General features: G+C 37.5%; 3 protein-coding genes across 4 annotated transcripts in view; all 3 read right to left on the reverse strand.

Annotated features, from left to right (window-relative positions):
• nsmfa (NMDA receptor synaptonuclear signaling and neuronal migration factor a) overlaps positions 1-5,045 on the reverse strand; it is a gene marked incomplete at its 5' end in the record, with an annotated part of 36,763 nt that extends 31,718 nt beyond the window's left edge. The window contains one exon of the mRNA XM_081391913.1: positions 4,975-5,045. Coding sequence (XP_081248039.1) covers positions 4,975-5,045 — 71 coding nt within the window. The remainder of the gene's footprint in view (positions 1-4,974) is intronic.
• A 25,817-nt stretch (positions 5,046-30,862) lies between these two features.
• On the reverse strand, positions 30,863-55,282 carry pnpla7a (patatin-like phospholipase domain containing 7a). 2 transcript variants are annotated; one of them, XM_081390927.1, is made up of 37 exons: positions 55,100-55,282; positions 54,608-54,651; positions 53,656-53,721; positions 53,240-53,327; positions 52,314-52,393; positions 51,878-51,966; positions 51,608-51,748; positions 51,336-51,495; positions 50,490-50,570; positions 50,277-50,405; positions 48,545-48,625; positions 47,491-47,632; positions 46,687-46,770; positions 46,469-46,554; positions 46,235-46,387; positions 46,056-46,133; positions 45,562-45,767; positions 43,733-43,864; positions 42,592-42,715; positions 41,596-41,709; positions 41,414-41,480; positions 41,158-41,307; positions 41,002-41,065; positions 39,197-39,365; positions 38,205-38,387; positions 37,400-37,518; positions 36,738-36,894; positions 36,072-36,188; positions 35,916-35,985; positions 35,712-35,828; positions 34,398-34,546; positions 33,661-33,813; positions 33,432-33,548; positions 33,268-33,352; positions 33,003-33,118; positions 32,762-32,868; positions 30,863-32,290 (listed from the first exon to the last, which is right to left on the reverse strand). In XM_081390927.1, the coding sequence occupies exons 2-36, from the start codon at positions 54,647-54,649 to the stop codon at positions 32,803-32,805; spliced, it is 3,975 nt and encodes a 1,324-aa protein (XP_081247053.1). In that variant the 5' UTR covers positions 54,650-54,651; positions 55,100-55,282; the 3' UTR covers positions 30,863-32,290; positions 32,762-32,802. The 2 variants fall into 2 exon arrangements, with proteins under 2 accessions (XP_081247053.1, XP_081247052.1); XM_081390926.1 differs by lacking the exon at positions 32,762-32,868.
• Positions 55,283-55,805: 523 nt separating this feature from the next.
• On the reverse strand, positions 55,806-60,642 carry clic3 (chloride intracellular channel 3). Its single transcript, XM_081390307.1, has 6 exons — positions 59,896-60,642; positions 59,402-59,511; positions 58,693-58,818; positions 57,053-57,159; positions 56,624-56,799; positions 55,806-56,461 (listed from the first exon to the last, which is right to left on the reverse strand). Exons 1-6 carry the CDS (start codon positions 59,929-59,931, stop codon positions 56,297-56,299), a joined length of 720 nt encoding a protein of 239 aa, XP_081246433.1. The 5' UTR covers positions 59,932-60,642; the 3' UTR covers positions 55,806-56,296.
• Positions 60,643-60,948: the final 306 nt, after the last annotated feature.

Raw genomic sequence — 60,948 nt, forward strand, 5'->3', positions numbered from 1 at the left:
AGTCATCGAAGATTCAATTATTGATGTGCAGAAAAAAAAAAAATTACACTGTTATACACCTCAGGTCATTAGCAACCCTATTAAATCTTTACAAAAAAATAACGGGAAAACAGGCTTTCATTTATAATTTTCTTGTTATTGTTCATAGTGAAATTATTGAGGAATACTAAGAAGGGTGATGTCTAACTTTAAAAAATGAATGAGGAGGAGGGTAGTGAATGACTTCACGGGTCACTAAAGACCAGAGGTATGCGTTTAAGGGTTAAGGCCAATTCACTCCACACCGCCAGACGCGGACACTCACCATATTACATTATGTCACTTCTCAGACATTCCACGACCCGACAAGCGCCGATTCGACATGTTCAATCAGTGAAAACTAGCTCCGGCAGACGCCGACAGGGGTAACACACTAATCTGATGAAAACCCCATGTCAGTTGCCGTCTGTCGGTGCGGTCTGTGATGTGAATAGGCTTTTACAATGTGGAGGTTTTAAAAGTTTTCACACCACAGTTTAGTTTGGCAATGATTTTAAGACACGTCTGACTGCTTATTCCTCAATGACATCCTCATCTAATTCTGCTAACCCTATTTTCCATCTTGATGTTAAGGTTTCACACTACAAACAGCAAAGGAATGTTGTGTATGTTGTGGAACATTTAAGGTACGTGTCGACAAAAGACTCTAAAGATTCACAAAATAGAAATATGCATGTATTTGTCTATATGAGACGGCGTGATAGCATAGCCAGTGACTCAGCCTTTCAGCTCATGAATCAGAGTAAATAAATCATACAAACACTGTACAGACCAGGCTCTCCATGCTGACCCACTGGCCCTGAAAGCATGCAGCCTAAAAATGACTCAGACAAACTGTAATAAAAAAGAACAAAAATGAAAAAGACCAACAGGAAGAACCCATTGCATAAGCCATATGAAGTGATTCTGAGTAGAATTTGATTTTTTTATTGCTACACAACTAGGGGCCATTGGTTTGAACCTGAGAATGCCGGAGAAAACAACTATAAACGCACAACATGGCCAAGCTGAGAAGAATTTAAGAGTAGTGCAGGTTGAGAGCAGGATACTTCCTTTTCTTTAGCGTGTCAGAGTGGGCAGGGGGACTACTGATCCTGTGTGTATTCACAGAACATGATCCACCTACAGATTTTGGTCTTGAACAGCTCAGTGGTCATCAGGCACGGTGCCAGGATTCCAGTTTTGGATGGGCCAGACCAATTGTGGGTGGCCCTTAAATTAAAAACGTTATCAAATCACTGTTTAACCTGATAAAAATGCCTGATTAATATACTGTTAAATTATTTGTGCTTGCATAATAGAGATTTTAATAGCTTGATGCTCTTTAAATATTTTGTTGCATTTTAAAAGGTTTCGGTGCATAGGACGGACCTATCCACGATCGCTCTCCTTGGTTCTGACCAAAGAAGAGCGCTATGGAATCAATCATACCTTTAACGCATCTCTCTATAGACCTAAGGCCTATAGACTGTAAAAGTGGTCAGGAATCTAATATTTCCCCAAAACTTAGTTTAGTTCTGCTCGTATAACATGAAGCTAAATATTTCACAATTCTGTTTAATTGTTTTAAGTTTTCAACAATGCAGATCAACAACACTGCCCGACAGTTTCAATCAAATCCGGTCATAAGTGGCAATAGACCTGTTTGACGATTTCATACAACATTCATTTCTTTCGATTTCATTAACAACAGACTGAGCTTGGCTTATTATACAGAGAAGATGCATTAAAATTAAGCCTATTGGCTACTACGAGATAATAACTAATAGAATAGGCTACCGCCAATTCACGGTCATCCGCGAAGATTAACAGCTACATCCGATCCCGAACCTCACTGTCTGCTGAACTTGCGCAGAAACATCAAAATAGACATAACCAGCTTTTTAAAGTTGTTTTGAAAACTCGATTGGTGCTAGGTGACGTCACCTCGGCCCATAGGATCCACAACGAGCCGTAATTAGAGCGAAATTCTTCGTTTATCGTAATTGGAGCGAAATTCTTCGTTTATAGGAAAGATGTCTTAAGCTATGAAACTTTGAAAACTAAACATTTAGACTATTTTAGCACAAATTATGAGCTTATTTGCCGAATTTTAATAATTCTTGACAAAATTAAAATTTATTAAAAGTTTATTTTATTTTTGAGGGAAAGTTTTGGGTGGGCCTGTTGAAAAATGGGTGGTCCTAGGCCCGTCAGGCCCATAACCAGGCCCACCGTGCCTGGTGGTCATGATCCAGTGTCTGGAGAAAGAGCAGATTACCAGAGACTGCCTTCACGTAGTCCAATAGATGTTCAATAGTAAGTCAGCACAAAGTGTGTGTGTTGTTCCAATCTGTGTTGAAAATGACTAGCTTATGACATAAAATCCATTTCTCTGTCAGGCGTCTAATCATAAAGTGACAGGGTTTTAAATTTGGCTTCGGCTGATAATTACTCTATAGCACAACACCTCTTTCTTTGCTCAAAATCACTATAATTTACAGCCTATAATAACAGTAACAACTGCCCCAGGCCAGTGACTAATTCCTTTGCAAATGTGCGGTTTCTTCCTGCAGGGCACAGGTTCCACGTCTGAAGTCTGAATGCTTTCTGATTACTCCAGTGAAACTTGCTTTCATTTCATTCAAGGCAGTTTTTTATGGCCCCTTTATTTTGCTAGAGACAAACCTTAGAGCAGTGGCTCTCAATTTTTTTTTGGACTCCAAGACCCTCTATTGACAGACAACATTTGAAGACCATTTTGAAAAACATTTTTATTACATGACTTTTCTAGTTTGTAATTACCGTCCAAGATCATGAGAACCGCGGTTCGTAAATAAAAATGGCCGCTGTTAAGGGAACTATTAAAATAAGAAATATGATATCAAGTTACACCTTGATTGTTAGCTGTTTTAGCTCATTTTAAACCTTGTTTTAAACCTTTTGTCTTATTTTAAAATTACTTGAAGCCACCTTGCGGCCTCCGTAGAAGTCTGCTGAGGCCCCCTAGTGGTTCCCAGTCCCCTGGTTGAGAAACACTGCCCTACAGCTAATCACCTAGAGACTTTCACCAATTAATTGATCATAATTAATCAAAAAAGGTTCATATTTTCAGCATTCAGTAGATTACATTTATATTGTTTATATTGGATTACTCATTCTATTCATGCCATTAACATGTTGTGTCTGCTTAGAATGCTGTCTACCGTTCTCTGTTACATCGGTCATTTCTACTAAGCATTCAAAGCCGTTTGCACAAATATACCTGCCCTGCATACTGAACAGCTGCTCGTTCAGGCTTATGACACACACACACACACACTTGAACACACTGAGGTAAAGGAATGCCATCCCATTTACCACCTCAATCCATGCCTGAATGCTGTATGTCTACGGCAGGATTACGCCGACAAGGTCATTTCAATGTCATCTATCTACAAGGAATGACAGTGCCAGAGTTTATCTGTTCGAATGCAACACTCACAATCCATTCTGCATGTGAACATTAAGAATGTAATGACTCACAGCATCCCTGAGGAACCAGGCCCAGACATTAGGGTGAGAAGGTGAACCACCTGCCATCTTGTGAATTATGACAGACGTGATACACATGAGAGCTAAACACACACTAGTTATGTAAGAATGGGTCTATAGGCAAGACTAGAGGTCAATAAGGGGTTTTCATGAATAATAGTGAAAGCATGCTGCTAAGTTGTCTTAAAATAACATGTTGATTTAATGCTTGTGGTGACTATATCATTCTTTAGGTTACAATGCTGCAAGTCGGTTTTCCTATGACAATATAATTCACTGTGACACAGAAACACCAGGCGCAGCACGAGTCAGTCACGGATAATTGACAGATAGAGTCAGTCTTGTGCCTACTTGCCTGTTGCAAGCGGTGAAGGACGCTGTCAATGCTTTGATCTACAGTTGGGACAGGCGAGGAGATTACTTTAATAGGCAGCCCTGCAAGAAGATCCATCTTAAACTGAAAGCTGGACCAACAGCATGGGCTAGACCATCTTAGACCAGCAACAAAACAGCTTAAGGCAGTCAAGCAGACTTTTGGAATAGAATGGAAGTTTAAAATGGATTTTGCAACAGCATTCTCACATCTATGCATATTATTAGAGCTAATTTTGGGAAAAAAAAGTTTTTTCTACACTCGAGAGTAAATAATAAAATGAATTACTGAATAAATGTACGAATTAAGTTGTGGGACCCTTTATTTAAAGGGACAGCTCACCCAAAAATCTAAATTCTGTTTTTCAAAACCTGCAAGATTTTCCTTTCTTTAGCTGAACACAAAAAGATAAGTTCTGAAGATTTTCTTTGCCTGTCTTGGTAACTGAATATGTCAAGGATGCAAAAGCACCATAATAGTATCATCAAAATAAACAACAAACAAAATTATTATACACTATAAATCTTTACAAAGCCATAAAAGTAGGAATGATTCAATGGAAAGATTCAACACAAACGAATCTTTCATGAATTCTTCTATGCTCTAGAAGACTTTTATTATTCTTTTATGAACATAATGATTTTTTTATGAGGCTAGACATATTCAGTCACCAGCCTTTGCATTTAAAGACATACTTCAGATGTTTTCCCCTTGTGAAATATGGTCATACGGGTCTGGAACAACATGAGGGAAAGTAAATAATGACAGAAACGTCATTTTGGGTGAATTAGCCTACCATTAACTGTTCACATGATAACATTAACAAATACACTCGTATTCGTGACATGTATCTTCAAAATGACCCGTCTGCTCAAACATATCACGGCTGACCTTTCTTTTCGCACATGAATGAGAATCCAGATCCCCGTTTTGTAAGTTCAGTGGCAGTGCGCGCAGAGCTCTGAATACACACGTACGAATGCAGAGCTGAGCTGAGGGGCTTCATGCAGTGCCTGACCCAAAACGAGTTGACAAAAGCAGACACTCACCTAACTTTGGCTGCCACCGAAGAAATCGCATCATTTCTCAGATTCTTCCTTTTGGACGCTGCAGTTCCCATGCTGGCATGGAAACAACGCTTGCAAGAAAACAGCACATTCCAGATGTCAAAGCATTGAAGAAAACGCGTGGAAAACGGGATGGAACAGGTTGCTTTAAGAATGCGGATCCTTTGGCGTTCACATAAAGCACTGTTTATATCATAACGCAAAATTTGAAGATGATGCGGGACAGAGGATGCTGCCGTCTCCTCTTGCTGGGGTCAACTAGTTAAAGAAAAAACACACGCACGAGCACGTCCCTCCCCTCTCTCTCTCTCTCTCTCTCCCTCTCCTCACTGAAATGAGAAAGACACGATGGCTTGAAGAGTGTTATGGTAATGTGTGAGGGTCCAGGCAGGAAACCCAGTGGGACCATATATGGAGCGACCACTCCTCCAATTCCACCCACTCGTCCAGTGCTAAATGCCAGGTACAGAATGAGCTAAAATACCGCACTTCTCATATAATGTTACCTGAATCATAACACTTTAAGGGCATTGCTGTATAGTTAAATAATGGTGCAGTTCTTACTGTGCGTAATCTATATCTATGGAATATTTAAATGCCCGTCCATTTCTATCTATCTATCTATCTATCTATCTATCTATCTATCTATCTATCTATCTATCTATCTATCTATCTATCTATCTATCTATCTATCTATCTATCTATCTATCTATCTATCTATCTATCTATCTATCTATCTATCTATCCATCCATATCTATCCATCAAATATTCCTCTGTCCATCCATATCTATGTACTATTTCTATCTGTGCATCCATATCCATCCATCCATCCATCCATCCATCCATCCATCTATATGTTTCTCAGACAACCTAAAAATGCTTCATGTGCAAGCATCTAAATTTTGTATAAAAAAAAATCGTATTCAATATTATTGTATTAGGTTACACATATCAGGTAGAAATAGATCATTGATTATCCAAACGTTTGCATGTATATGCATACCTTATAATGGTTTCAGACATTATGAATGTGACTGAAACGCGCCATGCACACTCACACAGGCACATGCACAGACAGGTCTGGAGTGCAGCAGTGTGCCCACAAGCAAGTGCATACAAACATGGGCTTTAGTGTAGCAGCATCAGTAGAATGAAGATCCACACTAAACATGCATTAGTGACACTACTGTATGAACTCGGTCAAGTCATCTGAAGAGGTCACAAAACCTGATTCTTCATGTTTCATGTTTCTGTCCTAGGCAAACACATGGGGTATCTATCTGTGTCATACAGGGAGACAGATGGAAAGAAACAGAAGTCAGATGGATTTAAGAACAATATTACAAAGCTTCTGGGTTTTTCCCGTGGCCAATGCCGTTTTTTAAAGCAAATAATCCGTAGCTCTGGGCTGCGAGTGTGCGTGGTGGGACTGCCGATGAAGGGAGGAAAAGCAGAAATGAAAATGACAAAATGCCCTTTCTTTAACACAGCACCAAGAAGTGCAGCACTGTGTACAACATGTTCTGGCGATAAAGCCGATAGAATTTGTTAATTATCCCCACACAGACGGCGCTGGATGTTCACATCATGCACTGCTAAGCGTTACAGATTAATTATTTAGAAAATGTTTTAAGAACAATTCCCCACCTCTGCATAATAGACTCATTTTCCAACTAAATGAAACACATTGGCAACATTGTGAACGCTGAAGTTATGGCAAGAAATGTCCTCTGAGAAGACAAATATTAAATGAAGTGTAAAAAAAACAACACTCAGCACCTGATGCTCGCACACAAAATGAGCTCGACATTGCATTTGCGCTTGTGTGTCTTATTCTTCTAGATGATGATGATTAAGAGGGAATGGTGAAACATTATGTTCCTCTAGACAGGATGCCCTCATCCGTTTGAACTCGGGACAAAGTCTCTATTTTTCTCTCGCACACACACCTGGATCATTTCTGGAGGGGGGCACTGCTGTTCCCATCACTCACTGTTTGTTCCAACACAAATAACCTAACAAGGTCAGCCAAAACACTCGCATTCCATTACTCCACTGGCTCATTGTGTGCCAGAGCTCCTGCAACACATTTGTGTTTTGACAATGGCATGTGAAATCTCATAAACTCCCACTGACACAAGCAAGAAGAGCCATCCTTAAAACTCGTTATGATAATTGCAACAGGGAGACCCTTAATCTTTGCCACTTAACATAATTTGAAACTTAATTTGAATAATGCAATAATTGGTAATCATGTAGGTACACCAGGCAAGTGTGTAATTCCGATTATCATAGCGATTCAGCAAATGTCCTAGAGAAATAAGTACATATCTGATGGAATTATACATTATTTCCACATAGTACACAATTTTTGTTCAAGTCGTTTAAAGAATTTTAATGTAAAATTGACATATGTAACACAAAACACAAATATTTGCACTATTATCCCATAGAAAATGACATCCTGCATTGGTTTCACAGTTAAAGTCTGCATGCATTATTGCACAATGTGTCAATTACAACAAAAATGTATTTTCATTTAATTTCCGTATCAGTAAAGAGAGAAGATGTCAACAATATGCGTGTTAATATTACTTTAATTTGAAAAAATGGCTTACTAACCTTTTCTGTGTAAAGCTTCATCTAATTTGACATCGTCGTTTGCCATGACAATGTAATTCCTAAAACAACCTTAACAATTACAACTTTACCGCTAAAATAATATACAAGTTTTGGCAGAAGAATCAATTTTTATTTATAACATTATAACAATCTCCCAAAAGTTGCCCCATTTACTTTCATGATAAGTGCTTGATCTTAAACTTCATTTTTAGAGAACAGGGAAAGAGTCAAAATTATTTTTGTGGTAATCATCATTATACCACATTATGGGCTTAACTTCAGCTTAACAACCTGCTAAATGAACAAATGTAAATGTGAGAGACACTTCATATGCACTTACGGACTAAGGTTTCAGAAGGGTGCTCTCGATGCCCCCTTTGCGGTTGATGTGCGCACTTTTGCCGTCATTGCCGAGCCTGCACTGAAGCGACCCGACAGTCAAAGGCATTACGTCACAAAAGTGCTGACTTGTAAGAAGACCACGAGTGTTTAGGGTGCTATTTGGGACAGAGCTTTACAAATTGGGTCTGCAGTAGTATGGGGAGAGACAATGAAACACTGATAAGTCTGGGTAGCAATGTAGGTCAGCTCACATTGCTTTAGATTCAACATTACTCCTAGCCCTGCCAGTAATGAAAAGCTAATGATGCAGAAGATTTTTTTTTACTGTAAAGTAAGTGATTATTTTGAGACAGGAAAAGACACACATGCTGTATCATCCTCCAGATGACACCACTGTGAGGAGGCAGCGGTGTTGATTTATTTAGAAACCCTGGATGTACACATCATTAAACAGATAATTACAGCTCAGATCCCCCCGGATACCTTTTGAGTCATACGCACACACCCCCAGACTCTCCACCTCTCCTCTGAAACCTGTCACTACAGACCATCTTTAGTCACAAGGGATGACGAAAACGGAAGGACCACAAATTTTAACAACATCATGCCATGGCTTTGCAAACATCTTAATGGATCATTACAACACGGTTGTTATTTATGGTTTAGTGCTGTTTGCTTGCAGTTATTTATAACCCTATTAAAAGTAATGGTTGACCCCAAAATAAAACTGTCGTCACTAACTGCGGTTCCTACCCTGTACTATTTTCTGTCGTCCTTGAAACACAAAGGTCAGGCAGAATTTCAAAGCTGCTTTTGTCCATTCAGTTAAAAACTGAATGATGATGTTCACCGCATGAATAAGTTTCCGCCACAGAATAAAAAATAAAAAAGTAAGTGCAGCTTTTTATCTCACAATTCTGACTTTTTTTCTTGTAATTGCGAGTTATAGATTCAGAATTGTGGGATATAAACTCTATAACTACAAAAATTGTAATATAAATAAATATAAACTATAAAAACTGATTGATCAAGAGGTTTCTATGAATTTAAGGTCTGGACTCAGAAATGCCAATTCATGTGTGGAAATGATTCTTCATGCTCCCTCCTAACCGTTCGTCCACAATTTGAGCCTGATGAATCTTGACATTGTCATCCTGGAATATGGCCACGATTTGTCTTCCTACATGGTTGTTTAAGAAATGAAAAGCTACACACTCCATCAACTAGGGTTAGAAGAACTGTTGCCAAACATGTAACATGCTAGAAACATAATAATCACTGCAATAATGATCCAATCATAGAGTCTTAAGCATTTGCCTATTTAAATCCAGACTTTTTTTTTTGACCCGGCAGTGTATATATGCTTATATTGAAAAAGCAACCAAAGCTGGATCTACAGATATATATTTCCACTTGATAAATAACTAGACTTGAGGACAGGCTCTTTTAATAAACTAGCAACCACGTAAAAATGGCCTAGGACAACGGCCACCCAGTACACCCTACCAACCACTTAATATGGTCAAGCAATCTCTTGCATTTTTCTAGAAAAACGTGAAAATACAAGATTTAAAATAGTTCTTTATTAAGCATAGTAATCAGGTGACCGTTTAGAAAACTTTACCATAACAAGTCCATGCCCTTTTGCTAAGTAGTGAGCCGTATGGAGAATGAAAACAAAGAACCTTCCAGACAGCAGTACAATGACTACTTCAGAGAAGGTCAAACGCTCACATTTACAAAACTCCACCAGGCTGATTCAGACTGACAAATGAACAAAAGGCAAATAACGGAAATGCTCACATACTCGCACACATACCCCAGCTACAACAGCCCCGTCTAGTCAATATCATCAAGAATATTGCTACAGTTATGGGGATTTTTTTTATACAGGTCAGTTATGCTAAATGACCTAATTGCGGCTGTCATTCTCCTTGGCCACAGAGGGCGAATGTGACTTCTCTGTTGGCATGCCTTCTCTTTTCTTTCAGAACACACTTATAGTGGCCTCAAAAAGTATTTGAACACTTTAGCCAAACTTAAAATCTATGAAATTATTTGTTTTAAAAATCGTAGTTGGTTTGATATTTTGTATAAAGCAATGACATCCAAAAAAGTGACCCAAGTGTCCAAGCACTTTATGGCATTGGGTCAACAAGTGCATGAATTTGAAGCTAAACCTGCTCTATAACTGAGAGTGTGTGCCCTGATCTGACCCGACCGGCCTCAATTGATAGCGTCAAATAATAATATTGAGCCTTAACCAGTGGTGGAATGTAACGAAGTAAAAATACTTCGTTACTTTACTTAAGTAGCCTACATTTTTCACGTATCTGTACTTTACTTAAGTAGAATCAATAGTGCATACTTTTGACTTTTACTTCGTTACTTTTTGCAGCAATTATTATACTTTCTACTCCACTACATTTCTACAACGTTTCATTACATTTCTGATCAGTTTTTCCCCTTGCCAAAACAGGGATTGAAAAAAATCTCCACGTTTTCGGTGCTGATGCGTTCATGTAACATGTAACTGTGGCGCTGCCAATAAAGCACATGCAGAGAACAGTCTGTTTTCTTTCGTTTTGAATTGTTCTGTTTAAAAGTACACATTTCAAGCTTTATATATATATATATATATATATATATGTATACACATGTCTCAGGTCTGTGAGGCAAGTACAGACCTGAGTTTCGGTTCATGAGTTTCAGTTCACGCGCCCTGACCATGACCTCCGTGTCCTGATCTATTTTCTGCTATATTTACTTATTTATTAAATCCAGGCAAATGGTTGATGAAACATTGATTAAAATTAAGATACAATTAATACGAAACGAAATTCACTTTAAAGAGGGGCTTTTGAGGTCTCTGTGAGCGTTTTAAAGCAGTATTTTAGTGCCGCTTTCAGAGCGCTCACGTCCCTAACATTGTTTTTTCCTCATAAATGTGAACACAAAAAAATAAAAAGAATATTTTATGTTCTGTGGAGAGCCAACCCTTCTTCATCCGGTGGGTATATTACTTATGGTTTGCGCAGTGAAATTCACAGAATTACTAAAAAATATTTTGCCACCTAAAAGTTAAAGATTTTTTTTGTGTCACGTCAGTTACGGATTTATATTTCCCTCATATTAAATATAAAACGCATGTGTCTGTAGACTAGTATTTTTCTAATGTCTGGACTTCTTTATTAAGGGAGTATGGGGAGTATGGATATATAAACAGTTTCAATTGGTATTTGAGAATTTACATTTCAAGTTTTACATTTCAAGTTCTGCAATTTTTCACGTCCATAACGCTGGGATTGCCCAATTTTAAAGAATTTATCCAGGTCTACGTATTGTATAATGTTAACTTCAAATAAGGGGTGTGTCGCGATTCTGCCTTCTCACACTCACACCGCGACACAGGTTCGTGGATCCAAGTGTCGCGATTTCGGTTTCATATTGCATATTGTTACAGCCCTAATTATTAGAATATAGACATTAAGAGAATAAATTGTCAAGAAAGTACTTTTACTTTTAATACTTAAAGTACATTTAAAATCAGGTACTTTTTACTTTTTACTTAAGTAGGGTTTTCATTGTGGTACTTTTACTTTTACTAAAGTAAATATGTCTCTGGTTATTTGTACTTTTACTTAAGTACTGAGATTCAGTACTTCCTCCACCACTGGCCTTAACTCAATCTCTCTTTTAAAACTTCACAGGCTCTAACTAAAGAAAAAATGAAGAAATGTGTGTGTACGTTAAATATAAGTCCTGTCTGGCTTAGGTCAAAGTTTAAAATGTTTACCTTAGGCATGAGAAGTGACAACAATGATCAATCCTGAAAACAAAATTTAAATCCAATCCACAATCTACAACAATACACAAACATGCGAAAATGTACCTCGTTTTTCATTTCCATGATTGGTTATAGTATCAGTACCCTGCAGTCAGATCCAACTACCCAGTACCCATTTATTTCAACACAAGTCCCTGTTTCAAATGGTACCCTCAGCCTTCATAGTCGTCCATAGTCCAAACCTAGACACTGTGGCAAGGACTGTTGGGTTACAGTTCGCTGTGAATTTTGAACTAATCTTGGATCAGCAAAAATGACTACATTCTTGTGGACTGAGCAATGGCTACAAGACAGCAACCTTCATGACAACACCCAATACTTTCCCTTAACAATGCTTTCTTCCTTTCAAAATGAATGTCTGTATTCTTCTTTTCAAAAGCAGGTAGACAGGGTACACCCCACACAGTTCTTACAATAACTATTCCCATCATTGCCAAACATGTCCAGTATTGTATGTGTTAATCTTCACAAGTGTCTGAGGCTCATGGCCTCTTCTGAACAACTCGAGCAATGTCATCAGTGCTGCAGCACCGGGACGGGCACCATTAGTGCCTGCCGGATTATCCTGCCAGAGAGAGGGAGCCCTTGCACCGTACGTGAGACTCATGCCTATCAGCTCCTTGTTTCACCTTGGCACATACTGCAGTACTGAGCACTATAGTAGGGTGACGAATAGTGTCATGATTTGTGTGTTTGATTCACATGTGAATATTCGCACTGGCTGCTGTCTGTATCTCACCCTGACATGAGGCTCTGAGAGAATGATGCATGTTGCAGGGAGATTATTGCTTTACACTCTCTCACCCTTGCCTGCTGTTGGCTGCGACCACGTGGCCTGATTCCTACCACGGAGGGAGGGAAATGGGAAGGAACAGCTGGGAGGGAGAGAGGGAACAATAGAACAGAGGTGGATACATGAAAGTATGTGGGAGACAGATGGAGAGGGGTGCAGGCAAGGTGTTCAATACTAATATACATGTATTGTAATTGCATACAGTTTTATGAATGATGCATTCTCTGCTGTAATAATTATATATAAAAAGCCAGGTAATAATAAAGGGACTAATGACTAATTGGCTCATCCTCAGAAGTCCACACACTCGTGGTCCGACAGATAAATAGTGCATGCAAGCACGGGAACAGGTGCACTACTTTAAGCACATCAGAGGAAGATCTAGTTTCTTGATTTGAGAGGTTTGCAAGGTCCATGGCATCAAATATTTGACAGATTTTTTTAACATTTTGATATATAAATATCCTGGAACACAACCATATTCTGTTATGTCTGATTTGATAGTTACCCGGAGCTGAATCATGGAGCAAACCAGAGTGATTAGTGCCCTGGAGCCTTGGACTGCCTGAGGCCTCCGAAACCTCAGGGCACAGGAGATTTCCAAGACTTCCAAAACAAGGTGGATACCAGGATTCCTGGCACATAAACGTTTATGACCTCCAAAAATGTGTACCAAATGGTCTTGTGGAACCATGATCTTGTCCTGGAAAAGAAGGAAAACTGTGATTGGTCAATGTAAATGTCAGTCAGACGGGTTATTTCTTGTTGAAGTGCCTGGGTAAAATAAGTTGAATTGTGGAGTACACATAAGGGTAAATATTACAACTCTAAGTTATGCACCATAAGGGTAAATATTACTACTCTAAGTTATGCACCTTTTAGATAAGGTACATTATAATGTAAGGTACAAAGTTGTCTTTTAAGTGTACTGCCTATTGTACCCCTAATGGTGAAAATGTAGACAAGGGTATCCTGTCCTACAGAGTTTACCTCTAACCTTAGACACTTGAATGTGCTATTCAAGGTCTTCAGAATTACGAGGCATGCAGCAAAAACTGACATACTAGCTCTAAAGCAGGGGTAGCCAACCCTGCTCTTAGAGGGCTATCAACCCACAGAGTTTACATCCAGTCCTAGTTAAACACCTGAACCAACTTATCAAGATTTTAGGATCACTTAAGCCGTTTACACCTAGTATTAAGAAGCATTTTTGTCAATCCAATCACAAGTGGATGATGTAAAATACAGGTGTAAATGGGGTCTAAAAATTTTTGAGCTTGCCCAATTTCAACCAATCCCAGAGGTAGTTGAAAACGCATTCGACTGGATTGCTTTCGTTGTGTAGACACTCATGCGGTCGTATGCATTTGAACAACCACAAGAGATGGCCTACTCTCCGCCTACTGACCTTATATGTAAACATTATGGGAAGCGCGCTGATCAGATGGGATTTAAACTTCATCGGCTGAAAACGGAAATGTGTCTTCCTTGTCTACCTGAGATCCGATCGACCAAATCGCATTTTAATACCAGGTGTAATCTGGGCCTTAGAAAATTCCAGGCAGGTGTGTTGGGGCAGATTGGAGCTAAACTCTGCAGGAAGTTGGTCCATCGAAAGCTAGATTGGACATCCCTGCACTAGAGTATGTAGAATATGTAGGCTGCTCTGAACTTTGACCTCTCTGTCCTTTAGAGTTCACTATGCCTTTCTAACTCATCTTCAGTCACTATGTCTGCCTCATCAGAGCCCTGGAATGGGCTGGCACTCATTTGTCTAAATGTGACTTTGTGAGGTGAGGTAGGGCCGGGAGATGAGCATGCTGCCTCAGCCGAGCCCTGGGAATGAATGAAAGCCTGGCAGCTCTCCCGTATGCTGACAGATGAATTATTGAGCTCTGTTTACCAAAACAAGAAGCCTTGGGGTGCTCATTCAGGAGGAGACTGGGGGAAGGCAAAAAATATGCCTCAAAGCAAACAGCTGGATTCTTGCTTGTTATGCTTTTTCACATATACAAAGGCCCCAGAAAGTATCTGGACACTTAAAACACCCTTAAAAATAAATTGCATTGCAAAACCAAGTGGATGCTGCACACTGGTGGTGGTTGAGGAGAGACCCCTGATATGATTGTAAAAGCGCTTTGGGTGTACAGTAGTACATATGAAAGCGCTATATAAATGCCTCATTCTATTCTATTCTATTCTAAAACCCCTAAAGTTTGACAAACATCTATGATGTGTCATTTTTGCTATTTGGTTTGATGCATCTTGTTATGTAATGCTGTGTGACGTTCATTTTAAAGGGCAACTTGCATGTCCAAATGCTGTTTTGAGCCACTGTATGTGGGTATTGCAGATACTAACAAAAATACCAACAGACATCTAGGTACAGTAAGTGAACGTCTCTTTCTAGTTTTCCTGCTCACACAAGGTTTTATGCACATAGAGCCAGCTGGGATCATAGTGTTCTTTTCATGTCCGGTTGTGTGGGTGTCTGTACTGTACGTGCAGAGGGGACTGTTCTCTTATTAAGAACAGTACAGTAGGTTGTGTTTTATGTCCCATGCAGTCTACTGAGAAAGCAAACATTGTGCATCCATGGTGATGACCCGTATCCTTGTTAGGACACCAGAGCAAGAGGAGGGAAAAGATGCTGACAAACGCCATGATAAACAAATTACATCTGACGTTATGACTCATCTCTCAGATAAAAGGGCAGAACTTACTCAACTACTACTTTCTTCAACTAGCCTCTCTTTTCTTTAAGATGACTGTAAAATCAGATGAGTGGTTGGTTTGCTAAATAACAGTGCTATGCTTTTTACAATGCGGTGCGCAATTTACATGTTAAGTGGCAATAAATACTTGGACACTATCACTCCGCCGCCCAATAGAACGAGGGAATGTATTAATTAATTTGTGGCCACAATAAATTTATTTTTTGTATGCATGTCATGTGCAGTAATTTGATTGTGATTTTTTGCACCCCGCGGCTGCCGTAGAACTACGCCGTCATTTTTTTTAAAAGACGCTGCACTACGTGCAAACGCTGCATCGTAGCGCCAAATTAAAAAAGGGAAAGAGTGTGTGAGAGGTTATTTGTGCTTCAGCGGAGCGCTCATTTTTAAAACTGAAGCTAATAAAAAAAAGTTTGCGAGCACAATGTCACAGAACAGACTATATTCTTCATTGAGAATGCACGCAGCCGTGAATTAAACACCAAGGACATCGTGGATGAATTTGCCTAAAGAAAGGTGATAACGTTAAGGGTTTTGAGGTCGTAACATAGTATTGTGCAGGGAACGGTATGAAAATAAGTATTTATCAATAATTTCCCACGTGTTAATAATTTGTGTGAAAAAGAATGAAAGTTGTTGGTATTTTACTGTCACTAGTGGTCCTTTTAGCTGGAAAGTGCACAGATTTATACATATATATATTATATATCTATACATATATTTATATTTATATATGTAATATATATCTATTACATATATTTATATATATATATCTTAGGCTATGTGTATGTGTGTATATGAACACACACAAAAGAAAGCTGCAAACAAGGATTGTACAACCAACATCTTGTTCCTAGTCATTTAGCAGACGTTTTTTTTTTCCTAAGCAAATTATAGTACTCCCAGTAGTACTCTTATGGCATTATAAATTATAGTAATTTTATAGTACAGGAATAAATCCCTTAGATCAAATGCCTTGCTCAAGGACAGGGTGATTGTTACTCTTATGGGAATCAAACTCCTCGCTTTGCAATTGTCAGCCCTGACCTTTAGCCACTACTTTGAATATAGTGTAGAATAAAAGTGGGTGAATGCATATTCATTTAAGATAAAAAAAAAAAAAACATTGTCTGTAGCTTTATTAGTAATATGCAATCGTGGCTAAGTGGTTAGAAATGTGGGCTGTAACCAAAAGTTTGTAGGATTCAGCTCTAACAGGAGATTTATGAGCAATCATCACTGTTATGGCCTTGAGGAAGGCATTTAACCTCAAGTTAGTTCAGGGCAATTGCCCCTGTTGTAGGTTACTTAGGATAAACGATAGCTAAATGTGATTTTGAATGTTCTTAATGTCACAAAATATGCAGTGCAATGACAACTGCACAGTGATTTTTTCATACACAACAGGAGTGGTGTGGCGCAATGGATAAGACACATGCCTTTGGTGTGAGAGACCAGGGTTCGAATCCACTGTGAGACACCAGTGTGTCCCTGAGCAAGACACTTAACCCCTAGTTGCTCCAGAGGCGTGCGACCTCTGACATATATAGCAATTGTAAGTCGCTTTGGATAAAAGCGTCAGCTAAATGAATAAATGTAAATGTACAACAAATATAATTAACATGCAACAAAATCCGATGACATAATTTGTGCTGATTAGCACATAATTCTGCAGCCCAGATGTGTCCAGAAACCTAATGATGCAAAATGAAGTCGACAAAAAAAGTGCAGTCGATTCAAAATGTCCAAGAACAACATGTCTAGTCTGTGACAGAACAACCTCACACATTGATTTTATCTATCTGCCTTGAGGGCCTCAGCTCCTGACGTCACCACCTCTCAATAAACTGGAGCGAGAGATGCATCTTCAATGCTACAGGCCAGCGAATAAAGGTTTGTTTTTTTGAGTGCAAACCCAGAGTAGCAGAGGATTGGCGGTAATAAATTGCTGCCTCTTTCTGAATGAGTTCAGGTATGGCACATCCACTTCAGTACACCACAGGGAGATTGAAAGAGATAGATCCGGCCACCGCAGAGTTAGAAAGACAATGTGATGGGAAAACAACCTCAAGAAATAGACAGAGGTGTATAGATAGAGAAACAGAGACAGTGGAAATCGAGAAAAAACAACAACAAAAAAAACAAGTAATAAATGTTCAATCAATACTGTAAAAGGGTCTTAAAGAGGTCATATCATACATACATATACAGTACACAACACACTATATATATATATATATATATATATATAAAAATGTGTGTGTGTGTGTGTATATATATGTATGATATGACCTCTTTAAGGCCCTTTTACGGTATTGATTGAACATTTATTACCACAGTACACACACACACAATATGGTCACACTTTAGTTTAGGGTCCAGTTCTCGTTTTTAACTAACTGTTAACTATAACTTTTGCCTCAATAAACTCCGAATTATTGCTCATTAATAGTTCGTAAGGTAGTTGTCAAGTTTAGGTATTGGGTATAAGGCATGCAGAATAAGGCATTAATATGTGCTTAATAAGTACTAATAAACAGCCAATATCCTAGTAATATGCATGCTAATAAGCAACTAGTTAATAGTGAGAACTGAACCCTAACTAAAGGGTTACCCATAATATATATGAACACCAGGGCCCACAGGTCCCAGCTTTACATAAAAAGGTTTGACTCACACCTACGAACTGCAGTTTGGGAAAAACATAGGGAAGATAAAATGGTTCTCAGCTTTTAAAGATCTTTTTTGTGTGTGTGAAAATACTGCATTATGTCTTGACTAAAAAATAAGGCCCCATTCTATCACTTTGTGTTCATTTCTGCACAGGGAGAGAAGGGAACATCCCCACATGGGACCGTGATCCTGCCCGGCTTAGCGTTAGTTCCTGATGAGAAAGATAGCATCTTCTTCTGTTGTTTAGGAATAACTGAATCTATCCTACTTCACTGCATTGGGATTCAAAAGTCTGAGACACTAGAGAACATTACTCGTATAATTTGATACAATATTTTTAACTGTCATTTATATTATGAGCATAACATTTGAGTGAAAAGTTCTTAGTTTTAAATTTGTGAAAATCCTAAAAAAAAGTGTTAATTATATGAAATAAACAAATGAATAGCATTTACATAAGGATATTTTTTTATCTAACTAGACACAGTGAGAACAAAAATAAATTGATACATAAATAAATACATGTATACATACATATCAACTATCAGTATAACAAAATTTGAGTGAAATGTTTATTTGAAAAGACATTATTATTATTTGATTAGTGACAAAAAAACCAAAATATTAAACTATTCTTTCACTATTGTTTCATTTTTGTCACTGTTGTAGCCTGTACCTTTCAATTTTCTAGAATTATATTTGGATACAAGTGTCTGCTATGAATGCTGCAGTTTTGAGAAAGACACAATAAATGAATCATATTTATAATCGAGAGTGAGAGCAATGAAGAGAGGTAGCAAAATTGCAAGGTAAAGAAATTTCAGAATATTACCCAATATGTAGCCAAACTGTGTTTACTCACATAATAATAAATCACTCATAATCACATCTGTCACGACTCCCACCAAGGACCCGGGCTGGCTTCTTCACTCTCTCTCCTACACTGCAGCTGTGGAGAAGATGAGCAAGCTAGACAGATGAATATTAACGTTAATGTAACGTAAATTATGGACAAATGAATGCATATACACCTGTGCCAGGATCGAAGCATTTCAGATTGAAAAAACAGCCAAACTGATAATGAATATTTTATATCATCATAAAAGAATCAGGTTAGAATTGGTTATGAAATGTGTACTAACAATGAAGACCATTTTTTGTCTGAGAAAAGATCTGGTTTGGTATTTTTGTACTAAAAATAGCAGTTTCCCTCATCTCACATTGTGTGTGGGGTGCGTTGTGTGTGTCTGTCTGCGTTAGTGGCCACGTGTGTAGTGGATCTGTTTTTAGAAGCTGCATGCGCAGGGTGACGCACTTTCACAAGAGGTGAGTTCCCACCTTTCACAGCACATAAAAATAGTCCCAAACCTACAAAAATAGAGCAACCGGCTGATTTAATCTCCAGATGCGCACAGACCTGCCGCTTCTCCAACCTTTAGAGCGAGATCAGTCAACTCCATCCCTGGACACACACACACACACACATACAGTCGTGACTAACCTCAGAGGAGAGCAGCAGAGACAAACAGAAGCAGAGAAAGAGAGATGAAGAGCAGAACTCATAATCCCTGCCTCAAACAACGTACGGATCAGTGCAACCTCATGGGTCTAAAAGATTTCTGAAAATATTACCATGTTTTTTTAAAGCAAAGGTTTCTGCAGCTGTATTTGGTATGTCTTTCTCAATTTTAAGGTATGTTTTATAATGACATTTCCTGTACAAAAAAAGTGCTATGGTGGCACGGTATTAGATTCCAATACTATGGTATTTTGATATAATGATACTGAATGATTACCATAATCATCGACAAGGTACTCTAAGGTAATTCAAAAGAATACAATTACCAAAAATACGTCCAAAAATATGCTACCATGGTATCCCGTTCAAAACATGGTAATACCATGGTACATTGTGCTGCAAGGCTGCATTTTGCATAACTTTTAATATTTGGAAGTTTAATTTTATCCTTTCCACATCAGTGTAGTTATTTTGCTACACGCAAGTATGCAGTATATATATTAGTATTTATTAATTTAAAATACCTTTTATTTTTATATTTTAAGTTACGTTTTCATTTTCATTTTAGTTTAAATTTCCCCAATTATGCTATTTTAAAGGTTCCTAGTTTTGTTTTGGAGTCTCCTACTATGGAAGCTTGTTTCTGCCACAGAATAAAATAGATTTTTGCGACTTCTCACAAATTCGGACTTTTTTTCCTCTCGCAATTGCAAGTTATATAGTCAGAATTCTGAGAAAAGTCTGAATTGCAAGAAAAAAAAGTCTGAATTGTGAAATAAAAAGATATATTTACCTTTTTAATTGTTTATATTTAGCCGAGGAAACAAGATTACATAGGTTCACATGCATCCAAGGTCAAAAAACACTTCTCATAATATTCATTGCATATCACCTCATTTCTCAAAGAGTCTGAAAACTGTTTTTTTAAGATTCAGTCTCTATAAACCCCTCCTTCCCGTCAGACCAGGGGCGTAGTTTGTGGGGGGGTTAGGGGGGAGATAACCCCCCCAATATTTAAATCTTTGCATTACAACCCCCCCAATATTTATACCATGATCACATGAAAAATATGCAGAATAATTTTTCAACCCCCCCAATGTTCAAACCAAATCTACGCCCTTGCGTGAGACTACTCTGCTCTGATTGGTCAGAGGGCCCAGTCTGCTGTGATTGGTCTATCACTTACAGTGTATGTTGGAAACGAAACGCCCATTACCATATGTGAATTTCAGCTACTTCCTCAGCATTTGATACACACAGGGATACGAACTATGAAAGGGCGATACCACTTATTTTGTTTTCGATACGATACCGATACTTTCAAGGCCAGTATCGCCCATATCGATACCGATACCTCTAAACTGAACTTTTAAATTTGAAAATTTCTTCAATTATTGAATTACTAAGATTAAAATGGGTAATGATACCCACTTAACATTATATATTAAAGGCATTTTAACATTCAATATACGCCGTAATTGGAACTTATTAGATTATATTTTTATTTACACGTGATTACAATGTTTACTTGTAGTGGTAACCATGGAAATCTACAAAATATTATAGGACTAGTTGAAGTATGATCACTGTAATGTTAATTTCCATAAGAGACTGCCAGTGACCGGCTGTTGCACCCATAAAATGCAACCTTTTTATTCTGACAGTGTATGATTTATATTAAAATTAGTTACAGAATAGAACTATGAACTTTTAACATTCAAAAAACAATTTATTTGCACAAACTATGTAGGCTATAATTTAAATTAGTTTATTGTGAAATAGCTCAAACATATGATGTTTTTCTGTCTTCTGTTAAGCATTGTTCTGGGCTGCGTTTCCCAAAAGCATCAATGGTTTCTTGTGATACTTTTGGGAAACGCATCCCTGTTTGAATGCATTGTCGGCAGTGTGTGAACGCTCTCTGTGATTGATTGCTTCTGACTTGCAGCATTTGCGTGTGTTCAGATAAGCAGGAAAATAGTTATACTACACAATTATTTGCTAAACATAGGTTATTCATCCAATTCAATGCATATTGTACGTATTAAACTTCTTGTCAAATAAACAAAATCCCTGGTAAAAAAAAAACTGTAGTATCGATATTTTTATTTGAGTATCGATACTTTCGATACTCGACGTCAGTATCGATACTTTGTATCGATACGCCCATCCCTAATACGAACGATGGCATCAATGTCTCCATATCAATTCCAGCACAAGTCCTCATCCTTTTGAAGTGCATGCAAAGTGGAATCGCAAACGCCGAAAACAGAGTCTTTTCGACATGTTAACAATAGCACTTTCCCAATTAAGGAGCCTCATTCATCAAGAACAAATTTCTGTGCAAGTTATTTGTTAAACAATTATGCAAATTCAAAAGCAAATTTAAGCAAGAATGTTTTACAAACAATTTCCACAGATATTCGTTCAACTCATACACGCACATCTGCAGCAATTTTTTCCACTTCTGTCCATCAGTGTCGACACATGGGGGAGTAAGGAGATGCATTATCCTTTCTTTAATTAAATTGATTTAATTTAATTATAATTTAACTAATTTTTCACAGCTCGAAGCTGCTACAGGACTGGACATGTTCTGCTCAAACCAAGAGTGCTCAAGAATGAAAGCAGAGGTTGCCACTCTTAGAACAAAAGGTCATGTGACACCAACACTTATAAACTAGTCTTCAAATTAGAGGAACGACTATACAATTGTGAGCTTGATGGTTAATGTAAACTACAGGTCATCAAAATATGAAGATCAATGCAACAGCCAAAATTTACACCTTGTATAAACATCAGTTTTTGATCACAAGTGATCGCTAAATACAGATGTAAATGGAGTCGGTGGTGATCCGATTGACAAACGCACCGGACTCAAAAACCACATTCAGATACATTTCGAAATACATGTGTAAACACTTCTATATTATCATTATTTAATTATTAGGTAACACTTTATACTTTATTTTACAGTCCCCTTATTACACGTTATATGTAGTTACTATAGTACTATGACAAGAAAGAAAGAAGCTAGCATGAATTAACGTTTTAACACAAGCATGCTAACATGAATTAGCATGTTGCTAACATGTTCTAACACCTTGCTAACATCAATTAGCGTGTTGCTATCATGTTTTAACGCATCGCTACCATACATTTTCATGTTGCTAACATGATTTAGCATGTTGTTAGCATGAATTAACATGATGCTAGCACGTTGTCCTGTGATAATCATTTACCTTTGCTAGTGATAGACAGCTTAAATACTTTATAAGTCTTATTGTACAAAAGATTTGACCCCCTCATTGAAATTCTGAAACTTCTTGTAGTTTTGATTGTATGTTTAACAAAAATCGTATGTCGGATCAGTTAAAAAAGATAATAACCTGAGTAGGAACAGGTCTGAGGTCTGACCCGAGTTCGGTGGTTGTAGCTTGAAAGCCCTAGGAGGAGATACTGTTTACATTTTTGCTAAGAATAATAAGCTTTGTCAAGCCAACATAATGTTTGCAACTGAGGAACAGTTCACTTTTTCAAGGTCTTTAATTTCTCCCTAGCACAGGAACACAAACAACCAAAGGCCACTGAATCAGAAAAACCAGCAGCCCTAACAAAATGAATATTAAATGTCAATAATAAATTGAGATGTTCAATAAATCAGACCTGGTAGTGAAAGAATACACATGAGAAAAGTCCATACAGGTAAGATAAAAAAAGGAAAATTAGTATGTCCATGGGCCACTAGCAAAAAATTAATCACTGTACCTACATAGAGATGAGCAAGCAATTAATAGAGCAGAAATAAGAATAGAAATGTGTGCATGTGTGTTTGACTATGAGAGAGAAAGACTGAGCTAATAATGATATAGCGCATGGCCCCAACTGCCCCATTTTAGTTGCAAACAATTTTGCATACAAAGTGTCCAATCTAGCAGTAAATCCCATCAGGGGCGCGAGAGCCCCTACAGTGATGCCGTTTCTAAAAGAAGAAGAAAAGCCATGATATCAACAACAGACAGAAGGCTAATCTGGAACATTCCGATTCACTGGATTTACAGTGGAACCAATGAGGCAAACCCGAGGGCAGAGTGACCATGACAGTTCAGCTCAAAAGAGTCTATTAGACACCAGTTCAATTACTCTGAAGGTTGATTGGGATTCTCACCAACATTTATGATGCTTTCAGAAAAATCTTTGAGTACACAAATCAGTGAATCTATGAAGTGCGGCACTTCTGGATCACTATTTGGTCATCGAATTGAACTGCAAAATTAAACTATTGTTTTCAAAACATTGTTTTTTTCCCCCTAAAAATCACAAATTACCAACAAATCATGAAAAAAAATGCAATTGTGGTGAAGAAGTGTAAATAAATGACCAGATTTGAAGCTATGGTGTATCATTTCTGTGACAAACACTTCCTTGTCCTCTATTGGTTGACCAAACCTATAGCCCCTCCCCAGATTCATGCATTCACATTTCCATATCCAAAGCAACCTAAATGAGGAATACATCAAAGTGATTCATCCTAAACAAAGCAATTCATCCTAAATGACGAATGACAACCAAGCAATTCAACAAAGGGATTAATCTTAAAGCAATTCATCCTCATAACATCGTCAGGAAGCTCAGACAAACAGTTAATATGACAGAAATATGTCAGATTTGACAAACGTGTCTTAGTATCGAGCAGCATCCATCGATCCAGCAGATGTCGACACAAAGATCTGAGCGATAGGCTGATGCTGAGAGAATTCGATGTGAATAAAGAGGGAGATTCAAGTCAAGGCAATTTTTATTCCATCTGTTACCTTCTGATAGAGGTTATGGAGTCAAGGCTTCACACATCCATATAAAAACATGCAGGCACATGCATGCAAATGCAAACAAACATTGGTACGGCTTGTGAATAAATATATTTATCAGAACACACAACACAGGGTGAGATCTAATTACATTAGCGGAAACAAAGGCACCTAAAGAAACCTGCACACACACACACTGGGTTTTCGTTTTATGGGGACTTTCAATACACAATGATTTCCATACTGTACAAACTGTATATTCAATCCCCTAACCCTAAACCTATTCATCACAGAAAACTTGCTGCAGTTTTACATTTTCAAAAAACATTACTTGTATGATTTATAAGCTGTTTTGCTTATGGGGGCCAAAAAATGTACCCAGAAGGACAAGGATTTCAGATATTGCTATCTTCATGGGGACATTTTGTAACCATAACATCGTAGAATATACCTGAAACACACACACACGCACAAAGTATAACTCAGACATCAGTCACACATTTCATTATGCACCCTAAAAGCAAACTCTGAATTGCTCAAAAAATGAACAAAAAAGAAATGACTTTATAAATAGCAAAATACAGCAAAAAGAACATTTACACTGAAGAAAATGTATTTAGACAGTTTCGCACGTCAAAGCTTTAAATGAAACCGTCTAATGATGCAATGGCTCCAAAATTAAAAGAGTTCCTTGATAGTCTGGAAGCCAGGGGGAAAGAAATCTTACAGCACATTCATTTTTCACCTAAATTGCTCTTTGAGCCAGCAGCAATTATTTTCCAGTTTTTGTTAATTCAGTTCTCAATGAGTGTGCTTGGGGGCTGAACTTACACCATAAGATCTTCTGTCCTATTCTGTACACCATTAATGCATTGTTAATGTTTCTCCTCTTGCTCCACCCAGCGTTCCATTATATAGAACCTTTTTGGCATCAAAGGGTTCTTAAAAGTCAAGAACTACATAGAACCACATTAAACAGACCGCAGTTTGTAAAAACAAAACAAAAAACGCATTTACAGTAATGCGCAATACCATGGGAGTCAACGAGGCAAGACATTCTGTAGAAATGTCAAGCTTGTACATGTATTTCATAATGCAGATTTCAGCATTATAAATGTAGCGGATATGTTGATTAACTTCTGTTTATGCATTACAGATCTAATCGCTATGAGTAACTGATCAAACGGCCCCTTTACAGTATGTGCTTAAAACGGTCATTTACAGGAGTTCAAATATCTTTAATTGAAACAAAGTCAGCAATTGTATCCCACTAGTCTTGTGTTAATGCATATAATGGTAATACTTTCAAAACGGTGTTTATCCTGGTGCAACATCTTGCTCACTTCCAGCTTTTTTCCCCTGTGTCGACACACTATTACTATAGACTATATACTATAGACATTAGAAGTTTTCTTCATTCATTTAAAAAAAAAAAAAAAAAAAAAACAGTATCTTACAGTTTACAAATAGTTATATACAATATTCTATTCCTAGAGAGCATGTGATCGGATTAATTTTAATCAACATTTAGGTACACTACTATTCAAAGTTTAGGGTCAGAGAGTAATTGATATATTTTATTTAGCAAGGAAGCATTAAATTGATCAAAAGTGACAATTTACAGAATCCTGAAAACAATATTAAGAATTAAATTAAATTAAAATAATTAAATATGTTTTCAACATTGATAAGAAATGTTTGAGCACAAAATCAGCATATTAAATGTGACAGAAGACTTTGCCATCACAGAAAATAAATAACATTTTAAAATATATTAAATAGAATTTTTTTTTAAATTGTAATAACATTTCGCAATATTACTGTTTTTGCTGTATTTTTGATCAAATAAATGCAGCCTTGGTAAACATGAGACTCCTTTCATAATCTATAACAGACATGGACTAAATGCTACAGAGCAGACAGAGCAAAGTCAGACCGTCCTATGAGACCGCAATTTGCTGTGTATTTCCCAGATAAAATTGTCAAATGGGAAACAAGGACAGATTAACTTTGAAAGAGGGCCATGGAAATCTAATGAAGCACAATGGCTTATTTGTATTATACAAATGCATAAAACCAAAATTATGCAAATTATTTTATATTAAATAGTTTTGTGTTAACGGTCTGTGCAGTGAGCTCAGCGCTCACATTGGAGACTCGTTATCTAGGGAAATAAGAGGTCATTAGTTAACACAAACTCAGAAACGCTGTTCTTACCGCGGTCAGCAATCACGTGTTCACACAGCCTACTCAAAGTCATCAGACGCCAGTGGGTTCTGTTGAGTCTGTGCTCCATGCGGCCCGCTGATCATAGCGTAGGAGTCTGATTGTACATGTGCGTCAGAGCAGGAGGGAGATCCGACTTCAGTGACCCATTTACCTGTTGTAACCCGAATTGCTTTTTAAAGACAAGAGATGAATTGAGACTGGGAGAACGAGAGAGAGAGAGAGAGAGATGCGGCATGTCAGATTGGCAGAAAGGAAATTACAGTTGAATGTACTGCAAAGTGTTATATTTGTCCACTTCTGCGTGTTCTCTGCAAGTGCCAGAAACTGCAGCATTGCTCTCTTTGTTTCTTGCATTCTTTGCTGCTTTAATCTACGCCAAACGCTTTTCCGATCTACGCAAACCTGTTGGACTGCTCTTTCCCACTCACATCAAACAATATGATGATACGCACACATACAAGTAGAATAGTTCAATGAAAATCTGTCAGCATTTTCTCGCTCGTGTCGTTCCAGACTTTCTTTCTTCCATAGGTAAATTTCTGAAGGCCATTCAGGCCATTCTTTTCAAAATAAGTGAAATAACTGGGCCTGTCAAGCTTTAAAAAGTGAAAGTGACATACTCGGAATTAGTACTCTGCATTTAACCCATCCAAGTTAGTGCACACACATTAGGAGCAGTGAGTAGTGCACACACACACACACACACACACACCCTGAGAAGCAATTTTTTTTTTTTTTTTTTTTGCTATGGCACCCGGGGAGCGATTGGGGGTTAGGTGCCTTGCTCAAGGGCACCTCAGTCATTTCCTGTCGGTATTGAGAATCGATCCCGCAACTTTCGGGTTACCAGTCTGACTCTCTAACCATTAGGCAATAGGCCATGACTGCCCCGAAAAACACAAAAGCAACAGCAAAAAAAAAAAAAAACTTCACTGACAGTAGTCCAGGGTTTAACTGTTGTGACCAAATCAACTTGACAAATAAGGTCAGTCCAATTTGTGAATGATTCATTCAGACTAGGCTCGTGAACTACAATGTGCTGTTTGGATTTAAATAGGCAAATACTTAAGACTATGTGACTGGATCATTATTGCAGTGATTATTATGTTTCTAGCATGTTACATGTTTGGCAACAGTTCTTCAACAGTTCTAACCCTAATTGATGGAGTGTGTAGCTTTTCATTTCTTAAACAACCATGTAGGAAGACAAATCTTGGCCATATTCCAGGATGACAATGTCAAGATTCATCAGGCTCAAACTGTGAAAGAATGGTTGGGAGGGAGCATGAAGAATGATTTTCACACATGAATTGGCACCTCTGAGTCCAGACCTTAAATTCATAGAAAGTCTTTGGGATGTGCTAGAATAGACTTTACTAAGTGTTTGTCTCTTGCATTGTCAATACAAGATATTGACCAAAAATGTATGCACTACTTGATAGAAATAACATCACAACATGTATTTCCATCAAAGGGTGCATAAATTTTTTCACTCTCATGAATGCTGAAAAGAGAACTAGAGTGAATTTGAATGACTAAAATTTCAGTCTGTTCTTCACACAAAATGGTCATAGGCTTCAGAAGGCTTGGAATATTGTTCACAAGTCACATGGTGCTTTTTTTGCTCTCATTTGCTTTTATTATATTGAATATAGAGTGGCCTGGGATTCACCTTTTGTGTTTTAAAGAACAAAAAAGTAATACAGGTTTGGAAAAATGTGAGGGTAAATAAATGATGATAGAATTATAATTTTTAGGTGAATATTCCTTTAACCGCTCACTTTCTCAGAGACCATGACCCATATTTCTCCTCACAAAACTCATTAATTAATGGTGACGTTTCTGCCTATTCTTGGGGGACAACAAGACAGTGAATTAACAAGGCTGGCAAAATATAAGTGTGCTCCAGCAGAGCAGAAAGGTCACAGCGGCACCTCATACTTCATTCTGACAGGAGCTAAACAACAGAGTAAATAACCTTCCTTTACCTGCTTTATTTTTATTTTTTTTAATCTACTTGCCCTTTAGGCTAAAAATATCAACAAAAAGATAGTCTATAGGTTAAGCGGTTCAGGCTGAATTAATTGCAGAAAATTGTGGGCAAGATAAAATAAAAGAGGACAGTATAGCTCGTCTTGCAAGCAGTGTAAAAAATACAAAAAGGTGAATGCAAATAAAATATGTTCCTGCTTGATACACTAATGACTGCATAATTACCACACTGTCATTGTCTGTGCACTGACCCTTCCCAAAGCTTTACAGTTAATATAAAGACTTTAATGGTTTCTCTATCCTACATCTAGACACATTCCTCACCTTTGACCCAAGCTGTGCCATCTCTCATTATCTTATTAGCACTTCTGCGAGCTCATATCTGCTCAGCCTGACGGACACACAGCCTCCTGGACCCTGTAGAGATGAGAAGAAACTTGTTTGTCTTTAGATCAGTTATGCAGTGGTCTCATACTCGGGGCCGTTTACACGACACCGTTTTTAACTAAAACGGAAAACCTTTACACAACAACAGCGTTTTGGGGGCCTGAAAACACAAACTTTTGAAAACAGGATTCAAAAGAGCAAGTTTTTGAAAACGATATTGTCTCGTCCGTAAATGTAAACCGTAGACGACGACGTCATGTGCATGCCTATTACATATTCAATCAATAGGCACGTAGTGTTTCTTTACAAAGTGACATCAACTACTGGCCTGGTATGCGCAATACAGCGCTTTTAGTCGTTTTGATCATTTTGACAACATTGTTTGTCGTATGAACGCGAAGGAAAAACTTTTCTATTTTTAGCAGGCCTACATCGTTGTTGTGTAAACGTAACCTCCCTCATTTCCTGGAGGGCCACAACCCTTTATTTAGCACCAACTAACCAAACCTGCTTGGAAGTTTCCAGTAACCCTGAAGTGAAGACCTTGATTAGCTGGAGGTGGGTTAGATCTGAACTCTACTGAGTATGAGCCCGTTGAGTTCACAGACAAGGCTTAATCCCAGTCCCAGACTAAAATGCACGTTTGAGCTGTTTTGACTGAAAACAAAATTATCTTATTATGTCAGTGCCATTTTTAGTGGTCTCAAATCTTTTCTAAGTAACGTTTAAAAAACAAAAAAACAATGTATGTGTATGTGTGTATATATATATATATTTATCCTACTGTCCTAATTTAAATAAATCCTAATCCTGGTTTAATAGAAGCCCTGTCTATGAAACCGGGTCCATAAATAATAAGTATTTGAGGAAAATTTTGATCATCATTAATTCATTTAAAGTATTTATCATAAAATATGAAGAGGATGCAAAGTAATAAAACATGTCTTTAAACTCAAATTTATCTACTGTGTTTAGAGGCAATGCAATTCAAAAGTTTAGGATTAGTGATTTTTTTTTTTATGTTTTTTAAATAAGTCTCTTATGTTCACCAAGGTTGCATTTGATAAAACAAAGTAAAAATATAATATGTTGAAAAATTACAATTTAAAATGACTATTTTAGTATATTTTCAAATGTACTTTATTCCTGTGATTGCAGTGTCACATGATCATTCAGAAATCATTATAAAATGCTGATTTGTTTCTCAAGAAACATCACAGCAGAAAACAGTTGCCGCTTAATATTTCTGTGGAAACATACAAATATTTTTTTTGTCAGGATTCTTGGATACATTTTAAGTTTTTTTTTTTATTTATAAAAATCTTTTGATCAATATTAAAAAGTATTTATTTATATATATATATATATATATATATATATATATATATATATATATATATATATATATATATATATATATATATATATATATATATATATATATATATATATATATATATATAAAATACTTTATTATGTATCATTTTGATTTGCGAACAGGTTCTCCAATATCTCTAAAAAGCACTTGACTGACCCCACACCCAGTGCAGTTGCACACGTCAGTTCATGTGACGCATAAGACGTCTGTTTATCATGTACGATTATCTCGTAGTTCTCACTTCACAAAACTCATTTGGGAAGTGGTTTTTCTTCATTACATGTCTGAGTGCATTAAATCTCACGTGCAGCGTCCTGCTGAGGCGGTTTGGCTCAAAGTTGGCTCTGAGCAATGATTGAAGACAGCAGAGTTTCCATTAGGCAGAAAAAACGTGGATTTAGAGCCGAATCTCATAATTCATCTCCATAATTACCGCCGGGCACACATGGCTCCTGGAGTGCAGCAGACAGGGTAAACGTGAGCCTCCCTGCATTATGCAACATATGCAAATAAACAAATATTTCAAAAGCTTCACACTAGAACTCAAGATAAAGGCAAAACGCAGTTTATTAGAAATCAGCATTTTAACACGTTTGCAGAATGACATCAGATTCTCCCGTCATAGAAAACAATTGCATATTTTTATTGTTTGGACTTTCAGATGTCCATACTGTGGTTTTTCTAACTTTGAAAAGAAACTGATCCTAAACAACCAAGGTTGACAACGTAAGTGCTTTCTTCATAGCTTTAGCACAACAGATTTAAAGCAAAACTATTGGCACAAAGCATTAAGATTGTTCCAGAAGATTCAAAAAGAATGGCCTGACCACAAATCTCTAAATTAATGTCAGTCCTGGCAACATAATCAAAACACAAACATTACTCAAACATGTATATTAGTCAATACTGGCATTATGATTAGACTGTTAATACATTCTTGGACCACTTACCTATTTCATAGTAACTATTAAGGTTAAAAGGCACAACAGGTATCACACGGTTTTTTTGTCAACAAAAACAAGAAATACAAAAAAATATTGCATTGATAGGCTTGCTTTTTTGCTTGTGTTTGATCACATGCAGCAGCAGCTAGAGGTATGGTTAAATCATCCGACATATTCGGTATGATATACGATGCGGTTTAGTTTAAATCGATCACTCAACTGTTCACAGATCAGGTACCCCTCAGCAAGAAGTTGGCCTGCATGAACAGCCAAGCTGTGGGACAAATCGACTTGTCAAATGGTCTAATGAAACAAGTCAACATTATTTTTCTGCGCTTATAAATAGAGAACTTTAGTCAATATCTTTCTTTTTGATCTCCAAATCATCATTTTACTGTTTTCTGCTACTTTCATTCACAGTAGAATCAACTATGTCTGCAATCCAATATAACTGTTTGTAAATATAATGTTTGCAGTGTTGTAGCTGATTGTCTTACTCGTGCAATTTCTTCTGTTATTGACCGGTAATTCAAGATGAGCTAGAGTTGAGACTTAGTTCATTGTCAGCATGAAACTTCAGAGAAACTCTGGGATAGTCTTGAGTTACCGCTCAGATGCAAGGACAGGTATTATTTCAACCCCATGCCATGTTACCCAGTGCAACAGTAGAGATATAGATGTTTTCTTAGGACTTTTTGCCCAAGAGGAGGGGAAAAAGGCTTGTGTAAATACACAAAATACAAATGTTTTGCTCCTCGAGGCTTGGACGTATTTGGTTGGAGTGTAACTGGAATGTATACACGGGGCCAAACCCCAAATCTTGGGACTGTCAGTGTTTGTACACTACCATGCTGATATCTGGGTCAGTGGTCAGGATGGAGGGCTTTCTGTCAGTGTGCTTTTCTGGTGTGGAGGGTGGGAGGGCTGGTAGGGCTGGAAGTTTGCAGTGTTTCGGAGGACACAGGCCCCACGTCTACCACGTCTGAAGAACGCACACGCTGTCTGCGAGTCCTCTCCAATTCTTCATCCTGGGCATAAGGACCAATACAATCAATTCATTTATATTTTTAGGATTTTGTAGGACTTTTTTGTTGTTGCTTTTTCACCACCAAGACTGCATTTATCAAAAATATTGTAAACACAATAATATTGTAAAATATTATTTAAAAAAAATTTAAAATAACCTCTTTTCTCTTTTTAATGGATTTTAAAATGTAATTTATTACAGTCATCAGTGTCACATGATCCTTCTGAAATCATTCTATTATGCTGATTTGGTGCTCAATAAACAATTTTTGTTATTATCAATCTGAAAACAGTTGTACCATTTAATATTTTTGTGAAAACTGATCTTTTGGACATGAAGCAAAAACAGGTCATGGTGACTGGTGGTGGTGGTGACATTAACATATGGTCACCATACTGACATAACTACATCTTAAAGGCACAGTAACAGTTTGATTGTGGACATTTTTCTGTGGTTCAAGACAATAACTTACATTAAAAGTAGATCTAAAGGAAGTAAAATTATAAAAATGTATCATTTAAATAATGGTGTCTTGTCCTCCTTAAGAACCACAGCTGGTTCAGCACAACCACAGCACAACTAATTGTAAGGGAGAGAAATGTATCATGTTCACTTAAATTGCAAGAAATAGTCGAAATGAAGAACAAGAATAAAATGCTACAAAAGTGTAGAATGTCCCTTTAAATCTGTGTGTGTGTGTATGCAAGACTTACAGTGTCTGCGGTCAGTTCCTCCTCTGTGTGCTCACTGTAATGGTTGTAGAGCTCCATGTCTGACAGAGCACTCTCTGCCATCTCCTCTTCATAGTCAGTGTGATAGTCTGATTCATCTGAGAGAAAGATGGCGATATTCCGACCCATTAGCTTAATGATGTTTGTACACAAATCACACAACACTAAATGACATCCAACTAAGAAGCAGCCAAAGAAAGATGTTATCTTAAAAAGTACATTTACAAGAGGTGTAGCATTGATTTACCATCCACATGAGCTGGTTTAACTGGCTCAATCCGTGAAACGATCTCAGCCAGATCAGTGAAGGAAGCATTGGGACAGGTCACCACCTGCAGAACAACAAACTGAAGTAAGGAACTGTTAACACAACTTACATCTGAAAAGTCTTTTAGGTGATCTATGGCTTACACTGTTGCTCTGCGTTTTGTGGAATTCTTCCTGATGTCTGTCCTTCATCATCTTTTCAACCACGCCACTCCTGCACCACACGTCAAACACTGTCTTCCCATGCTGGTACCCCACTTCCTATATGTGCACACAGCCACACACACAAACACACATGTGGCAAACCAAGTACTAGAGAAAGACTGAATATTTAGGGTGCAGACGGTAAAAAAGTGAAGGAGATAAAACTCACGCTGATCTCATCAAACTTGCCGAACTCGAGCGTGCGGTATCTGTCGATGGGAGGTCTGATATATTCACAGTAGTCGCTGTTCTTAACAGATTCAAGCTGTCTCACTGAGCACACATAAGCCAGTCGGGCCTGGATCTCAGTCATGTTCAACACCTGAAACAGTCACACACAACTTTCAAAATTCTGAATCCACAACAACTTCATTAAAGAAACTAGACTTTAATTTTTTTTTTGCTTGGATGTTCTGGTAGGTTGCTGTTTGCTAATATGTTCTGGGTTTTTTTTTTATCATTTTGCAGTTGCTAGGGTATTCTGTGTGGTTGCTAGGGTATTGATGTTTGGTTGCTAGTTAATATGGATCATGTTCCCCCAATAATGCAAATCTATGGCATATTTTTTGCTTGTTTTATCATCCGTTTAAACTGGTACACCGGTAAGACACATGTAAAAAGTTTAAGAAATCACTAGCAGTTGACACTTAAAGTGAGGTCACATAAGTGAAATTTCGCTGCCAAAAAAGGTTCACTGTCTATTGTCAATAGTGTAGTGATATATGATGCACAGCTCAGTCATTTTCAAACCAAGCAGCTTTCTGTTGTCATTCGCATGGATTGCTATTGAAATGACAGTATTTCGCAGAACAACAGTAAATGTGACTGGACCTTTACAAGTATGTACAAGCCTTAGAAAACACAACTAATTAAGTAAACACTGCACTTGGCTAATGTCTCCCTCACCTTGACTTTCTCAGCCAGTGGGTTGAACCGTTTCCATAGCAGCCACCAGCCAGAAAGGGCATCCCCGTAGTTAGTGAGGTTAGTTTCATCTTGGCTTCCAACATCAATGGCAATAACCACCTTGGCACCCATGGAGCGTGCCACATCCGCTGAAATAGGGACAGAAATCAACACCCTCACCAACAATTAACCACTATCATTAAAAAGTTCCTTCAGATCTGATCAAATGCAGTAGTCTCGGCCATAGACGGCACACTCAGTCTGCCCCAGGCCCGGCGCCAGAGGGAGGCGCCCCCCCATGGACATCCCTGTGCCCCCCTCCAGGCAGAGGGAGTTGGACTTGATCCTAGTGTGTAATTTTCTCACTCAAACCACTGCCTGCTTCTGCTACTGACTGCTTTTAGAGGGAAAAGCTAGGATTTGTTTTCTTCGTAATAATAGTGAAAAAGAGTTGGCAGATCCAGCTTATCTGTGTTTGCGCTCGTCAAATGATTAAATTTCCAACATGTGTTTGCTTTGGTGAGTAACGTAGCCAATCACAGACATGTTTGTTGATTTCTTGAACGCAATGGCCAATCACAGGTGTTTAAGTTAGAATCCACTCACCGCTCGAGTTTTTGCCCAGTGCTGAGTTCTGCACGCGCTAAAATCCTCTCTAACAAAGTGTAGACATTATGTAAATAAGAGATTCATTGTGTAGTCAGCTTCACTGATTAATATAATGGAACTTTGTGAGATCGCGTTCATTGAATGTCTGACAGCTTTTTAGTGATTATAAAGCGCTCTTTGCACGCTGTCTAGGAGATATAAAATAATAAATAGGCCTATAATATATTCAGAATTTGAATAAAACATTTGTTTTCCATGCTTGAAAAGCAGCCACATACACGTTTCAATACATAGGCTCATCCACATATAAATGCGGAATTCACTCTCGAAATTGTGATGACTGACAGACAGTGATAAACATAGCAAAGGACGAGACAAAAATACCCTCACTATTTTCAGAAGAATGGGCATGGTCCAAACAGAGGATTTGGCTGCATTAGTAAGGCAATTGTTAATATTTGTATAAATATAAATAACCCCCCCTCTTTCCTGTCTAATTAGGCGGTTCTTGGATAAGAATAAGCCAGAATTTTGTGGCCAGAATAACCCACAAACTTTGTGTGCCAACAGTTAAAAGTCTGGCTGTGTTGAACGTTTTTAGCAGCCTTGCATCCATGAAGAAGTGTGACTGTCATGGCATTTTGGGATTTCACTGTCGAGACCTAAAGAGGTTTTCCTGCGGGGAGCTGATGTCCTACTACACACCTGGCAGGTTGTTGATGTAGCCTCCGTCCATGAGCAGGTGTCCATCTTTTGGATCACACAGTGGTGGCAGGTAACCAGAAAGAGACATGCTGGAACGCACATACCTCCACAGAGAGCCTGAGATGGAGGGACAGGAAACATCAGACATTTATCCTGGTTAAGGAGAGGCTCATAAATGCAGGTGGAGTATGTGACAGTACCAACCATCAGTGTGCACTCTCATCGTGGAGGCGGTGATGTCTGTGGTGATGTTGAAATATGGGATCCAGAGATCCTGTAAACAATCCAAACACATTTAAGCTGCTGAATTTGGCAGATCCTGTGTAGGATTTCTTGAGCCAAAAAGAACTAGTTTCCTACCTCTATCTGTTTGTCCTGGAAGACAGCATTAATGCTGGAGTTGAACGAAGCTCCGGAAAACATAGAAGTGATCGGGTAGGTCAGGTCCAGCACTTTTTTATACACTGATGTCATTTCCTACCGAGAAAGAGAGGGGAACAAAGTTAGACTTTTGGAGTCCAATTTAAGTGGCACTTTATTTAGATCCTAAATAAAAGAAGAAGTTAAAAAGAAAAGGGGAAAGAAATGCTAATGAAGGGAACAACAAAACAAGAAAGGGAATAAGACAAGGAATAGGAAAAAAGAAATGAAAATCAATAGAAAAATGACTAAAAAGAATATAAAAAGGGAAAGGAAATGAAAATGAGTAGGAAAATGAAAAGGTACACGAATGGAAAAGAAAAAGGAAAGGACAAATTTAAATGGAAAATTAATGGACAAGAATAAAAAAATAGGAATGAAGAAAAGAAAAAGTAAAAATAATAGGAAAGATAAAAAGAAAATTAGAAGAAAAAAACAAAAGTAAATGAACAAACAAATAAAACAAAAAGGGAAAGGTAAAAGAAAGAGAACAGGAAAAAAGAAGAAGAATAGGAAAGGGTTCAGTGTACTTAATTTGCATTTTTTAATGAGCACTGTGGGGTATTTTCCACAAGGTTCATCTTTAACATAACAGTGGTCTCTCACCATGGCCCATTCTCTGGCTTTGATCTTCATCCTGCTGTAACTGCGGTCCTCTGCATACAGCGCGCCCATCATGGAACCGATAGAGGTGCCACCCACCAGATCAATAGGGATTCCCGCTTCACTCAATGCTCGAATGATGCCCACCTGAGAACAACCCCTGAAAGGGAAGAAGGGATGACAAAGAGGGATAAGGGGGGGAAATAAACCCAGTAATATGAGGCCAATCAATACATAACCTTTCACTTTGGTTCTGTTCTATCTGTCAAAAAAAATTATGATGCCCAAATATGGATTGATTGAAATCGACAACCCTGTCCTAGCCTAAAGGACACTGGGCAGATTTAACACTGAACACAGAATCAATCACAGGTTACTACACAGAAATCAAGGGATAAAACAGCAACCAACCTTTAAACACCTCCTGCCAACCACAAAAAAAAGACAATAGACAAACAGAGGATGTCAGATCAAATTAAATGACAGAAAGAGAGCAACAGAGGCAAGAGGTCAAACAAAGACTGAGAGGGGGTGGTAAAGGGCTTTTAAAAGAAAATGCCACAGTAGTGTCAACAAGAGTGGGAGTGTGGAAATGCATTCAAAACAGTGGAGGTGTTTTTCTTCTATTTTACAGTTTTTTTAAAAGGTGCAACAAGTGAGAGTACCTGGCTCCTCCGCCCCCCAGCACTAGAGCGATGGTGTTGCCTGTCAGCACACGGGCCAGGCGTGAGAAATCAGTGTGGCGATCGGCGGGTTTCTGGAACACGCGCTGGTACATCTCTCTCTAAAAACACAAATGACACAGGTACTTAAACCAAAGCTATACCAGAAATCCATGTTACATTGGATATGCTCCATGTGTGTCAGATATGCTCATTAACACAGCTGCCAACCCAACTCGTTGTGATGGCCACTACTGGAAACCCTTTTATTAAGAATTTTACTGGTTTTGGTGCCATTCATAAAACATTAAAATGGTCTTTATTCCAATCTCAGCTATGAAGCAGATCAGAAAATAGCCAGTTTCATTTCTTCAAGGTTTTTGTAAAAAATGTCTGTAATTAATTCTACTTTGTGGTTTGTTTTCTCTTTATATCCTGTAAGAGATGAATATTTGCCATGATAAAACACGTATTCAATGGAGCTGAAGGACACACCAGTAGCAGCCTGGGAAACTCAGAACAGAATATCAAATATCAAAATGTATAATTTAAAATGTGGCAAATCAATAAAACATTTTCCCTTCACTCAAGAGAATGCTAGGGGGTCTGTGAAAAAATTAATTATATTAATCTATTATAATTTTTATTTATTAAGATTATATAAAATAAATAAAAAGGAAACTCTTGCATCATTACATTTTGGGGTCTGTGGCATCAAAAGTTTGAAAACCCCTGAGCTAGACCATCACATGACTTTCAAAATGTCAGTTATTTCAGTGAAACCATGATGTAATATTGAGTGCTGTACCAATTTTGGCAGGCTCCTCTTGGAGAAGACTCTGCGGGGGCAGGACAGGTGAAGGTGCCTGGAGATCCAGCTCCGCATGTTCAGCCATTCGGCTGTTCCTTTGGGAGGAGGGCCATCCTCCCGGTGCAACAACACCAGCTGTTTCTGTGCTCTTACCGCACTCCCCTCTAACATACGTTCCAGCTAAGTGAAATAGAGACAGACAAACAAAGAGAGGGCTGAATATCATCCCTTCAAAACTAGACAACACTCCGTCAAAATGCATTAAGATAATAAAATCTTTTTCTTTAATGGAATGCACTGAACGCAGAACCAATCCATAAATATAATAGAAATATATCCATTTCTTTCACAAGGTCACTTCTTTCAGAAGAATACTTATTGATTGGGATTGGGACGTTTAAGAGAAAACCTACGTCCCTGATTCAAAGAGCAGCGCCATAGTGGCCGTCCCCTTTAAAGTTTGAAGGATATACACGATCAAAAGGAATGTTGCTCCACCCCGGACCTCTGATCCAACTTCAAACACAAAGCCGAAAGACTGCCCAAAACCCTGGATATCTGAAACGGCTCTCCCTGCTGCACTAAAATGATGAATCTCTTGCTCTTTAGGAAAAGAACTAAGTAAGGCCTGCAGTTCAACTGGAGTCCCGTCACCATGGTTGAATACTGCCTGTGATCAGAGTAGTTCAGCAGTGACTTACAGTAAAAAAGAATAAAACAGCACCTGGAGTAGGTGTGTTATGGTTCAAACAACCTAATATTATTTGGCCCCAACGTATAAAAGTACCTGTCATCCAGAGAGAATGATAAATTAAGCCTTGAAGCCCATTTAATTTGAGTCTGTTGAACTAAAGAGTTTTTAAAATAAAGACTCTTCAGTTTCCAGTGGATGTAACAAAAGTGGTGTAGCTCAGAATCTTGGTACAAAATTTACAGTAGCACCAGTTCATGTAAGTGTTTTTCACTCTGATGATGTAACACCATCATACCTCTCCCACGGCTGGGTCCTGCTCTCCCAGTCCCACGATGATGATGCAATCAGCCTGTCTGATGCAACGCTGAGTCCATGGCGTGAGTGACACATCTGTCTGATACAGGACTATGCGGTGGATGTCTTCCTGCTGACCCAGCCAACTCGACAACCTGTACTCATGCACACTGGAGTAGAGCGAAACTATTTTTAGCTACTTTTCATGGTCTCTGCAAATAACTTGATCTGTTCACTGGATTGTAAGTTATTTCTAAAAGTTTAGATAATCGAACCCGTTACATTTTTATAAACAAATAAATAAACGTTGAAGTCAATTGAAATAAGGATTCTAATGACTTCAGTTGTTAAATTATGAAATGTGTGAACAGATGTAGGGGGTCCCACACCTTTTGACAAGTAAATATCTATGATGCATAGAGTGAAACAGTGCTGAGTGTGCCTGCCCACTTTTTCAGCGGCGTTGGTTCCGGAAGTATTTTTTCCATTCATTTCTCCCATAGGGATTTCAATTGTCTTTGTTGAAGCGTTATAAGACAAACCAAACCAATCAGCTACGATATAACATAACAAATTTTGATTTGAAGCAGAAAAAGCATTTGAAAATCGGACTACAAGAACCACAATCTCTCGAAACATTGCGATTACTTGTCATTCGATTAACAGCATAATCGAATAAAAAACGATGGATAAATATAAAACTACTCATTCAAAAATGTCGAGATATATAACGTCATTTACAATGCTTCATGGGAGTGGGCGGAGCTAAAGAGTTCTTCTGCTAAGCGCTGCCAATCACAACACACTGGGCCAGCTAACCAATCACAGCACATTTCGTATTTCATTTATACATTTATAATGTTTTTGTTTCAAATAAATGCTGTTCTTTTTAACTTTATATTCTTCAAAGAACTCCGAAAACAGTTTCCACCAAAATATTAAGCAGCACAACTGTTTTTAACATTGAAAATAAAAAAATGTTTCTTGAGCAGCAAATCAGCAAATTAGAATGATTTCTGAAGGGTCATGTGACACTGAAGACTGCAGTAAAGATGCTGACAATTCAACTTTGCCATCACAGGAATAAATTACATTTTAAAATATATTAAAACAGAAGACTTACTTAAAAAAATCTTACTGACCCTAAACTTTTGAATGGTAGTGTAGCCTATGTGTATGTCATGCACTCAAATAAATTTAACACCATGTAAGATTTAAGACATTCCTACAGTTTATGAGGAATAGATTTGACATTGTCAATTTTTTTGTGAGGATGTGTGAACATTACACTCAGGAGTTCTCTTGAAGCTACATTGATGAATGTGTGTTGGACTCGGATCCTTGTCTCAGTGGATCTATTGCTGTTAAACTGACCAATAAACATGTGATGGATGAGAGCTTGTCAATAATCTTGACAGAAACCAGGACAGTATTGGCACTTAAAGGTTTTCTGAATTTAATCTAACAGAAAACAGAAAAAGCGGTTCACAACTGAGACAAACATCAGCAACAACAAGGAAAAAGGAAGATCTCATGCTGGGTTAGAGGGACCAGGACTCATGCGGACTGATTAGTTATGGGGTTAATTGTGTTGTTCATTTACATATCACAAAAGAGCTTTCATCTCGCTCATCAAACGACTACTTTAATGTGTAAAAACAAAAATGAGTGTTGTTTTTCAGCTGAACACACAAAATCTGCATGTATTAATACATTTGCATATGCTGATAGATGGAGTGGGCACACATTTATATAAACTAATATTTGATGCCATAAAAATTATATAATGACACTTTGATGCCGTACCTGTCTAACGCAGCAGAGCCGAGGCGCTGTTTGATGATGTCACTTGTCAAGAGAAGAGTGGGACCTGGAAGACAGAAATTTGACTCACGCTTCCTCTCCAATTGTAAACCTTCTCATCTTTTTCATTTAAAATCTATGTAATATAGCAGTCCTCACCAATAGCTAAGAGTGCATGCTGAAGTTCCAGGGTGAACGCGGTCAGAGGAACCTCCTCTGATACCGGGAGCACAGTGACGGTGGAAAGGTTTGAGGCAGGGTTCCCCGCGTCCCATTTACTGCCGGGAGTGTGTAGAGCTAGACTGCGAGCTGGACGTTAAAACACAGATACAAAGCCGTTATCATACATTAATGGAGCCTAGAAACCTTTGCCTTTGATGCAGGAGATGGAACACTGATAGTTTTACACACACACCTGTTAAAGGCCCATTAACTTGCTGGAGGATCTTCTGTCCGAGCAGATGAATAAGCCTTGTGACTACCTAATGAGATCAAATACAGAGAACAAGGCTGATATTATACAGACACAGAGGGAGCAGAGAAACTCTAAACACTGCAGTTTCTGGCTATAAAGCAAATACAGTGTGGCTGGCATACCTGTGGGAATTTTCTCTTGATGGAACTGAGAGCGCCCTCAGGTAGTTTAGCCAATTCTGAGTCCCGAACAGCATGAACAGTAGTTGCTCTGTTCTGATGGGTCAGAGCTTCCACCTACATTCACACACAAACATGCACACAAACCACATGAAAAACTTACTTGAAAAAAAGTTAAATCAAAAATTAAAGCTATACAGAAACACATTTTGTATAGAAACAAAATTACCAAAAATAAAAGGAAAACTGAAAATATAAAAATAGAAGTGAATTCAAAATATGATCAAATATGATAGTAGTATATAATTCTAAAATAACACTATGACTCATGCTTTATAACTCAAGTCTTCGGAAAGCAACTGCTTTCAGTGAGAAACAGACTGAAATTTGTTATTCACCAAAAAAGTAAATCATACAGGTTTCATGATTAGAGCAAAGATCAGCAGTCACAAAACTCCAATATCTAGAAATACAGTCAATCTGTGACGTAGATTGAGACTAAATTTGGATCTTCAAAACAGGCGTCACATCACTCGCATCCATGGACAATGAACCACCGTTCTCCAGACAACGTAACCATGGCATCGCCATGGAAAGGTATTCTTAGCAGCATAGGCGTCACAACGGAGACGTCAGCCAATCACAATAAAACATTATAAATAATGAGACAGAGGGATCTCCTGGGAGATACTGGGATACTGAGATACTGGCACACCTGATTAGGTGGCACATATTCACTGAATACATCAATGCCATTGCCAGTACATTAATGTCACTACACATATAATAGGCAGACTTTCTATATAGTACATTCACAGCATTATATAAAATGGAACGATATCTGATGATTCATTGTTGAGTCATCTTAGCACAAAATAAAGTCAAAAAAAGGTAACAAATCCTGAGAAACTCTGGGCAAGGTGCAATAATTGGTTGCTAGCACAGTTTTGAACCATTTGAAGACGTTACACTATATGTTGTGCATGTGGAAAAGCTCACCACTCCAATGAGATCTCCTCGGCCATACTCTCCAGTCAGCTCCTTTTTCCCATCCTCCTTCATGATGACGGAACGCAGGCGGCCACTGAGCACTATAAAAGTACTGTCAGACTTATCGCCCTGCCTGGGAGAGAAAGAGAGAGAGAAAGGATGGGGTCGTTTATCATAGAAGATTTATGAAATGCTGAGAAAGCTTATCTGTCTCAGCCAGAGGGGCTGAGGAGAAGAAGAAATCGCCAAGTTTATTAGATTGTATTCTGTCCAAAGCTCTTACTGAGAAGGCATAGGAAAAGATGAGAAAAAAATATCATGACAATAGAGTGTTTTTGGCTCTCCAGAGAGGAGCTCCCAGATAAACTGTTCAGGAATACACTGAATATTAATATATAGACTACACAGCCAAAAAATATGTGGACATACAAACATCACACAAACAGACACTTATCGAACGAACATACCTTTTTAAAAGTTTGAGGTCAGTAAAATGTTTTAATGTTTTAAAAGAAGTCTCTCATGCCCAAGACAAAATCAGTAATGAAGTGAAATGAAATATTATAACAACTTCAAATAACTCTATTTTATATTTTAAAATGTAATATTAAGTGCTGCTTAATATTTTTGTGGAAATCGTGATTTTTTTCAGTATTCTTTAATGAATAGAAAGTTCAAATTTATAAATCTTTTATAGCATTATAAATATCTTTTGACCAATTTAATGCATCCTTGCTGAATAAAAGTATGAATTTCTTTAAAAAATATATATATTTTTTTCTTTAGGGTAGTTAATTATTTTTCCAAAACCAAGGGTGTTAATAAGGAGTTCGTCCTCCTGTTGCTACTGTTGCTTCCACTACAAAGTCACCAACCTTATTGGTACTGGTATAAAAAACTATTTCAAAAAAGGTACCTATAATACAATATTTGTTTACCCATACTAAAAATGTTTGTCTAAGGATATTGCATGATTTAGTGAACTGAGTGTAGCTAATGAAACAATAATACCTGTTAATAAGAAGGTTACATTTGGCCAAGTAGTGCACTAATGGTACTTATTTACACTAATAAAGAGGTAGAGAGAAAATAAATCGTGTGAAAAGAGGAGAAAAAAAGTAAACAGTAAATATGAGGAAATGAAGCAAACCTGTAGACAGCTCTCCCCGCCTCCACAGCCATCCAGTCAAGGGCAAAATCAATCTGTCTGACGAAAGATGACATCCTTCTTACAACTGTATGAGCCACATTCAGCACCACTGTGGGCTCAGCTCGCATGATCCTGACAACATACACACACACACACACAGGAGTGAATCAACGTGTCAGTTGAAAAACCATTAAAACCAGCAAAAAGAGTGAGCTTATGTTCATTATTTGCAAGCCAATGTCAACAAGAAGTTACATATAACTATGTATTAAACTATAGAAGACATACTAGGAATTTATAAACCAATTGTAACCATTGCTGCTGATATGGCATCAAATCATAAATAAGTAAATCTACTAATTTATGATTTGATGCCATATCAGCAGCAATGGTTATATTCATGACAAAATCAACAGTATTTCAATTAAAAAAAAAAAAAAACAATTATGGTTACAATATCATTTCAATACATTGTTTCACATACATACATATAGAGGTAACACAGAGGTAAACATTATTACTGGTGGCCAGAAAGAAATGGCCACAAGTATTAATGCTAATTTCTTCTGTGCTTTCTATAGAGCAGTCATGAGCCGCTTTCCGACCAAGTAGTTCTAGCAACCGTCCACTTCTAAACAGTTCTAAGAACTACTCTCCCCCAAACTCGGTTTTGCTGTTTGCGTTCGCACTGGTCAAGTGGCCATAGGAACTGGTAGGAGGGGTAAGGGGTAAGCACGGTGACTTTTATTTTGACGGCGCGACGGACCTTAATTTTGGCGGCGCTGAGAACGCCAGAGCAAACAATGCTCGCATTTTCTGTATTTATTAGTTAGCGATCTGTCTAACACAGTACTGTTTAATATGTTATTAGATAGAACTGTTATAGAAAGTAGACAGTATATGAAAAAAGGTTATTAGCCTATGCCGTGTGGTTGATGTCCAGTGTTGCTAGCTGGGCAGATAAAAATAATCATGTTTGGCTTGGTCCCCTCAAAGTTGCATTGGATTTTCTCTTCAGCATTTAAGGTTTAGAGACCCATCTATCACTGTTTTCCATGTTTGTATAGTTAGTTTCTGGAGTAAATATATAGGCTATAATCTGAGTGTTTACATTCTAGCTGTTTTAAAAATGGCGGGTGCTGGTGTTCCGCGTGCGTTCGGCCAATCAGCGTAAGTTACACTAAAGTCACGGGTAGTTCCTATAGTGCTGGTTTTGACCCTACTCTGAAGTAGGAGCTAAATTAGTTCCTCCAAATGGAGTTCCTAGAACTAAAATCGTTCCTAGTTCCTGCGGTGCGAACACGCCGACATCCGGGTACTTTAGCCAATAGTTCTAGGAACTGTGAAAAGGTTCCTCCGGTCGGAAAGCGGCTATGGATGACACTGTTTTCCATAATGGCCTATTATACAAATTGATAGATCATTTTAGAAATCGGTCAGATATTAACTAGCTGTTTTAGCCAGAATAACCAGAAAAGTGGACCAAACACTAATATTCTAAAGTTTGGGTTCAGTTAGATTTTTTAAATGTTTTTGAATGAAGTCTCTTATGTTCCTCAAGGATGTATTTATGTGTTCAAAAATACAGTAAAACAGTAATATTGTGAAATTTTACTATAATTTAAAATAACCTTTTTTGAAAGTTCTTTACTGTCATTTTTGATAAATGTAATGCATCCTTGCTGAATAAAAGTATTATTTCTTTCACTAGAAAAAAAAAAGTAACTGATCCCAAACTTTTGAATGGAAGTGTATGTTGGATTAGAGTGATTTTGGAACATGGTCATGGTGTAAACTGGACTAACATTAGTAGTGGGCTGAATACCTACTCATAGAAATGTGTTTTAGAAATGGACAGGAAGCTGCAGTCACGATGTGCCCGTACGGTGAAGATAAGTGGCTCTCCCGTCAGTACAGCCAGCTGACCCACCAGCTCTCCTGGGTGAGCCACGAACAGACACGTGTCCTCCTCTCGGTCAATCATCCGCTGGTACACATGCAATGTGCCCGAAATCAAAAACTGCACACTTACTTCCTGAGGAACACAGAGCCAAACAGTCAAGCAAATGATTCTGACAAGGTAACACATTAGAAACCCATAGAAACTACACTGTCTAGATATTCTCACTGAATGTTTCAAAACCTAGTAAGTTGCCTACTTAGACAGCATTTTTGGGCAGCATAGGTCTTCCCCTGAAGCAAAGGCTAACTTAAAAGTAGATAGTAACATTAAACCTCACCTAAAATAGCTCATTTTATATGTATCCTTACGTAATTCTATGTTAATGAAGCTGCCGCCCATGTAGTTACTGTGATGTCTGACCTGATCTCCTTGGCGAGCTACAATAGATCCAGCTTTAACTTGATGGAGCGTCACCCTGCCCTCCAGCAAACTGGGGTCCTGGACAAACACAGCACCAATAAATACAAACAAACACAAAAATCCATGTAAATATACATAAACCAAGAACCCATGTCCCACTAATGGTGATGTATTTTGACCTGCAGTGGAATAATCCCCAGCAGGTCCTTCTTGGCAGCCTGGAATATGGCGCCCACTTTACTAGGGGGCACGTCAGAGTGTGATGCATTGTCTGTGTAGTGAATCACAGCGGACGGAGCATGCTGCATGGTCACACTCTTCTTCAAAATGGACTGAAGAACATAAAACAAATTATATCAATGCTGTTTTGATATATACAGATGAGAGACAGATGAGATGGAGGAAGAAAAGACCTTGTGAATGACAGAAATGGATGGAGGATCGTCAATGGTGACTCGGGCCCGTTCATAGGCCATGTTCAAGTCATTTCCTGCCACTCCTGCACAAACACACATAGAAACCAGATCTAGTTTGCAGATTTCAGTACTAGAGGTCTCATTTGTGTGTAAAAGCAAGTCTGTGTGGCGTGAATAAGAATGGATGGATAGGGAGATGGTAGGTGAACTGTTACCTGAACTCTCTACAGGCATCGAGACCGAGCGAGTCCTCCGTGCAACTATGGACGTATTTTCATATGAACCTGCTTGCCCACCATCTGGTGATGAGTGAGGAGACATTTATATCACTCTCAAAACAGACAAGTACAATATTACAGTAAATCTGTTTTGTTTTGTTTTTGTCAAAAAAAAAAAAAAAAAAAAAAGTGTTTTTAGGCGAAAGCCAAATCTGTCAAAATGCCAAAAGCAAATAGTCAGTAATGTAAATGCAAAAACTTATTTTACTTAGACTAAAGCTCAGTCTGTAATAATTAAAGGGATCCAACCCTGGATTGGTGTTTTTAAAAGAAGTCTATTATGCTCATCAAGGCTGCATTTATTTGATCAAAAATACAGTAAAACAGTAACATTGTGAAATATGATTACAATTTAAAATAAGTGTTTATTTTAATTTATTATTTAATATACATTTTCAGCAGCCACTCTAGTCTTTAGTGTCATGTGACCCTTAAAATAATTCTAATATACTGATTTGGTGCTCAAGAAACTTTTCTTATTATCATCAATGTTGAAAACAACTGTGCTGCTTAATATTTTGGTGGAAACTGTGACACATTTAACACTTTTTTTCAGGATACTTTCAATAGAGAGTTCAAAAGACCAGCATAGAAATAAAAAATATTTTGTAACATTATAAATGTCTTCACTGTCACTTTTGATCAATTTAACAAGTCCTTGCTGAATTTTAGTGCACACACACACACACACACACTTATATACATATATATAGTGTATATTATAGAAAAACAAACGTTTACCTGAGTGTGTCAAGTGCTCTCCGGAGTCCTGCAGGTGCTCGTCTTCTGGTTGTGTCTGGAAGTGGGATCTGCGGGGGACTCTGCAAGGACTCCCCTCGGTGAGCACACTGTTGACCGTGAACAGCGCCACTGCTTGTCTCTCCTGTACACACATTCACAGTTCAGACAGCCTCTGAAAGCATCTGACACACACAAACTATTTTCCTTGTCTGACGTTACAGCCATTGACTCCGAGGTTTTTCTCCAAAGAACAATTCAATTAACAACTTGTTATTTACAAAATTACTAAAAAGTACTATAAAACTTTCATGAAATATAGTGATAAACTAATATAAAGTTTTCTAAAGCCAGCTTGACTTAAAAAAAACAAGTTATGACTTAAATTTCAAAGGTATGAAACAAACAGGAACAACAATATATTTCAAAGAAACTTTGAAGTAGATCAGCATCCTTATTTTCCATCGAACCTTCCACCTTATTGATTTTTACACTAAAACTCATCACTTGCTTTTTTTTTTTTCATCTCAAAATGACAAGTGTGAGAACTGCACTGAGTTTATGCTATGTTGTCACGTAACCTTGCCTGCTGACAGGACTAAATCGTATTTATAGCCGATGGGAGAGCACTCAAATTCACAGCGCAAGCTAAAAGTACTTCTTAAATCAAAACGGAAAACAACTCCCTCGGCCTGCCCGCACTGTGAAGGTAGAAGAGAGCTGCGTGTGTGTAGGGTTGTGCCGTGACATACAGTGATGGCTGATGGGAGATTTTCACCCAGAGGGTGTTAAAGTCGGTGTCCTTTAAATGAAAGCCGAGGTCTTATGATCCATGTTATTCAATCTAGCTGAGTTTTACGGCTCCAGCACAGGAGTGATAATGCCAATGGAGGTTAACGTAGCATGAAATAACGGTGAGTGTGTGTGTGTGTGTGTGTGTGTGTGTGTGTGTGTGTGTGTGTGTGTGTGAGAAAGCACATATTTTAGAAGTGATTGAGTGTGTGTGATCTTAAAAGTAATAATGCTGAGATGTACGTGTGTACGCGCTTTCTCAAACCTGATTGAAAAGCTCGGTCGTCAGCCCCAAGTAGTTGTGAAGTGCCAAGAAAGTGACTCTCTGCAGGCGCACCATGATTATCTAAACAGACAGAAATAAGTCACAAATTAACGCTGTAGTTTTTTGTAAATTACTATGCTTACTCCAGTAAATAACAGTTTGAAATCTTGCAAATAAGACACCAGTGTCTATGCAGTTAAATGGGGTGTAAAAAAAAAGAATAATAATAATAATTCTTTGCTTCTATGAAAAAGATATTTGATATGCAATTTAGACACAGTCTAACTTTTCACATTATCATGTTCCATACCAAGCCCACCTTGACCATTTACAAAGACTGAACTGCAAAAACCAAAATGTAATTTAATTTATTTGTACAAACAGCATCATTAAAAGTTTTGGGTCAACATTACATATTATATTAACATAATTTTTTTCATTTACTTTATCAGCTAATATTCGATATTTAATTGTATTCATTTGCTTTATTTTAACATTTAAATAACCTTATCCATCATCTAACATTTCCTTTAACTTAATATTTGAAAACACTAATAACTGATTAACACGGTTGAATGTAATTTTTAGCAAATCTCAAAATTAATATCCAATTATATTGCAGAATTTATAATGACTGATTTTGGTTTTTAGTTTAATTGTATAGATTATAATAGTTACAATTACTAGTATTAGTAATAATAGTATTTATTTATATTTGTTGGTACAGAATTTTAATATTGGCCATTTAATTCTCTGTCATAATATGAAAATAATTACTGGCTTATCGATATCCATCATCATTTTATATTTGTGCATCCCTAGTATTTAGCTACTTGGCCACCCTGAAGAACTAGAGTGTGAACTGTGCTGTCAAATGCAAGTCATTTACATATAGATCTATTAAAGGTATATTATATTATTATTTTTATACAGTCCAGCCCTGTATAAAAAAAAGAGAGGGAGAAATCCTGGTAAACATTACAGGCCCAAATATACTTCAAGCGAAATTGAAGAACAAACTAGTATGACGTCCTTTCAAACAAAATCAGGCCAAATCTATGTTTGTTTGGAGTTTGGAGAAAGATTTTGGAGAAAACAGCTTGCCAAAGTGAACTTTCCGGAAAAAGTTTGATACGGCTTGTGAACCCCTTCAAAACTACCATTGGTCCGTGGCGATTATGTAATATTTAGGTGTGTTTTGGGGTTCCTCCTTTGATGTGGAAATCTTTTTTGGTTCATTTCTTCTGTTCAGTCCTTAGAGGTCAGACGCAAGTAAAACATGAACACCTGGGAAGCAGCTTAATAGTAACAGTGACAGCAATCTATAGTATAAAGTATATTTTTAAACGTGACATGCTGAATTGCAGAGCTTGTGCAAACATATCCACATCACTATGATCATATGCTTTTTTAACTGCTGTTTTCTCATCGCAGTTATTTTTGTTGTGTTGTTTTTGTTGTTGAGAGGAAAGTGCACAACACAGATTTACATATTGATGTAAACTAACACAATATTGCTACTCAAGCATTTCAAACTTATTTTTAACCACTAAGCAAAACATGAAAAAGAACGTCGTCATGAGTATATTGGGGCCTTAGAGAAAAAAAAAAACATGATATAAAAAGGTGTAGAAAATGGCCTGTTATTATAGTGTGGTTGAGACATATGTTCAATAAGACAGAGGTCACATTGACGCAGACAGCCATGGGGGGAGTTCAAGCCCATCTGTACCTGTATGACTCTCACTAACGTCTCTGGGTATTTCTCAAACACTGCCTGGAAAGCTGAGGCTGGCAAACGCAAAATGGTAGACCTGACCGCCGCACGAGCAGACACAGTCTTATAAGGAGCAGGATAACCCTGAAGAGAAAGGAAATATCCAAAATGAAAATCTCAATGCACTAGAGCAGGATAAGTTATTAGGAAGGCAGACAAAGAACTTACTGTAATGATGTCTAGAATGCTGAGCAGACTGTGAACGCTGTCCCCGGGCAACACGTCCTTCACCACAGGCTCTGTGCCATCCTGAAAGACACACACACACACACCCCAATGGAGAATATGACAACATCAAGAGGGGCACTAAGTTTAATTACTCATTTGCCATTTAGCTGACAGTTCTTATCCAAAGTGACCTACAGGGAATTTATTGCAGGGACAGACCCCCTAGACTAACCAGAGGTTAAGGATCTTAATCAAGGAAATTATGGTAATTGTTCATAAATCAATTGCAGTAGGTTTCATACCTATAACATTTCTGTTAACAGACCAGATCTTTAATAAAAGTTATTGGACCCAATCAAACACTACTTTATTAGTTGTATTTTCATAATTAAAATTGTACACCCATAGCCTACATAAATATATACACACACACACACATATATATATATATATATATATATATATATATATATATAAAATTTAATTATTATTTATTTATTTATTTTACATTAACCATTTTCCTCAGATGTTCACAAATATTTTAATTAAAAAAAATTTTAATGTATAAAATATAATGAATATACATAATTATAATTTATAATAATGCATCATTTAATATATATTGGTTGTCTGGGGTTGAGCAACTTTTTCCACACTTTATAAAATGCATCATATATAATTATATACAAATAAATGTCATTAAAATAATTAATAATAATATAATAGTATAATTTGAAATGCATTAGTGTGCATGAGGTTGATGACCAAGTTAACTGACATTCCCTAAACCAGTGCCTCTAATGAAGTCTATGAATTTTAAAAGGTACTCCCATGGCTCATCCTTACAAACTCATGAATGCAAAGCTCAAGCCTTCCATCCTGAACCACATAGATGCTGTCATCATCATCCCCTGGCTTGAACAGCCCCTCTCCCTCCTGCAGCTCCACAAACACCATGTGCCGACACAGCTCCAAAAACAAGGGCTTTTCAAAATGACCAAGTACCCTGAAATGCATTAACATTCAACTTTAGAAGAACACCAACATTCCACTAGGCTGAAAAAGTATAATTTGATTTGCAGTTCAGCTGTGATCAAGTGAGGGTCAGAGTTGTTCACCTGACGTTCTTGAGCATGTAGAGCACCTCTGAGGGCAGGTTTGAGTTCTGCACATCAAATTCAGTGAGATCTGCTTCTAAGAGAGAGGGAGGGGGTTCTTTGGGCTGTAAAGTGGGTGGTTCCTTCCTGATCCGCAAGATCCTACATGACATCATAGCAGGATTCAAACCAGAAGCACTGATTGGACAGCTTCTGACTTAAACTGTGTGGGTGATAATACGAGATGGCATTTGTTCCGTAAAAATGAGGTATATGAGAATCTAAACATACCTGCGCGCTATACTTAGAACTTTAGGCCTCTTCCGAGAGCGCTGCTTAGACACCGAAGTGGAGGTTGGTGTCGAGGACAAGGTCTGGACCTGAGAGACAGAAATAGAAAAACCAAGTGGAGGATGAATAGTAAATAAATAGATAGGCTGTTAGTCATGCAGGTTGTGAACAGTGGCACATGTTCAGGATTTTCCACTTCGCACACTCTATGCTGCCCTCTAACGGAGGAAGACTAAACTTTCAGCTGATGATGTACATTTTAATTACACCAATAAATGAGTATTTGTGAAACAAGTCTCTGCAGAGTCAGAGTCTGAACAATCAGCTATTTATCTTGGAGCACAAATAGACTACTGTGAATGTGACCATTAATCAGCAGCTAAAACAGGGTGCAAATCACAGGAAAGCAAATGGGTTTCAGCAAGATGTGACTCACCTTTCTCATGATTTTCCTGCCGTAAAAGAGCACTTTATCTCTTTTTCTGAAGCGATAGCGAGGAACACCAGCCTGTTGACCTTAAAATAGACACAAGCAAATGCATAATGAGATTCCAGCAAACACATACAAAAACATTTTTTAAAGGACTTAATAGTTTTGTTTAGCAAAGATGCATTAAATCGATCAAACGTGACAGTAAAGACATGTATAATGCTACAAATAAAAATTTACAAAAATACTGATTTTTACTCATCAAAGAATCCTTAAATGTATCAAAGATCCACAAAAATATTAAAGTCACCATGAAATGAAAATTTTTTATAGAATATTGCAGTGTGTATTATACATGATTTATCCATGCACATATTTTTTTATGCGCCCTTGTAATCTTCAATAAAAAAAAAAAAAAAAAACTTGCGCTTGCGCTGACATCACTTTTTTGGGGACATTTTTTGTTTTTCAGCCCAAGAGTGGGACAACCTGTCACTCACATGAGATCGCAGCAAAAGCAAACCACAACGATCCTATTCATTCCAAATGGAGACCCATCCTACATTTTTTCTTGTTTGAGAAGTTAGATATACATCACAATAGGGAAGAAAAACTATCGCAACTTCTGTTTCATGTTGACTTTTCATGTTTTCAACAATGATTATAAGAAAATTTTCACTGAAGCAGCATATTAGAATGATTCCTGAAGAATCATTCTCAAGGAAAATATATTTTACAATATATTAAAATATACAATATATAATATAATATTTTACAATATTACTGTTTTTACTGTATTTTTAATCAAATAAATGCAGACGTGAGCACCTCCATCATATTGAACCCACACTTTTGAACCCACACAACACTTATTCAAGAATCAGAGCTGAGCAACACGCTGAAAACAATTTGGAAACAAAAGGGAAACCCACTCGCCAGTTTATATCTGCGGTAGAGGAGAAGCACAGAGATTCCTATCAGACACACAGCCACCACGGCACCGATCAAAATACCCGTCAGCTGGAACAAACAACAGTTACAGAAATGTAAGATAAGGGAATTTATCTGATATTACAGGAAAACTGAAAGATGAACTTGGACTTGACAGTGTCAATAGAGCAAATAATACTGATAAAAACACTGCAAGAAATTATAATCTGATTAAACGTTGTATCGGTCAACACAAACCTGATTAAACCTGAACTAAAGTATTTGAAATGTCTGTCACTTGTTTCATAATCTGTACATCTGATCTGAGCCAGTTCAGTGTCTTTCCTTTCACATGGGAGAGTAATAAGGGATAAGACAGTTTTCCAAAGTAATTCAGGGAACACTTCGTTTTCTGTACCATGGTGGTCTGCATCCTCTCCTCCACAAACTGCTGCAGGCGGGAACGAATTTCACTCCCAATAGCCTGAGGAAATACATACCAATATACAAACAGTCAGACACACTCCCAGGGTTTTGGTTTGAAAATAAAAACCCTGGATAAAACACTCTTTTATATGTGTATTTATAATTCATTTATTTTTGTTCCACAGAACAATACAATTTTGAAAAAAAAAGAAAAAACCCGGCTCATGTGGGATTTCTTTGAAATCATGTTTATTTTTTCTATCCATACCAAGATCATATGAGACTCAAAAGGGCCAGTGCTTGTTCAGCTCCTTCCTGTATTGCACAAAACACAGTACTTCCCCTTGCAAAAATAAAGGGATCAATCTGCTCAATACATAATCCAGGATTCATTTTTTTTAAAAAAGGGATAGTTCATCAAAAGAGAAAATAGTCTATTTTTTTTTTTTACTCCTTTCACGTGTCATTCAAACCAGTTTTCTGTTATTTTTCTACTGTGCATTTCAAATAAAAAGGGAGTGGCCAAACAATTAAAAAGAAATCACATAAGCAGTGTTTTTGATTCATTGTTGTATATTTATTCTTCTTTTTAAAAGTTTTCTTTTCTTTATGGCAGAAATTATGAAACATATTTTTAATTCTAAATATACGCAGAACACATTTCCCATCCTGACTAGCCTAATCCCTTTGAACAAAATACATTTTCAGCTATTACGTAATTAAGTAATATATTCAATTTTTATATGTAGTACTCTGATATATGTTAAACTTTACTTGATCTATATTAGTATTACTCTCCTGTCTATCTGTTTATCATGTCAGTGTTATTTGTTCTCTTGTTTTTCAGAATAAAAAAAAATGACAACTGATAATGATCCATTCACATGCATAACAAATCAACTGCAACAAAAATGACATGAGATGTTGAGATCCATGATACTTACAGGATACAGGCACCGAGCTTCATCCTCCTGCTCATCTCCCATTTCTAAAAAGACAAAGTCACTAAATTTATGGAGAATGCATTCAGTTGCATCATGTTCTCAAGCTGTCATTCATTCATGAAAACAGTCAAGAAGTCTGAACTGCGACTTTTCTGGAAGTACACTTCTGTTTTAGTTGAGCTTAACACACCTTTGCAAAACCATTTTCGAGATAATCCGATGGAAAAACGAGTATGTCAGTTAAATATGACGCAGTGTTTCTCTTGTCATTGGAGCAGCGATGACATGCATTAGTGTTATGGGCGTTACAGCTATTTAATGTGTAAACAACCACGCCAACTTATGGAAACAGATGAAATCTGTTTTAGGTTTAGACTAGTTGCACAAAAATGCCAATAAATCCAGCATATCTTACAAAAACACCTGTTTAGCAGGTGGTTTATACGTGACAGAGTAATATGCTAATTAGCTAGCAAACAGTAGCTTACTTACTAAAGACAGCGAAATTGGAGACCGATGCTGAAATAATCCTTTTATTTATACCGCAGCTGTTAGCTGGGTCACTTTCCTGTCATTTCCACACAAATTTAACTCCATTGTAAACTTTGGCAGCTTCTTTTTCGCCCCATGAAGTCAAATCTCTGCTGTTGCCTTAACAGTCCTTCACGTGGCAGTGATATGCAATTTTATTGGCTACAAACAACATGAATAGGCCAATCGGAACCGCTGTTGTTTGACTTTTTTTTTTACATGCAAAACACCATACACAATTCTAATGCTGCTAACCCCAATAATTCTGCAGACCATAAAATAAAAATGGGAAAAAAGTGGTGGAGTATAATAAAAAAAACAGTAATTTAACTAATAGTTAAATTACATTTTTATTAGTCACATAATAATATTACATGCTCTGATAGCGTTGTTTTTTATTTATGTAAAACATTATAAAATATCTGTATGACATGCATGAAATACAAATAAAAAATGACTTGGGGCCAGAACACTGTATGCATATTTTGGGGAAGTATGCATTGTATGCAAAACTTCCCAAATAATATTAGGCTACTGTGTGTGTGTGTGTGTGTGTGTGTGTGTGTGTGTGTGTGTGTGTGTGTGTGTGTGTGTGTGTGTGGCGATTCAGTGTACATTTCTGTTTTAGCTAGCTCAACCAAATTCAATCAAAAAGAGCACTTTTCTTCCATCAAATTTTAATTTGTTAGCAAGCTGTTTTATACATAGGCTACTGGACGTTCCTTACAAACATTAAAATCTGACATCAATAACATCATTGTAGAAGTTGTCTAGTGCTTTGTCTTCTTTCTTCTCATGGGGTAGAATTTCAGACCAATTACATGTCTCATTTCACACGGCCTTCAAAAACAACATTCATAGACATTTCTGGCTATCAAACTAAAGTAATCCATCAAAACCACAGACAAATGCAACACATTTAAATACAACAACAGCAAAAAATGGCAGGAACAAGCAAGGCAGGCATCTGATATTCACAATTGTGTTTTTTAAATGAAAAAAATAATGAAAACAACCTCCACCAATATATTCAGATTATTAAAATCCCCATTAGGAATACATTCATAATAAAGGCAGTTTGGGGCATTAGACATATATTTAAAAATGTACACTAAATTCCACACAATCTTTGTCCTCCTCCTCATTTGAAGTCCAGTTCTACTTGTTGAGATATTTGGCCACTGAATGGTAGGCAAGCAGGATCTCCTTGTCTTTGGGGCAGGTGAGGTGGAACACATCTTCCTTGTACGCTTTGTCCAAGTACTTTGACAGGCCTTTTAGCTCTCTAGGGATCTCAAAACCACGGTACTTCTTGCAAACTACCTACAAAGTCAACCATTTAAAATAGATGAAGTTTAATTGAAGACTGTTAGTGTAGAGGAAGTGATTTCACTTACAGTAAACAGCAGTACACTGTATTATATATCAGCACTACAATATACAAATTACTGCATTGCTGTCTAAATGAAAAAAAAGGTGAGTAACCTTGACAATGTGCAATTTTGGAAGCAGGTTGCAGTCAGCAAGAGAGAGCGAATTTCCGTCCAAGTAATGTCTTGTGGATTGGGCTGAATCTGGATTCTGGTCCAGTTCATGAGGAAGGGGAGTCAACAGGTACTGATCCAACTTCATCAAACTCCTTAGAAATTTCTTCTCCAGCACTGAAATGTACACAACCATTAAGGTGTTGATATTCAAATGCAAATATTCGATGTTGTATCATCTATCTATCTGGCCATCCATCCATTCACCATCTATCTATGTCTTATATCAATTTTGAAGTGACAGCCCCCATATTTCAAACACAAAATGACATCAAGCCTTGAAGCTAATTTCTGAGTTTCACCGCCTTCTGATCAGATACATAATTCACTGTTCACTGGCCAAAAAACTTTAGAGAAGGGTGACCCTTACTGTCATTGAGCCCAGGATTTGGATTTTTGATGTAAGCCGAGAATTTGTGAAAGATGTCATCTCCAGCCGTGTTAGACTCCTTATAGCGGCAGCATAACTTGGGATAGCTGCAATGCAAAAATGGTGCAAAACTTTATATTTCATGTCATAAGGGGTTGAATTTGTAGTGGAACAAATTTTGCCATTTTGTACAAACATTAAGATACATGTTCTTTCAGGAATTCCTCTATATTTTAGGAGCAAATTTGACCAGTGTTGGGGGTAATGCATTACAAGTAACACGAGTTACGTAATCAGATTACTTTTGTCAAGTAACTAGTAAAGTAAGACATTACTTTCCTACGTCCTACTTTTGAAGTCGTGATTACGAGCTCATCGTTATGACTTGAGAGGGCCTTCGTGTCCAATTTTTAACTAAGAAACTAGTATTTACGATAATTCCAACAACACGTGAAGTGCAGAGGCCTTGTGTGAACATGATGGTTGGAACTGGTTGTAGGTCTAGACTAAATGTGAGCATTTACTCATCTCACTTGCACAAAAACAGATTCAGTATTCCTCAAAATGAATAGTGAAATGCAAACTCAGAATGTTACACAAACCTGCAAAAATTAAAGCTACACTGTGTAGGATTTTCTCCCATTTAGCGGTGAAATTGAAACTGCTGGCAGTCACGAGTAATCACCCCCTCGCATTCGTCACGGTGCCACTGAGTGTAAAAACGCGAAAGGCGAAGCTTGAATTTCCAGGTATGTCCCTCTTTGGCTAATGTACTTTCAAGATGGAGGTGCAACATGGCTGCCGCCATTCGAGCGACTCGCTCGTATGTATTCTAAATGGCAGATTTTACGCTTACGGGAATACTTGATTAGTTGGTAGAAGTAATTACACATTAATGAGCACATATCATTTTGAAAGAACAAAGTGTTTTTTGCCAAGAATCAACTTAAAAAATTACACAGTGTAGCTTTAAATGTTAATTTACAAATAATTAACAACACAAATACACTTTATGTATTTAATCTCACTTTTTTAGCCAATGTCTTTGCTCCTGACCTTTGATGATCCAATTCAACCACACGAATAAGCAAAAATGACTTTAGATAAACATCACATTTGTTTTTCATTTTGTTTGTTGCTTTTATTGCTAATGAGAGTGTTAAACTGTCTTCTCCATCATTTTCTTCTGCAGTTCAGATCGGCAGCACAGCTGAAAAGTTTGGTTTGAGCGGCACCCTCTACTGTACAGGTGTACATTTGCATTTCCTTCAAACTGAGGCGCATTCATGGTGTTTGGTGTTTTTAGCCCCCAACGGCGCCTTCCAGGCAGCAAGGGGATGGGTAGGTTTAAGGCTGAGGTTAGGGTTAGCTGCCTGGAAGGAGCCATTGTGGGCTAAAAACACCATCGAGCCTTATTCATTTCACTTTTGTTGTGAAAGTGCCTTTACATTTGCAAAAAATACTTTTTTTATTATTATTACAAAACAAGCAAGCCCAGTCCAGTTGATTAATTTCCTTACTTTTTAAATTACTTTCCTAAAGCTCCCAACTTTTTTAGGGAGAAACACAATATTGTAATAATGAATTTCACAAGCAAAATTCTTGACATCTTTGGACCGGTGGTATGAATGCATACTCACTGTGGGGGCGCAAGGGTCTCTTCCAGAAACTCTTCGATCTTGTTGGTGTCAGTACGGACCTCTTCATTATAGATGAGGAAAGGGGGCTGAGAACCTGGAGCCAGGTCCTTTAGTACCTCTGGAGCTCTAGAAAGAAAGAAAACATAAGTAAAACAACAGATTTTGTTATTTAATGTAACATTTTTAGAGATTAAACTATTGGATCAATTCTAATGTATTTCCCTTCCTACAAAGCAAAAATCATTTTTAAAAGATTTTAGAATTGCCCTGAATAGAAAAACTGAGCCATATGAAATGTTATTAATATAATATTAACCTGGAGGAAATGTTATTCCTCAGAGGTGGCTTTTTTGCAAGGTCTATTGAATACATAGTCATGTTTAGTTTGTACTATACACTTTGTCTCCAAAAGTTCCCTAAGATCATTTAAAATAGAGAATGAGACAAATGACCCACAGTAAGAGTGCTTAGTTATAAAAAAAAAATATGTGGATAAAAGCTCAGATCAGTGTCTAAAACTCTAGAGGAGATGTGTGATATTACCAGGGTGTATTTCTTCAAGTTAAAGGAAAGATCTTCAATTTGCACTCCACTTAATCTCATTGTTGACTAGAAGAAACAACTAAATGAAAGATTCCATTGTGAATTTTTCGCCCCCAATGGAACGGAACCTAAGAAGAACGATTATCCCGATGTTGGCATCTCTCACCTCTTCATGTCCACTGTGGTGAGGGTGAAATTGACTCCCTTCAGCCAGAGTATCATGAAGAGCCGCTGACAAAAAGGGCAGTTACCAACACTTTCACCATCATCGCTTGCCTAAAGATGACATTCAGTAAACAAAGTGTTAAAACTCTTAAGATGGAAATGATTTAATGTACAACAAGATACATGGAATTACTTCCTGAAAAAGTACTAAAACATTAGCATCAGAATATTCAAGGTTTTGTTACTTAAAGTAATTTCCCCCTTGTTCAGACATATTTTTAGAGATCCTATCATTAGTCCTAAATTCAACAAGACCAGTGAGGCCACAGATGCTCTTTTCAAACAATTGACAGGGTTATGTCAAGAATGATTGGAAGTACAACCATTTTGAGCAAGGGTAAGATCGACAGACACACTTTTAGGTCTTACATCTTTAAGAAATGACAACAAGTTGTCATATATGTGACATTTGGAACTAAGCAATTAAGCTCTGACCTTGACAAAAAGTTCAATCTTTGCTGCTTCTGCCATCTCTGGTTCTCCTCCTCCTCTTTCTTCGGTGTCTCAGTTGCCCAGGATCTCAGGAGAATGAGGTCAGTTTATATCAGTCCACTTCACCTTGCACGATTTCTGTCTCCTCCTTTGATCTCTGAAAAATCAAACTGTCTCGATGGCACTGAAAACAGCACCTTCCCTTCTTCCTCTCTCAACCGCAGTTTCTATCATTTCCTTTTAGAACCCAAACTCTTACCACACCCCACCGGTCTTGAGTGTTCAGAATACCAGCCCACTGGCCGAACCTGTCCAACCTGTATCTTCCTTAATTCTCCGCTGCTTTAGTCACTGTGAGTTTCTCTCTTAACTGCTCAGTGCTGTCCTACTCCCATCATTCTTCACTCCCAGTACAGTCTATAATCTTTTTACCCCCCCCCCCAAAAAAAAAAAATAATCTGTTATCATTTACACACTGTCACGTTGTTCCAAACACACCCCCAGTTTTACAGACAAGGCTTAAGCTAGTCCCAGACTAAATTTACATGAGCTGTTTTAACTGAAAGCAACTTGCACTGACTTGTTTGACTCATTGTTTTGTCTCGAGATGCACACCAGTAATGTTTTTTTCTAAGGCACGTTTATAAAAGCCACTTAAATGTCCTAATTGAACTAAGGCCTAATCCTGGCTTAATCTAAGCCCTGTCTGTCTGTGAATCCAGGCCATGAATTGGTTTTTCTTTCACAGACCAAAGGAGGAGATGTTTGGCAGGACGTTCACTCTGCTCTTTTGCATACAATAAAACTGAATGGCAACCAAATTACAAAAATGACAAAACTGCACCATAAAGGTAAAATTATACAAATTATTCATTCATCTTTCTGAGTTTTCCTACCGCTGTACAATAGTTCTGTGTGATAAGACTGAAATGTAAGATGTGGAAAAGAGCAGCACTAACATTCTGATAAACATAAGAAAAAATTTATTTAAAAAATAAGTGAGCAAATTATAACAGATTTTCATTTTTGGACTGGACTACTATGAAAATGTACTCT

The sequence above is a fragment of the Scardinius erythrophthalmus genome (assembly GCF_964197995.2).
Source record: "Scardinius erythrophthalmus genome assembly, chromosome: 17".
In the NCBI taxonomy this organism is placed as follows: Eukaryota; Metazoa; Chordata; class Actinopteri; order Cypriniformes; family Leuciscidae; genus Scardinius; species Scardinius erythrophthalmus.

Excerpts from the sequence above, each read along its gene's own strand:
- pnpla7a (XM_081390926.1), bottom strand. The coding sequence starts at position 54,649 with ATGGGAGATGAGCAGGAGGATGAAGCTCGGTGCCTGTATCCT. Across the intron at positions 50,406-50,489 it reads GCATTCTAGACATCATTACA|GGTTATCCTGCTCCTTATAA; the intron begins GTAAGTTCTTTG and ends CTTTCTCTTCAG. Across the intron at positions 34,547-35,711 it reads CTACATCAACAACCTGCCAG|CGGATGTGGCACGCTCCATG; the intron begins GTGTGTAGTAGG and ends TCCCTATTTCAG.
- clic3 (XM_081390307.1), bottom strand. The coding sequence starts at position 59,931 with ATGGCAGAAGCAGCAAAGATTGAACTTTTTGTCAAG. Across the intron at positions 59,512-59,895 it reads AGATTGAACTTTTTGTCAAG|GCAAGCGATGATGGTGAAAG; the intron begins GTCAGAGCTTAA and ends TGTCATCTTTAG. Across the intron at positions 56,462-56,623 it reads CAAAATTGCACATTGTCAAG|GTAGTTTGCAAGAAGTACCG; the intron begins GTTACTCACCTT and ends TTGACTTTGTAG.